Below are 72,089 nucleotides of genomic sequence, written 5' to 3'. Positions count from 1 at the left end.
TAGAAATTATAACATGGAAATGGGTCGTTCAGCTCAACCTGTCCATGTTGGCATTTATCTTCCATGTATTTAACAGTACAGAAAACAATATTCTGACCAATATAGACTTAACTTTCCCATCCCTCAACTGCATATTCTTAAATGGAAATACTGCCCATGTTTTAATCATGATACATTTTGCAGCTCATATATTCTTGCATATATACAGAAGTTCATCATGCCTTACATCTCTAATTTTTGATCAAACAAAGGCCCCATACCCATCCTCCACCACTACTGGTGAAAATAGTTTAAATCTTTTATGCCCTTGGCCTGATTGCTTCAGCTGCTTTCTTACCAGTCCGCCCAAGTGGCCCAGACCAGCTTACTTGCACCTCCGACCCCCATGTTCTGAACACTGAGAAAAGTACACAAAGTGCTGGAGTAACTCAGCGGGTCAGGCAGCAACTCCGGAGTTTATTGTCATGCGTACCGAGGTACAGTGAAAAGCTTTTGTTGCGTGCTAAGCAGCCAGCGGAAAGACAATACATGATTACAATCGAGCCATTTACAGTGTTTGATACATGAGAAGGGAATAACGTTTAGTGCAAGATAAAGCCAGTAAAGTCCGATCAAGGATAGTCCGAGGGTCACTAAAGAGGTAGATAGTAGTTCAGCGCTACTCTCTGGTTGTGGTGGGATGATTCAGTGACCTGATAACAGGTGGAAAGAAACTGTGCCTGAATTTGGTGGTGTGCAAGTGACGTTTTGGTACGGTTCCCTTCTTCACACCGATTGTGGGGGGGGGGGGGGGGTGGGGGGGGGGGGGGGAGGGTGGAGGCAGGGCCGGATTTAAATGAAGAGAGGCCCTAAGCTATTTCACTTGTAAGGCCCCCCACGACTAGAGGACCATGACTACCCGACAGTGACAGTGTGACACTTTTAGATCCTACTGTATGTTGTCATTAAACAGTTGGTTTTAAAATACATATTGGATTCACCGCGGAGCAGGCGATGCTTTACCTGGATCGCCGTTTGAAGCTCTGGAGTGTTGGGCCTGCTGCTTCAACATCATGGAGCTGTGGTTTGCAGAGGTCCCAGCCTCGGGCCGCGCCGATTTTAATATCACTGAGTCCTGGGAACCCTTTGCCGAGGGCCGCCAGCGTGAATCTCCACCCAGCTCAGCCTGTGGACTTCGGGAGCCGTGGTCTACGGTAGGAAGTGGCCGATTCGGAAGTCCAAGCCGCTGAGAATGTTCTCCCGTTCCGACGTCGGATGGTGACCCCCAAATTTCATTGTACCAATGGCCATGAGGGGGGGTCCAAGAGGAGGGGTTCCATTGGAGACGGGAAAAGGGATCATCAATGGGGGCAAGGGCTCCTTCCCATAGAAGAACGGTGTGAGGCGGAGGCGACGGCAGAAGAGCTCCAACTTGCGGCGGGCGCGGAACTCATTGAGGTGGGGAGGGAGGGGGGCAAAGGTGAGACCTCTGCTGAGGCGATGTCTGGTGGAGGGGTGGTGGGCGGTCAGTAGGTAGGGTGGTATGAGGACTGTAGTGTTGGTGTGGAAGAGCTGGGGTCACATGGTTTGAGGGGAATGGGGAAGACCCAGTGGAACAGCCACTGAGATTACCAGGGTTGGGGGACTAGCACTAGGACCCAGCGCAGTCAAACCCGGGGGAGTGGGAGTCTGCAGAGTGGAAATTTCAGGCCCGGTGCTGAGTCCAGGCTGCAGGTAAGGCGACGGCTGCGGACTGCTGGAGGGCGGTGGAGTGGCCAGGGTCAGCGGGTGAAGAGTTGAGGTCCCGGTGGGCGGATGGACGGGGGGGCGGCGAGGTTCGACGGGTCCGGTGAGGCAGCGAGGGTGAGTAGGCCACCCCAGATCTCGAGGCACTAAGCTTAAGCTTGTCTAGCTTATACGTAAATCTGGCCCTGGGTGGAGGGGGGGGAAAGATGGATGAGATGAGAGGCAGGACAAAGCATGGCATGTAACTTGTGAACACAAGCAAGAGGGGATTTGCTGTGCAGGTGGTTGGACAAAGGCCAGAGATGCAAATAGGTGTGAGACAAAACGATTGAAGAGTTGCAAATTATGAAGCCAGAAGAAGGAATGTAGGTGTGGGGGTGAGGGGTACCAGGGAGAAATACAATACAATAATACAATACGAATTTATTGTCATTTGAGCCCCAGTGAGACTCAAACGAAATTTTGTTTCCACAGCCATACAAACAAAGACAATGTCCTACAGACATACACACAATTAAGTTCACACAAACATCCATCACAGTGAACCCACTGTGATGGAAGGCAAAAGTCTTTTCTCTCCCCTGCTCTCCATGTCTCTCCCGATATCCAAGCCCCAGGCGGGTGATGATAAGTCCCACGGCCATTTTAGGCCGTGCGGGGCGATTTACGGCCCCGCTCCCGGTCTGAAAGTACAAGGTCGGAGCCCCAGCGTGCGATGGTGAGTCCCACGGCCATGAAGCCGTGCCGGGTGATGTACTTCCCCGCTCCAGGTCGTTCCAACCCCGCGACACGGGCTGGAGAAGTCGCGTTGCGGGAGCTCCGGGAAGCGGTCTCTCTCTCTCCCCGGACCCGCGAGCTCCCGATGTCCCAGTCCACCGGACCTGCGGCTGCGTTGCTGGAGCCTCCGGGCCCCAGGAGCCGAGTCGCAGCAGCGAGTCACCACCGCTCCCCACGTTCCGAGGCCGGCCAGCCCCACGATGGTGAGTAGTCCGCAGCTCCACAGCTCCGCAGTCTCCCGAGCCCCCGGGTCGTTCAGGCTGGAGGCCGCTCCACGGTGCTAGGCCCCAACGACAACGGAGACCCGACAGGGAAAAGGTCGGGTCTCCCGTACAGGGAAGAGATTTTAAACGGTTTCCCCCTCCCCTCCCCCCGCCCCCCACATATACACATTTAAAACCAAGCTTAAAAAAACACAAACACTACATTTAACTAGACAAAAATAAAAAAAAGACAGACAGGCTGTAGGAGCCGCTGCAACGAGTCGCGCCGCCACCAGGAATAGGTGTGAATCTAGGTAGGGCACAGGGGAAGGGCAGAAAGAAAGGGTCAGTGTGGAGGAGAAAGGGGAGGGGGAGGAGAGCGTTATTTGAGGTAACCCAAAATTCGAGAATTCAATGTTCATACCATTGGGTTGTAAGCTACACAGACGGAATATGAGGTGTTGTTCCTCCAGCCATTGGAAATGGTCTCTTTCAATCTGCCCTGCCTCTTCCCTTCATGGCTTTCCACAAAGTGTAATCCATGCAAAGGCAAGTGCAACATCATGCATTAAAAAGACTGAGATTGGTGGGTTGTTATTACTTAAGGACAAATCTGGAGGAAGTATTAGATGGGAAACTATACTGCAATTCAGACATATCCGAGGACATTGCGGGAAACTAGAGAGGAAATTACAGGAGCCCTGGTTGAAATTTACGAGTCATCCTTAAATATAGGAAAGGTGCCGGAAGACTGGAGGGTGGCAAATGTTGTGCCTCAGGGACTGCAGGGACAATGTTGGGAACTATAGGCCGGTGAGCTTAACATCTGTAGCTGGAAAGTTACTAGAGAATATTCTGGGGGATAGGTTATACAGGCATTTGGATGGGCAAGGGCTGATTAGGGGTAGTCAGCATGGTTTTGCACATGGGAGGTCATGTCTCACAAATCTGATTTTTTTTAAAGACGTGACCAAAAAGGGCGACGAGGGCAGAGTTGTAGATGCTGTGTACATGGATTTCAGTAAGGCATTCGACAAAGTTCCGCATGGTAGGCTTCTCCGAAAGGTTAGATTATCATTATCATTATCATCCTTTTATTGTCATCATGCAAAGCAACAGTTGTACAGTGCAAAATGAGAAGACGTTTCCCAGGGAATACCGGAGCATCGCACATAAAAACTTAAACATTTCACGCATAAATAAAAACAATCCAGTTCCTGATAAAAACAGTACGAATAGTTTTAAAAAGTGCAGGTAAAAATAGCAACATTAAAATACAAGTAAATTTTTTTTTAAAACAGTCATAAAATGTCCAGGGCAGCTGATTTAAGTGGCCTGAGCCAGTGCCAGAGTTATTACTTAGTGGCAGTTATTAAATTGTCAGTGCAAAAACAGCAGAATCAGGTGGAGTGGCTGTTTAGCAGCCTCACAGCCTGTGGAAGGAAACTGTTTAGCAGTCTGGTTGTCCGGGCTTTGATGCTACGGTATCTCTTGCCTGATGGCAGGAGATCCAGATGTGTGCGGAGGGGGTGCAGTCTGTCCTTTGCTATGCTCAGTGCTTTTTTCAGGCAGCGGCTCTGGAACAGTTCTTGTACCGAGGGTAAGGAGATGCCAATGATCCTCTCTGCTCCCCTCACCACCCTCTGCAGAAACTTTGTGTCTGAGCAGTTACAGTTGGAGTACCACGTGTTCATGCAGTACGTTAGTACAGACTCCACCGTGCCCCTGTAAAAAGTCCTGAGGATGTTGGTGGGGAGTGAGGCCTGTTTGAGTTTCCTCAGGTAGATTGCATGGGATCCAAGGAGAGATAGCTGAATGGATAGCAAATTGGCTCTATGGAAGGAAGCAGAGGGTGATGGTGAAAGGTTGCTTCTCGAACTGGAGGCCTGTGACTAGTGGTGTGCCTCAGGGTTCTGTGCTGGGCCCATTACTGTTTGTCATCTACATCAATGATTTGGATGAGAATATACAGCGCAAGATTAGCAAGTTTGCTGATGATACAAAAGTTAGTGGTTTTGCAGACAGTGAAGATGGTTGTGAATGATTGCAGCAGGATCTGGATCGATTGGCCAGGTGGGCGGAGGAATGGTTAATGGAATTTAAATCAAGTCAAGAGAGTTTATTGTTAATACAGAGAAGTGTGAGGTGGTGCATCTTGCAACGTCGACAAGGGCAGGACCTACACAGTAAATGGTAGGCTTCTGGGTGGTGTTGTAGAGCAGAGGGATCTAGGAGTACAGGTGCATTGTTCCTTGTAGGTCGAGTCGCAGGTTGATAAGGTGGTCAAAGAGGCTTTTGGCACCTTGACCTTCATCAGTTAGAGTATTGAGTATAGAAGTTGGGAGGTCATGTTACAGTTGTATAAGACGTTGGTGCGACCGCATTTAAAATATTGTATACAGTTCTGGGCACCATGTTATAGTAAAGATATTGTCAAGTTTTAAAGGGTTCAGAAAAGATTTACGAGGAAGTTGCCAGGACTAGAGGGTGTGAGCTATAGGGAGTGGTTGAGTAGGCTGGGTCTCTATACCATGGAGCACAGGAGGATGAGGGGTGATCTTATAGAAGTGTACAAAATCATAAGACTAAATTGGGTAGATGCCCAGAGTAGGGAAATCGAGGACCAGAGGACATAGGTTCAAAGTGAAGGGGAAAAGATTTAATAGGAATCCGAGGGGTCACTTTTTCTCACAAAGGGTGGTGGGTGTTTGGAACAAGCTGCCAGAGGAGGTAGTTGAGGCTGGGACTATCCCATCATTTAAGAAAGTGTTAGACAGGTACATGGATAGGACAGGGTTGGAGGGATATGGACCAAGCACAGGCAAGTGGGACTAGAGTAGCTGGGACATTGTTGGCCGGTGTGGGCAAGTTGGGCCACAGGGCCTGTTTCCAAACTGTATCACTCTATGACTAATTCAGCCATGCTCCAATTGAATGGTGAATGAAATTCAATAGGCTTACTCATATTCCTTCAAGAGTATTAATTAAATCAATAGAGAATCCAAACAATGTTTAAAATGCTGGCATCCTCCTCACCCTGCTCCTAAATGTAGGTGTGCAATGAACAACAATGTGTGCAATGTGCAATTTCAATCAACCGCCTCTTACCGCTTAACCGCCTCAACTCGCTGGAAAGGGTGTAGAAAAGATATACGAGGATGTTGCCAGAACTTGAGGGTCTGAGCTACAGGGAAAGGATGGGCGGGCTAGGACCTTATCCTTGGAGCACAGGAGGATGAGGGGTGATCTTATAGAGGTGTATAAGTTCATGAGGGGAATAGATAGGGTGAATGCACATAGTCTTTTACCCAGATTAGGGAAGTCAAGAACCGGAGGACATAGGTTTAAGTTGAGTGTAGAAAGATTTAATGGGAACCTGTAGGGCAACTTTGTGTATTGGGACTAGTATATTATTCTAAATTCCAAAAGATCTAAGTCAACATTGAACAATCTTTCCTTATAAGCATACAGCCATTTCAAGTATTTGTCTGATATACCAAATCTCAATTGCCTCAAATTCATTAACTTCTTTCCTTAAATAAAGCAATCAATATTGTCCACAGTACTTTAGATGTGTCGTGCAGTAACTCTCCTTGGTTTTGTAATCAATTGCAATAAATGATAACATTCTGTAGGCTTTCCTAATGACCTACTCTTCCTGCTTATACGCCTTTTGTTAATCATGTCTCTGCCCAGCTTTTCAGAAATGAGGCAAGGAAATACTTCTACATATAAAGTATGGAAGAAATATGGAAGCTTTTATCCACAAATGGCAATTAAGATTTATACATTTCTCTACATTCATACAACTCTCCTATTCTCTTCACTCAGTTGATATTATGGTCTTTCAGTTGCTTTAGGGCGTTCACGGTGGCGCAGCGGTAGAGTTGCTGCCTTACAGCAAATGCAGCGCCGGAGACCCGGGTTCGATTCTGACTACGGGTGCTGTCTGTACGGAGTTCGTACATTCTCCCCGTGACCTGCGTGGGTTTTCTCCAAGATCTTCGGTTTCCTCCCACACTCCAAAGACGTACAGGTTTGTAGGTTAGATCGCTCGGTAAATGTAAAAATTGTCCCTAGTGTGTGTAGGTTAGTGTTGATTCACGATAGTGGGCCGAAGGGCCTGTTTCGCGCTGTATCTCTAAACTAAAACATTTCAGAATGCAACAAAACTCATAAATTGACAGACTATAGAAGGAGGAATACCTACTTAACAAAGTATTTCTTGCTAAGATCTTTAGTCACACAGAGGCAAAAAATATCCGTTATGTTTCCTGTGTTTGAAGTTAACACTGGAGAACATTTGGCAAATAGAAACTTTTTTTAACATCTTAAAAGAATCCTTATTTCGGTTGAATGACCTAGTACAAAATCTAAATAATCTGTTCACCTATTACCGGTCATGCCTTGTCCTGCCCCTCTTCTCTTCAAACCTTCATAGAAACATAGAAACATAGAAAATAGGTGCAGGAGTAAGCCATTTGGCCCTTCGAGCCTGCACCGCCATTCAATATGATCATGGCTGATCATCCAACTCAGTATCCTGTACCTGCCTTCTCTCCATACCCCCAGATACCTTTAGCCACAAGGGCCACATCTAACTCCCTCCTAAATATAGCCAATGAACTGGCCTCAACTACCTTCTGTGGCAGAGAATTCCAGATATTCAATCCGCCATCCCCTGCAATCAGTCTGAAGAAGGGTTCCACCCCGAAACATCGCCTATCCATGTTCTCCAGGGTTGTTTAGGAAGGAACAGCAGATGCTGGTTTACACCAAAGATAAACACAAAATACTGTAGTACTCAGCAGGACAGGCAGCATCTATGGAGAGAAGGAATGGCTGATGTTTCAGGTCTGAAGTAGGGTCTCGACCCGAAACATCACCCATTCCTACTCTTCAGAGGTGCTCTGAGTTACCTCTGAGTTACTCCAGTCTTTTGTGTCTTTCTCCAGAGATGCTGCCTGACGCACTGAGTTACTCTAGCATTTTGCGTCTTTCTAAATAGTTTTACCGTATTTTCCCCCTAATTTTCCATATATTTTTGACCAAATGTAGGGGTAAAACGAGGAGAAATTTTTTTTTTCATTCAGTGTTGAATTTTTAGAACACAAAACATAGAAAAGTGTAGGTACACAAAAATGCTGGAGAAACTCAGCGGGTGCAGCAGCATCTATGGAGCGAAGGAAATAGGCAACGTTTCGGCCCGAAACGTTGCCTATTTCCTACGCTCCATAGATGCTGCTGCACCCGCTGAGTTTCTCCAGCATTTTTGTGTACCTTCGATTTTCCAGCATCTGCAGTTCCTTCTTAAACACATAGAAAAGTGTAGTGCAGGAACAGACCCTTCCATCCACATTATCAGCACCAAACATGATACCAAAAAAAAACTAATCACCTCTGCCTGCACGTGATCTATATCCCTCCATTCCCTGCATAACCATGTGCCTATCTAAAAGCTTCTTAAACGCCACTTTCATATCTACCTATGTTTTTGATTTCTCCTCCCTAAAGGTTTGTTGAGGTGTAGCCATTGAGTTCATTCAAAGTGGAGATCAACAAATTATTGAATGTTAAAGAAATTAATGGATAAGTGAATGAGGCGGGGGAATGGTGTGACAGGAGAAATTCGGCCATGAATAGCAGAGAATGACTTCCTCCTATTTCTATTTTACGTGTTCATATGTAAACATATCTCAATAACTCATAGAAGGTATAAATTCTATTGGTGTGGTCAGAGTCATGGCCTTTAGTCAGACAACCATTCTCTCTTTGTGAACCAAAACATTCACATTTTCTAAAGGAATTAACTGCGTCCTGGGGGAGTTTAAAGAGGAAGATTCCTATCAACTTTACTCAAGTGACCATGGTTCATGTTTGAGGCTTGATGGATGTTGTCAAAAGCTATCAGACTAGAGGAAGAAGACAAATCAAATTTTATTTGCTTAGCATTCTGGCTAACGTTAGATATTTCCTTCCTTATGCAGAGACGTCAAAGGCAATTATACATAGTACTTCAAAAGTGTTTCAGGTGAGATCAAGTCGCATAGCGTGGACAAAGGGTCAACCTTAGTATTTTTTTTGGACCATAACAAAAAAGTATGAACGTCTAACTGCATTACAAGATATTCCATGCATTAGAAATACACTTGAATGTTTATGAGGGATGAGAAAAAGTTTCATACATCGGCAAATCTTTCTTTTTTTAGTTTTAGCTTTAAACATACAGCGTGGAAACAGGCCCTTCGGCCCACCAAGTCCGCACTGACCAGCGATCCCTGCACATTAACACTTCCCTGAACACACTAGGGATAATTTGACATTGCTACCAAGCCAAATAGCCTACAAACGCGTACATCTTTAGAGTGTAGGAGGAAACCGAAGATCTTGGAGAAAACCCACGCAGGTCACAGGGAGAATGTACAAACTCCATACAGATCAGCACCCGTAGTCAGGATCGAACCCAGGTCACTGGTGCTGTAAGGCAGTAGCTCTACTGCAATGCCACCATCTTACTGTTTTAACTAACTGAAACATCAGGGCCATTTGTTGAGCAACTTGATGTTCCAAAATATTGCCGAACACACATTATTTCATTCCTTTCTATGTTACCTTATGCTTTGGCTGACTTCCCTCACAGAATTGAAGTATTTCACTCCATCCATTTTCAATCTGGGAGAGAAAGGGTTAATTGTACTTAAAAACTTTTGTTTTGTTAGTTTACGACAACTTTTTCAAGAGCAAGAACGATAAGTCAAGGGTGAAAGTCTCATGCACAATTTGTAAACAATATGTTGCCACACGCAGTTAAGCTATTTATTTGTTGCAGAAGTGTGCTGGCATTATATAATTTAACTATGTTAGTGATGTTCAGAAGTTTGATTAAGATATTATCTTTTTTTTTCCCCCAAAGATTGAGTTTTAGTTGAGAAAAAGACTTGACAATTTCCATAAGCCCAGAAAGGGTTTGGATTCCCAGGACCTTTGTACCACTTTAACAGCAGGAATGAGATGTACACGTCAAACAATCTACAGCTGCACTATCCATGACTATATATATACATCCATTGGACAATAGACGGAAAGGTGCAGCCATATTTAACATAGCAGACTAATGTAAAGGCTTCAAAGTAGAGTTACGTACCAACTTGAAAAGGAACATAAACATTAGGCGTGTACAAAATGGGATAATAAATGGAGTGAAAAAAATGTTAAACAAGATACAAAATAATGAAGCTAGATGAATGCAAAAAAAAAGCAGAGATCTGGAAAATCAAAATCAAATTTTAAATGTATGTTAACCAAAGCATACGGTAGCCTAGAATATAATCAAATAATTTAAAATTGAATAATATACCACTCTGCCTTCCCATTGTAAATAATCCTTTATTCAAATCATCCTTTATGGACAAAGGTTTCACACAATGGAAAAATTATGGAATCAAAAATATAGGACATCTTTATGGGAAAGGTACTTTTCTTTCATTTCAAGAGTTACAACAGAATTATGGATTGCACTCAAATAATTTCTTCAGATATCTACAAATTAGAGATTATGTTAAATCTAATACACAAGTCTACAGGAATAGGGAATCAGAAATTCTTGATGAATGTTTGAACAAGCATCCTAATACTGAAAAACTAATAGCTTATATTTATAACACCCTACTAAACAACGAGGTACCACCGACCGAATCATATAGATACAAATGGGAAAATGAAATAGGTCACCCTATCATGAAAGATATGTGGGACGAAAGTTTACAACAAATACATCAATGTTCATTAAATGCCAGACATACTTTAATACAATTCAAGGTCTTACATAGACTACACTACTCTAAAATAAAACTAAATAGAATCTTCCCACAAATCTCTCCTATTTGTGATAAATGTCTACATCTAGAGGCTAATTTAACACATACGTTTGCAAACTGAATAAAACTTAAACATTTCTGGACTGATATTTTTGAAATAACTTCAGAAGTTATTAATACAAAACTGGACCCAGACACAAAATTAATAATACTTGGAATATCAGAACAAAGCTTAACACTCACAACAAACCAAAGAAACTTCCTCAATTACAGTATAATAACCGGGAAAAAAATTAATATTAAAATTTTGGAAAGGCCCTACAACCCCCACAATTAAAATGTGGATTACGGAAATGTCGGAGACCCTATACTTAGAAAGAATTAGACTTGTCTTAATGGACAAACAAGATCTTTTCCATAAAAATTGGGCTCCATTCATTAACTATCTGAAGGGATAGATTGGCACAGCACGAGGACCCAATTGAAACTTGAACTCAGGAACAGATGAAAAGCTATACTTTATAACCTACGAACCTATCTCCATTGACGTATTACAGGTAACCCATTCCACCGCCCTTGTTTTTCTGTTGTGTTTTTTTTTTCTTTCTTTTTTATTTGTAACTTTCTACCCTCTCTTTTTCCCTCTTTCTATAAAAAATAAAAACACTAGAAGCAGAAGTAATTGATAATGGAAAATTTTAATAATGTATGACTGATGTATATGAAAAGTTTTTTTACTATAATATGTAACTACATTTTATAATATGTCTACTTCTAATAAATAAATAAATAAATAAATTTTTAAAAAAGAATATAATCAAATAATATGTATTAAGGCAATATCATGAGGATCAGGTTGCTCAACAAATAGCCCTGACATTAAGAGTAAGATAGAAATGTACGGGCCAGTCTAGATTGCAGAGAAGGTGGAGAAGGGCAATGGGTGAAATAAAGGGAATTTCACTGATAGATTGATGTCGTGTAACCGTTAAGGACAGCGTAGGTTCATGAGATTGATCCCTGGGACGGCGGGACTGTCATATGAGGAAAGATTGAAAAGACTAGGCTTGTATTCACTGGAGTTTAGAGGGATGAGGGGGTTCTTATGGAAACATATAAAATTATAAAAGGACTGGACAAGCTAGATGCAGGAAAAATGTTCCCAATGTTGGGCGAGTCCAGAACCAGGGGCCACAGTCTTAGAATAAAGGGGAGGCCATTTAAGACTGAGGTGAGAAAAAACGTTTTCACCCAGAGAGTTGTGAATTTATGGAATTCCCTGCCACAGAGGGCAGTGGAGGCCAAGTCATTGGATGGATTTAAGAGAGAGTTAGATAAAGCTCTAGGGGCTAGTGGAGTCAAGGGATATGGGGAGAAGGCAGGCACGGGTTATTGATAGGGGACGATCAGCCATGATCACAATGAATGGTGGTGCTGGCTCGAAGGGCCAAATGGCCTCCTCCTGCACCTATTTTCCATGTTTCTATGTTTCTATGTTTCTATCCTTAGCTGCACCACATTGCCCGGTGGATATGTACTCATAGATACCGCAGCCGTAGGTTATGGGGAGAAGGCAGGAGAATGAGGTTGAGAGGGAAAAATAGATCAGCCAAGATCGAATGGCAGAGCTGACTTGATGGGCTGAATGGCCTAACTCTGCTCCTCTGTCTTATGGTCTTATGGAATAGCATTATTGAATATAATGGGGAAAGTATATGGTGGAGGTAACAGCAAGGCATTCGAATTGGACTGACGATTAAACAGAAAAGGCTGGAAAAGCTCTGCGTGTCGGGCAGCATCTGTGGAAAGAGAAACAGTTAACATTTGAGTCCTAGACCCTTCATCAGAACTGACAAAGAGAGAAAACGGGCAAGTCTAGATTGCAGAGAAGGTGGGGAAGGGCAATGGATAGTGAAAGGGGATTTCACTGAGAGATTGATATCATGTAACCATTAACCAGCAGTTAAACTCCTTTGACTATGTAACTTGTTTCTTTTTTAACGTTGAATGTAGGAATCCAGTGGATGTCAATACTTTCGGTAAGGATTGGAAAAACAAAGTATTGGTAGCACAATTGGGACTGGTTTAATGATGAATAATTTCAGAAGCTAAGAGAAATATTACAATATTCTTTAAACACAAAATTTACCATTTAACGATGGAAGAAGATGAAGAAAAGCAATAAGGAAAGTATAGATAGATTAGTAGGTTGAGGAGAATCGTAAAAAAATGAGATTAAATGTGTTTATTTTCCTAGGAGATAGTTGAATAAAGCATTTCTCTTTTTGAAGCAGAGTTCATAAATGTTTTCAGAAGTGACTCAAAACGGATTTTTTTTCTTATGGTCCTCCCGCCAGCTCTTTCCCTGCAACCTCTTCCGTAAGAGTGTTGTGACCTATAGTATCCAATCTATAAACCGACATAACATTAAACCCATTTCCCACAACTTATAAATGTGAGGTTATCCATTTTGGTGGCAAAACAGGAAAGCAGACTATTATCTAAATGGTGGCTGACTAGGAAAAGGGGAGATGCAGCGAGACCTGGGTGTCATGGTACACCAGTCATTGAAAGTAGGCATGCAGGTGCAGCAGGCAGTGAAGAAAGCGAATGGTATGTTAGCTTTCATAGCAAAAGGATTTGAGTATAGGAGCAGGGAGGTTCTAGTGCAGTTGTACAGGGTCTTGGTGAGACCACACCTGGAGTATTGCGTACAGTTTTGGTCTCCAAATCTGAGGAAGGACATTATTGCCATAGAGGGAGTGCAGAGAAGGTTCACCAGACTAATTCCTGGGATGTCAGGACTGTCTTATGAAGAAAGACTGGATAGACTTGGTTTATACTCTCTAGAATTTAGGAGATTGAGAGGGGATCTTATAGAAACTTATAAAATTCTTAAGGGGTTGGACAGGCTAGATGCAGGAAGATTGCTCCCGATGTTGGGGAAGTCCAGGACAAGGGGTCACAGCTTAAGGATAAGGGGGAAATCCTTTAAAACCAAGATGAGAAGAACTTTTTTCACACAGAGAGTGGTGAATCTCTGGAACTCTCTGCCACAGAGGGTAGTCGAGGCCAGTTCATTGGCTATATTTAAGAGGGAGTTAGATGTGGCCCTTGTGGCTAAGGGGATCAGAGGGTATGGAGAGAAGGCAGGTACGGGATACTGAGTTGGATGATCAGCCATGATCATATTGAATGGCGGTGCAGGCTCGAAGGGCCGAATGGCCTACTCCTGCACCTAATTTCTATGTTTCTATGTTTCTATGTAACTTCCTCCTGTTACAAGTAATCCAGAAAGCAGCCCTTACCTTTCTCATATTGCATCATTCAATAGTACTCTATGAAGAACTATTCCTATGATAAAATCACCACTAAAATGCTACATGTTGCAGTTCAACAGGCTATGACCTCTATAAGACTAGATGGTCACATATTGAGAGAGAATGAGATGCTGCTTTCAGGAAAACCATGATGTTGTGCAGGCCTCCTGTATATTTTTTCTTCCTGTGGTTTCCAGATACTATAACTGGTACTCCAGTCAAGATTTTCCAGTACTTAATTAAAAACACAGTAATACCATTCTAAGAGTAGCAACTACTTAGACTGAATTTAAGCTATAATTCTGCCACAGTTTCATGATAAGAAGCATTTATCACTGCTGTGGTAAATTGCTATGTATTAGTAATTTAGGAGTCTACATACACATTTGGCAGACACTTCAATATGAACTGTAACATGAACTTATCTGAGATATTAAAAAAAAACATTGTGGCATTAGAGTGTTTTTTTTCAATTCACCGTCAGGATGTTAGAAAGGCTGGTGTTCCATGTCCACCCAAATTTTTCTGAGATTGTGATTGAGTATTTTGAAGAAGTAACCAAAAAGGTTGATGAGGGCAAAGCCATAGATGTTGTCTATATGGACTTCAGCAAAACAGTTTTACCTTCCACTACCTGCAACCTCCGGCAACCACCTGCAACCTCCAGCAACCACCTGCAACCTCCAGCAACCACCTTCAACTAGCATCGCAACCGATTTCGACTAAAAAATTACCGATTTTTAAAACGGCAACCTATTTTTAGTCGCGGCCGGTTTTGAATTTTTTGAAATAATCGCCGGAACATAGAAGAAGCGGAAACCACTTTCGACCATTAGGGCGACTGAAAAAAACCTCCGGGAACCGCACGGACACCTTGGGTGGGCCGCAAAGTCTCCAGAGGTTTCTGTTCAGGTTTCCTAAGTGGGACAGGGGCATTAGACCACATGGGATCCATGGAGAGCTAGTTGAATGAATGGAAAATTGGTTTCATGGAAGGAAGCAGAGGGTGATGATGGATGGTAGACAAAAGTGCTGGAGAAACTCAGAGGGTGCAGCAGCATCTATGGAGCATGGATGGATGATGGATGGTGATGACGGATGGTGTTTTTTTGGAATGAAGGCCTGTAAATAGTGGTGTGCCTCAGGGATCGATGCTGGGACCATTACTGTTTGTATTTTATATCAATGATTCGTATGAGAATGTAGAAGGCATGATTAGTAAGTTTGCAGATGACACTAAATTGGGTGGTATCGTAGATAACAAAGATGGTTATCAAAAATTACAGTGGGATTTTGATCAGTTGGCTATGTGTGCTGAGGAATGGTTAGTGGAGTTTATAATACAGTTATTGTAAATGGGAGGAGTTGCATTTTGGGGTCTAGCTGAAATATGTTTATGAATCTGACGATAATTTAGTACATACTTTGTCGTACCGTTCAAGATCACAGAAGTATATTAATATAAATTTGAAATACATATGCAGAAGTCTGAAATGAAAACAAAAAATCCTGGATACACACATAGAAGACGCATTGTAAACCATATCACAATGGCACAATTTAATAGTAAGATTAAACGAGAACTTACCAGTTTGAAGTTTGATCTGTATTTTATGAGGAGTTACGATGAGGGATTACGTGAAGAAGCCCGCCAGGACGCATGCGTGTCATTCTTCAAAGCAGCGGTGTGAAATCACAGATAACTGTAATGACTAAACATAGTAAGATTAGAGAAGAGATACCAGTTAAGTATATGATCAAGGGTGGGAGCGGAGGGCACGTAATCCCTCATCGTAACTCCTCATAAAATACAGATCAAACTTCAAACTGGTAAGTTCTCGTTTAATCTTACTATTTTACTTCGGAGTCACGGGAGTGACTACGTGAAGATTTTAAAGCTCTGTGATTTCATGCTGTGGAAACGAGTCCATGCATCACGTCTGCCTTGATGACTGTAGGAGGAATTGTGTTAACATAATTTGGACATGAATTCGACATTGAAATCATAAAATTTATTAACATAAATTATAACCCCTTTTTATGGGTTTAAATTAATTTACAGAACTTAAAATTGTTTCTGCAAACGTTCCAGGTTTCATTACTGGTTTGTTGTAAAATAATTGGAATGTTTTTTCCCTAGACCATCCTGCTGCCTTGAGGATTTGGTCCATTGGTACATCCAATTGTATCGCTGCCGATGTAGCTGCAGCCCTGGTGGAATGAGATTTTAAAATATTAGTATCCACCCCAGTCTGTGTTAGCACCTGTTTCAGCCATCTTGAGATGGTCTGGACCGTCACTCTTTTGTGTGGTTGCTTGTGGCTGACCAAAAGTGCCTTCTCATTGCCTCTTAGGATTTTCGTTTTCTCCATGTATAACGACAGATGTCTTACTATACAGAGACGGTCATCTGTTGGGTATGACCTAAATTGTATATTGAGGCCTGCTGATCCCTGTCTGTTCTGCTTTACTAACTCATAGATATGAAACTTAATATTTTCTGTTGAGGAAGTCATGTTGTCCAGTCTTAGTTTATGCAGTGACTGTACCCTCTGTGCCGTGACCAATGCCATTAGCATGACTGTTTTTAATGTCAGTCTGTGTAGGGACAGAGCTGTTGCTGGAGACCAATTCCTGAGCATCTTCAGGACAATACTTACATCCCATATTTGGGAGTACCTGGTTCTTGGGGGATTAGTATTAAAAATTCCCCTCATAAGTTTTGTTACCAGTGGGTGAGTCCCAACAGAGTAACGCTCTGTCCCCTGCCATAGGTAAGTCGATAGGGCACTTCTGGCGCAGTTGATGGCACTGTAACTGAGCCCCTCATCATAGTGGAGGCCTGCCAGATATTCCAGAACAGACGGGATGTTCATGACTCTTTTGTTTTTATGGCAGTACATCTCCCACTTCCTGATATAGACCAGATACTGTTTTTTGGTTGACTGTCTGTGGGCCGCCGAGATCATGTTCACTGTTCGGTCCGTCAGTCCCAGTTGTAGTAGAGGTGTTTTTAAACTCTACAAATTAATAAGTTCAAATGTTTATGGCATGGGTGGCTATCCCTTGTTACGGGATGTAGCAATAAATCTGGTCTATGTGGGATGGTGATACATGGTTCTAATACCATGTTTAATACCACTGGGAACCATGGTTGAGTAGGCCAATCGGGTACTACCAAAATACCAGACGCAGAGTCTTGTTGTATTTTCCTTAATACCCGACTGATGAGGCAGAAAGGAGGGAATGCGTAAATAAACAATTTCCCCCCAATGCAGCGAAAATTCATCTGTCGAAGCTGCCCCAGGGTCTGGTTCCCATGAAACATAATTTGATAACTGGTGGTTAAGTCTGGATGCGAATAGATCGATATCTGGTGTTCCATATTTTGCTGTAATATCAGCAAATACTTTTTTATTCAACATCCATTCGGTATTTTCATTAAATTTGCGTGACCTGGTGTCTGCCACTAAATTTAGTCTTCCTGGTAGGTAAGTGGCTGATATCCAAATATCCCTCTGGATACACCATTGCCAAATTGTATTAGCCAGATTGTCACATGATGTCGATTTGTTTCCACCCATGTGGTTAATGTATGCTACCACGGTGGTATTGTCTATCTGTAGTCTAACATGCTGGTGATATGACCCAGTACAATATGACTTTAGGCCATGGAATGCATCCAACATTTTCAGGTAGTTTATGCCCAGTGTGAGTAATAATGATGCCGCCTGAGCAGTCCATCTACCTCCACAGCTGGTGATGGTATTGGTGGCTCCCCACCCAAGTGCACTGGCATCAGTTTGTAGTACCATGGAAGGGTTACTGACAATGATTGGATTGGAACAAAGCCAGATGTTATCCATCCACCATTTTAGTTCCATTTTAGCTTTGATTGGTAGTTTCATAGGTCTGTCAAAGTGACCTGCATTAATTTTGAGTGCTTGTATTTTTGCTCTCTGTAAGTTTTGGTAATGTAGAGGTCCAAATTGTGTGGCTGGAAAGGCAGCCACCATTTTGCCAATTACTTTTGCTACCAATCTGATGGATGGTTTACTGATGTCAATGAGGTTATTGCAAGCCTCTATTAAATCTCTAGCCTTTCCCTTAGGCAGAGTCACCGACATGTGAACTGAGTCAATGGTGAACCCCAAATAGTCCATAGTAGTGGAAGGCGTTAGTTTAGATTTAACTGGATGGATAATAAATCCCAGTTTTTCAAATAACTGTTTTGTGGCTGTTACAGTTTGTTTGGCCAATTCCAAAGTTTTGCCCACAATGGGTAGGTCATCTAAATATGCCATGACCATGTGTTTACGTTTCCGTAGAAATACTCGGGCTGGTTTCAAGATTTTTGTGAACAGCCTGGGGGCTGATGATAAACCATTTGGCAGTGCTTTATACTGCCAGATTTGTCCCATCCAGTTGAATTTTAAGTAACATCTGTGGTCACCTCGTATAGGCACTGAATAGTAAGCATCTTTTAAATCGATGCTGGCCATGAAGTAACCTTTGGAAATTATTTGTTTAGCAGTAACTAAGGTTTCCATTTTGAAGTGAATATATTGTACAAATGTATTCAATTTTGTCAGATCTATGATGATGCGACAACCACCATCTTTTTTGTTTTTGGTAAATATATTGGACACGAATTCTAATGGTTCGTGTTGAGTTTTCTCAATTACACCTTTTATGTGAAGCCGCTCCAGTTCAGCTTGCGCTTTTGATTTTTCTTTATCAGAAAGCACGAACATTCGGTTCGGTATATGTTGAACTGGAGGGCTGTACTTGTGTATAAACTCTATTGTATATCCCTGGATACTGCTTAAGATGTAAGTATCGGTTGTTAACATGCTCCATGCATTCAGAAAAGAGTGTAATCTCCCCCCAACCTCCATGCTCCCTGTATTTTGTAGGGAACCAGACCCACCTACCTCCATAGTTACCAGTGGCAGGTTTACTTCTTTTTGTAGGTTCTTCGCTGCTGTTGTTGCGCTGGTGTCTGGATTTTCGGTTTGGTTGGCGTTGGAGGTCCCCGCATCTTCCAAGAAGGCCGGCCTGGGCCATGGCCTAAAAAGACTCATGTTTTGAGTACCGGGCCTTCGAGCTTTCACCAGTTCTGTTGGTGGGTGCGTAGGGGTGCTGTCTTTGGCTGTAGTGGGTTTTTGTTGGAGTCCCTTTTATTAGTCCCAGGGTTCTCTCGTTCCTGCACCCCTTGCACACTTGTCTTTCCTTCTGTGGACCCCTCTTCCAGGTCAGCCCAGAACTGACCCGCAGTGCTCCCCTCTGATGAGGTAGAAGCACTGTGCAGCCCTTCAAGAGGTACTGCTGTGGGTTTATCATAGGGCCCACAGTGACCCGACTCCATCTCCCGGAGTCTGTCACGTTGGAGCAAATGCGCCACACACCGCTCCATCCGGCTCCAGCGCTCTCGATCGCTGGCCGCCCGCGGTTGTTCAAAGTCGGACTCCTCTGAGTCCACGACCTTGTTTGTTTTGTGTCTAGCCTTACCGCCCGGCCGCGTGGATCTGGCCGGTGCGGAGGCGACATCGGGCACAGCTGATCCCACTATCGGTGATCCGAGTGCCGCTGGCTGCTGCTGGCTGCCCGCTGCTCCGCGGTCCTCCCTCACCAGCTTTGTCGCAGCCCTTTTCTTCTTTGTTTCCTGTTGGTTTCTCCACCTGTAATCAGCATGGGAAAACACAAAAAGACCGCAGCTCTTACCTGCAGGTCCTGGTTTAAATTGTCGCTACGGGGGAACGTCGTTCCACCCCGCCTCCTGCCGTTATCGACTTGTCAAAAGTCGACGGCCCCATTCTGAATAGTCTCCCGCCCGGCCGTGGTGTTCTGGCTGGCGCGGGATCAAAACGTCGGCACAGCTGATCCCTTACGGGGCTTGTGCCTTCAGCTGCTGCTGGCTCCCGCAACTTCACGGTCCTCCCCAGCTTCACTCGCAGCACTTGTGGACACTATTTTGTCCAGCTTCCCCCCCTGTGTAAAACAGCGCGGGGACAAAAACTACCGCAGAGTAAATCACTTACCTGCAGGTCGCGCTTTCAAACTTACCGCTGCAGGGGAACGCTCCACCCCGCCTGTCGTTTCGCAAGCGTGAAAGCGATATGACACGCATGCGTCCTGGCGGGCTTCTTCACGTAGTCACTCACGTGACTCCAAAGTAAAATAGATTCAGTGGGTTGTTTTAATGGATGCAGTAGGTTATTTGTAAAGTGTAACTCTATCTTTAGTGAATAAAATATTCAAGATCAGGAAGAGAAAGTAACAGACTTTAATTGAGAAAGTTGACAGGAGCTTCTTCAGACATGAAAGAAAATGCAGAATAATTGCATACGAAGAAACTGTAACAGATATTACGCTCTGACCCTCACAACAAGAATACGTCAGAGTGCAGCAGAAAATGATGGCAAAAAGCCAGACAAATGAGAGATGAGACATTTTACTATGAGGGGTGATATTTGTAGCCTGCTTATCTCTCAGAATGAAAGCTGCGTATCATGGAAGAAAAAATCTCACAGGAGACATCATTGCCTATCTTTAGCTAGAACGGTGCAGATTGAATGGAGGAAGAGTGATAAAGAGAAGAAGAGGAGAATTCTCTTCACTGCTTCTATAGTATTCATTTTAAAGATAGGATTGGGCACATTCTCTTGCACTAAATTGAATTCCCTTTATCAACTGTACACAGTATCTGTACACTGTGGATGGCATGACTGTAATCATGTATAGGAAGGAACAGCAGACTCTGGTTTAAACCGAAGGTAGACACAAAATGCTGGAATAACTTAGCAGAACAGGCAGCAGCTCTGGAGAGAAGGAATGGGTGACGTTTTGGGTCGAGACTCGTCTTCAGATTGTCTTTCTGCTGGCTGGTTAGCAAGCAACAAAAGATTTTCGCTGAACCTCGGTACACATGACAATAAACTAAACTAAACTAAACTAAACATATGTAAATATAAAGAGGTCACCTCTAAATTAACAATCCCAGATGCAATTCCACCCAGTACATTGTCTTTGGGCAAGCAATCAATGCACTGACTGTGGTCTATCTGTGCCAAGATGTATGTGGAGGTGTCCTTAAAGGGTTTGTCCCACTTGCATGCGATTGCATGCGTTTGGCACGACCAAACGGAAGCGGAGTTCGCGCGAAGTTCGCGCTAAGTTCGCGCGTGACGTAATTTGCGCCATACTTACCAATCAGCTGGGCAGGAGGCGGGCCGACTGAATTTGGACGTTGCACGGCATCGGGCGGTGACGTCATCACGCAACGCCACGCTGGGCGGTGACGTAATCGCACAATGCCACGCGCTAGGCGTACGCCATCAAGACGCTGCGTACGCCATCAAGACGCTGCGTATGACCGCAATGCGCCTGCGTGCCGACAGGCCGTTGGCGCGCGAAGATTTCGGACACTGTTAGATTTTTGGAGCCCCGCGCGATCTCAGGACCAGCCCCGCAGAACTCCGCGCCTCTACGTGGGACCGGCCCCACGCGGCCATACGGTGCCCGTACGCCTCAAGCGACCACGTTTGGTCGCGCCAAACGCATGCAAGTTGGACAGGCCCTTCAGTACTTGCTCATGATGGTCTCCAGAATGATTATAGATCAATGTATTGTGACAACATTGCACTCATTATTTTCTGATGAAAAGCCCATTCAAAAACTGAAAGTTGAGGATGAAGGCAATGTGAAATATATAGATCCATACCTAAGGTGACAGGGTCAACTTCTGAAGAAGGACCTCGACCCGAAACGTCACCCATTCCTTCTCTTCAGAGATGCTGCGCTGCCTGTCCCGCTGAGTTACTCTAGCTTTTTGTGTCTATCTTCAGAGGTTGAATATTTGAATCAGTCTGGACATGTGAACTGAAAGGAGATCCTCTGCCATTCTGCCTCTACACAAACCAAGCCTTTAGCCCTGCATGTACTCATCCCGCAGTCAGTCATGACTACCAAGAAAGGCAGGAGTAGCAGCAATATCACTGGGCAATTTCCTCTCAAAGTCACACATGGTCTTCGTTAAGAAATAGTTCATTCATCCTTACCATCGCCGAACCAAATTCCAAGAATTCACTTCATCCTACTAATACCACTGTGGGTGCAACTTCATTTTCCAAATTGTTGTGGTTAAAGAGATCAGCCCAACAGTTTATCTTCAAGTTGACTTGAAGATGGGCAATTAGAAACATAGAAAATAGGTGCAGGAGTAGGCCTTCCGGCCCTTCGAGCCAGCACCGCCATTCAATGTGATCATTGCTGATCATCCAAAATCAGTACCCCGTTCCTGTTTTCTCCCCATATCCCTTGATTCCGTTAGCGCCAAGAGCTATATCTAACTCTCTCTTGAAAACATCCAGTGAATTGGTAAAGTCCAACTTTATTTCATTGAGTACACTAGAGCATTTCAACAGCCAGTTGCTGCTTGCGTCTCGCTTACCAACTGGCCCCGAGCGAGAGAGAAAGTCTTTGTGTGAGTACCGTAATACTCTGTAAAAGGTGGCATGCATATTTGTGTGGTGAAGATTATAAATGGCATGAATTAATAAGGGTTAATCTACATCCTTCCTCTTAAAGAAGTAAAGCATATATGGTGGTTAGTGGAGTAAATATGAAACACTAGTATAGGTGCAGCATTTATTATTTTACTGCATATGAGAGCACATAAACTTGACAGGTCATGCACAGTTCAGGTATAGCCAGTAAATTTTCCAATTAGCGGGTTTGGCTTGCAGACACGACCTGCGCGTGTACGATAATAACCTCCAGCAGACACCTCATCCTTTGTTGGGGAAGCAAGTCCCATATCGGGGGAACGCGGAGGAGAAGACACCGGTGGAGATTGGGGAACCGGGGAAGGCAGGGATGGCGCTGGCACCGGCAGAGGAATCGCTGGAGCGTGAGGGAAGACCGGCACGCTGGTCCGTGTAGGGACGTGGAGGTGCTGGTTCATTAACTGGAAGGAGGTGTTTGCGGATTCGCCGATAAATGGCATTGTCAACACTGACCAAGTACGAGCGTGGTTCCGCAGTGGACCCCAGAATGACTCTGAGGCGGTCGTAACCACGGAGTGACCGCAAGCGGACGACCTGTCCCTTGTTGAGTTCAGTTCGCCGTCTCCTTTAATGAGGGTTAATCTACAAAGACCACAAGAAATGACAGTTGTGGACGCAGCACAGCCCAGTCCATCATGCAGACCAACCTCTACCCCATTGACTCCATCTACACTTCACACTGCTTTCGGGAAAGCAGCCAACATGATCAAGAACCATTCACGTCCTTGTTATCTCTTCTCTGCCGTGGAGCACAAGATATGAAGGCTGGGAAACACATACCCACAGATTCAAGAACATCTTCTTCCCCACATGTCTCTAATCTACCTCGTTGGAGCCCCTCAACTTTTTGTTATCAGCACCTTCTTGGTAGCTCCGACACTATGTTCTGTAGGCAGACACAAAGTGCTGGAGTAACTCAGCGGGTCCGGCAGCATCTCTGGAGAAAAGGAATAGGTGATGTTTCGGGTCATGACCCTTCAGACCCGACCTGAAATGCCACCTTTTCCTTTTCTCCAGAGATGCTGAATTACTCCAGCTTTTTGCATCTATCTTCGGTGTAAACCAGCAACTGCAGTTCCTTCCTACACATATGTATTTGAATGTTGTGCTCATCAAATGCCCAACTCCATTGAATTAAAATACATCCTCATTCATAATCTCCACACTTAATAGCATTCTGTCACTCAATCTATTTGTTACAGGAAAGGAAGGCTGGGGTTTGGCCTCAACAAACTGCGCATCTGACAGATGCGGAGAGGAAATCCATGGAGATAAATGGCCCCTTCTGCTTCCCCAATAATTGGAGAAACTGCATCTGAGGATGCACAGATGTCTAATGACAACATTAAAATTATCTTTAACTCATTTATTTCATCAATGAGTATGCTGATCGGCTGGATTGTTACATTAGATTGAATTTTTCCTGTCTATTCTGTCTCCCAAGATTTTAGTCTGCTGAGCATTTTTATGTGGACATAACTGATATTGATTCCTGAGAAGAACTCTTTCCTATTTAAGAGCTTACTGTTTTAGAATGTAGTGGGCCTGTCCCACTTAGGCAACTTTTTAGGCGAGTGCAGGAGACTCTGCACTCGCCACACGATCGCCACACGTTTGCTGGTGGTCTCTGGTGAGTCTCCTTCATGGTCGCGAGGAGTTCCCGCATTCTGGGAACTCGTCGCGGCCTCAGTATGGTCGCCGCAAATTTTTCAACCATGGAGAAAATCGATAATCCTGTAGTCGTAGGTGTACTTGTAGTGGGGTCGCCATGTAGTTGAAGGTAGTCGAGGTAGTCGTAGGTAGTTTTAGTTAATCGCCTTTGCTGACTGGTCATTTTCATTAGTTCATTGGGGGAAAAAAAACGTAAGCACGAGTTTTCAGAACCAAGGATAACCGACCGGTAATGTTAAATGTCCGCCGAACTTCACAGCTGTGTATCTCTGGCTTCTTAAAAGTTTTTTCTGCTCCTTCTGCTCACTCCCCCCTTCTCCCCACCTCCCTTAAAGGACTTACCGTACACTGTGCTAGCCGTCTTAATTACAGCGCCAACCTTCCTGTTCTTTGCGGTGTGTGTCTGTATCACCTTGGCTTTGCACCGTGTGAATTTCAGGCAGCGCTCCTCCCGCTTGCCCTGTCCCCCGCCTTTGCTGTGTGTGTGTGTGTGTGTGTGTGTGTGTGTGTGTGTGTGTGTGTGTGTGTGTGTGTGTGTGTGTGTGTGTGTGTGTGTGTGTGTGTGTGTGTGCGCGTGCGTGCGTGTGTTCCACTCTAACAATCGCCGTTCCAGTTCCCGGTTTTTCAGGCGACTGAAACATCGCCTTAGACTCATGTAATGTGTTGGCTGTTGAGTTTTCAAGTTATCCTTCACTAGGATGGCACGGTGGTGTAGGCCGTACAGCGCTAGAGACCTGGGTTCGATCCTGATTATGGGTGCCTGTCTGTGCAGAGTTTGTACGTTCTCCCTGTGAGATCTTCAGTTTCCTTCGACATCCCAAAGACATGCAAGTTTGTAGGTTAATTGGCTTGGTATAAAATGTAAATTGTCCCTAGTCTGTGTAGGATAGTGTTAGTGTGCGGGGATCGGTGCAGACTCGGTGGGTCCGCGCTGTTTCTCTAAATTAAACTAAACGAAAATAAATTAGAAACAGAATTGAGAACAACCTGAAGCTAGTAACTCCTGCTGCTGGGGAGAAGGGAATAACAATGTCCACCACCATTGCTGAACCCCAAGGGCTATTCTTGGGACGACAGATGGCACAATGGGCTAAGTGTTCGGCTGGCAACCGGAAGGTAGCCGGTTCGAATCCCGCTTGGAGTGCATACTGTCGTTGTGTCCTTGGGCAAGACACTTCACCCACCTTTGCCTGTGTGTGAATGTGTGTGAATGTGTGTGAGTGATTGGTGGTGGTCGGAGGGGCCGTAGGCACAGAATGGCAGCCACGCTTCCGTCAGTCTGCCCCAAGGCAGCTGTGGCTACAGAAGTAGCTTACCACCACTGAGTGTGACTGACGAGTGAATGAATAATGCGATGTAAAGCGCCTTGAGTATTAGAAAGGCGCTATATAAATCCCATCCATTATTATTATTATTCCTGAGGAGAATGCTAGCCATGTGCAGACAGACGTGTAAAATAAACTTCCTACAATAACAAAGACAACTGAACTCAAAAGATAGACACAAAGATAGACACTCAGTGGGTCCGGCAGCATCTCCGGGGGGAAAAATAATATTGGACGATTTGAGTCGGAACCCTTCTTCAGACTGAAAGTAGAGGTGGGGGCTATGGAGGGGGGGGGGGGGGGGGGGGAGGAAATAAACTGTAGGTGATGAAAGGCCAGAACAAATCTGGGCCTACAACTTTTGACCTCAGGAAAGGTGGATTCCATAATGGCCCATTGTTGGCTGAGGAAGCTGTGCTAACGAGAGGGATACCAAGAGGAGAGCAGTGGAACTGGTTGGATGACTAGGGTGAGGGGGGAGAGGGGGAATGCAGGAGTTTCTTGAAATTAGAGAAATCAGAATTCATGCCACTGGATTATAAGCTGCCCAAGAGAAATATGAGGTGCTGGTCCTCCAATTTGCGTGTGGCCTCACTCTGACATTGGAGGAGGCCCAGGATGGAAGGTTCAGTATGGGAATGGGAAGGGCAGTTAAAATGTTTGGCAACCAGGAGTTTGCGTAGGCCAAGGCAGACTGAGCGTACATTTTCAGCGAAATGATCGCCAAGTCTACGCTTGAGCCCACACCGAGAATATCGGATACAGTGGATGACGTTGGGGGAGGTGCAAGTAAATTTTATCCTCACCTGAAAGGACTGTCGGGGTCCCTGGATGAAGTCGAGGGAGGAGGTCAGGGTCCCTGGATAATAATGGAGTCGTTATTACAGGGAACTACAAGGTGACTGCATGGAGGTCCTTCACAGAGCTATCAGCACAGTTATGTGCCAGAAATGTCTGGTCTTTAGATAGGATGACATTACAAGTTTATTATTATCATGTGTACCGAGATACAGTAAAATAAAGCTTTGTTTTGTTTGTTATCCAGGCAAAACATATCATACAAGAGTACAAAAAAAACAAACACAAGTGGAACGAAAAGAGAAAGGAAACAAAATACTGAAAGTAGTCAAAAGGGTAGGGGGTAACTGCAGATACTCAGAGTACCTCTGCGGGACAGGCAGCATCTCTGGAGAGAAGGAATGGGTGATGTTTCAGGTCGAGAACCTTCTTCAGACTGGGGTCAGCGGAGCTGGAGTCTAGAGATATGGAAGGGTAAGGTATGAAAAAGACAGATCAAAGCAAATGATGCTAATAAAATGTAGAATGGTTCATTGTTAGCTGAGGGGAAGGTGACAAGGAGGCATACAATCAGTAAAATTAATCAGAATTCAATTCAATTCAATTCAATTCAATTTTAATATCATTGCACAGATACAAGTATGGGTACAACGAAATGCAGTTTAGCGTCAGTCCGTAGTAATAGTGCAATATAGAAATATTGCATAGAATATAGAAATATAGAATGGACAGTGAAACAAGTCATAGAACTAGGGTTGGGGAGATGGAGAGGGAAAGCAAGGGTTACTTGAAGTTGGAGAAATCAGTATTCATATCACTCCTATACATTGCTGTTAGCACTACCATACATTTTCCCATTATAATTGATATTTTCCTATTATAATTCCAAAAGACATAGGAGCAGTTAGGCCATTTGGCCCATCGAGTCTGCTCTGCCATCTGATTATGGTTGATCTATTTTTCCCGCTGAATCCCATTCTCCTGCCTTCTCCCCGTAACCTACACCTGCTATATCTATGAGTATGAGACCAGGCAACAAGTGGTGCTGTATCCATTAACATACGTTTTAATAGATTTTCCATATTTAGTCTTTTCTTAAACTTTCATGCAGCTTGATTATTTTCTATCGTGATCAACATTTTTTTCAGTCCATGTATGATCCTATTCTGTACACAACTAATGTTCATGTTCCTTTCCACGTTGGTCACACTACATTGTAGCCTTTACATTGGTCTGCTAGGTCAAACCTGGCTGCACCTCTCTGTCCAATGGATAGATATTGTCATAGATAGTGCAGCTGTAGATTGTTTGACTTGTACACCTCTACACAGACCTCCAGTTGTGGCTACACCGATGGTCCATAAAGTTCATTAAGTCATAGAGTATGCAACCAGGCCATTTTAGCCCACCACATAGCTGCTGATCAGTAGGTTTCCATCCATATTGATCCCCTCTAGACCTTTGCCGTTAGTCTTTACTGCCTACGTGATTCAAATGCTAGATACTTCTTAAATACTGTTAGCAACCCTGCCCCTAACACTCTCCCAGGCAGTGTATTCCAACCACTCACCTTTCTCTGGGTGAAAAAAATACCAGCAGATCCCCTCGATATCTATTACCCTAAATCTGCGTCCATGTGTTTTATCCACCACTAATATGGGGGCTAGGTTCGTGCAGTCTACCATACTTATACTACTCGTAATTTTCTACACCTCAATTTTGTCCCTTCTTATCCTCCTCTGCTCCAAGGAAACATAGAAAATAGGTGCAGGAGTAGGCCATTCGGCCCTTCGAGCCTGCACCGCCATTCAATATGATCATGGCTGATCATCCAACTCAGTATCCTGTACCTGCCTTCTCTCCATACCCCCTGATCCCTTTAGTCACAAGGGCCACATCTAACTCCCTCTTAAATATAGCCAATGAACTGGCCTCAACTACCTTCTGTGGCAGAGAATTCCAGAGATTCACCACTCTCTGTGTGAAAAATGTTTTTCTCATCTCGGTCCTAAAAGATTTCCCCTTATCCTTAAACTGTGACCCCTTGTTCTGGAAACAGACACAGACTCTCCATTACCTCCTAGTAACTGAAACAGTCCGTGCCAGATGACATCCTAATGAAACTCCACTGGACTCTTTGCGGGTGGATTGCAAAATAACAAAAGGAAGTGTTTCTTTGTGAGGCTATTGAACAACTTGGATTATTTTCTCTGGAGAATCAGAGGCTGGGGAGATAACTGATAGAAGTGTTTACAATTATAAGAGGCATAGATAGGTAGACAATCAGAAGCTTTATCCCTGAGTGGAAATGTCAAAGAGTAGAGGGTATAGCTGTAAGGTGAGATGGGCAAAAGTTTAAAGGTGATATGGATGGCAAGTTTTTTTACACAGAGAGTGGTGGATGCCTAGAACGTGCTGCCAGGAGTGGTGGTGGATAGATGTGATAGTGGCATTGAAGCAGCTTCTTCTCCTTCTTGAGTATGGCGTGCACAGCCCCTAAAGTTGTAGGACAACTTGTTCTATTTGATCTTATTTGATTGTGCACGCCGGGTTGATTGCATTAGTCGAAACAGGGCAGACCACGTGAAGGTTGCAATCTTCCACCCCATTGAAGCAGCTTTTGAATAGATACACTGGATATGCAGGGAATGGAGAACTGTAGGCACAAAGTGCTGGAGTAAATCAGCGGGACAGGCAGCATCTCTGGAGAGAAGGTGTGGATGACGTTTCGGGTCGAGACCCTTCTTCAGACCACATGCAGGCAAAGGAGATTAGTTGTTCGGCAGGGACATTGTGGGCTGTAGGGCCTGTTCTTGTGATGTACTGTTCATGTTCCATGTTCTATCAAGTGTGCAGTTTTCATCTGGAAGTAGATATAATCATCCCTTTCAAATGAGAATTGGATAAATTCAACAAAGGTTTACAGTAGTGTCGACAAAAAATCAGGAAGAAAATTCAGCAGTGGGATTAATAAACGTATTTCAAAGAAGCAAAATGGATTGTGGGCTAAAATTATGTTTTTAAGGGCATGCACAAAAATATTTTAAATATATTATATATATTTGATGAGAATTTTCTTCCTATTTTGGAAAAAGTATTGGAAGATCAAGTAATGGAAGGATGCACTATAAAAAGGATAACTAATTAATTTCCAATATCAAACTACAAAACCCATTACATTAGATGCTGCCTCACCCGCTGAGTTTCTCCAGCATTTTTGTCTACCTTCGATTTTTCCAGCATCTGCAGTTATCTCTGAAACATTTTATATTTAGGGCAGTTTCTTTTCCAATTATATTTTTTTCTACAGCACAGAAACATTACATAAACGATTGTTACTATAAATACGATTACTTGGGATATAATTTTAAATGCAAACCAGGCTAAACCTCATCTTTAATGAAGAACTGGAGCAAAATGCCCCATGTAACTCGTGACCCACTCTGAGTCAGCACGTGCTGGATTGGAGTATCAACATAACGACTTTTGAACACAATTCGCGAGAAAGTGCTACTTTTTTTTTGTTGCAAATGCGGTCTTTCAGACGGGAGCAGAGGCCTTGAATGCTGTCTTCGGTGTAAACTATTTTTATTTGTAAACCATTCCGTGGAGCCACTTTGAAGATTAGGTGGATTACGTTTATCAAATGTTAGTGAGATCATTGATCGAATGAATGTGTGCTGAAGATAACAAGACTCGACGGATTTCGTGGAAATCACCATTAAAGTCAAAACACACCGCGTCGTCATCTGACGAGCTGGCGGTTGCTATAACAGCAGGAAGCAAACCCACTTGGCAAGTTAGCCTTGTTTGGCGATGATTTTCTTTTCTAATATAACATTATCCCTCCTACTCCCGACGTTGTCCAATGAAGAGAAACCAACGAGCAAAGCGAAGTTGTGGACCTGATGTAAAAGGCGAGGCTCTGATAGCGCAGGGATAGATTGCTCAAGAGCCTGATCTCATATAGTTGATTGGGGGGAAAAATCGTAGTCAGTTTCCACTGGGATATAAACACTCGCCTGAAATTGACACGCTTCCATCAGCCGTGGATCTAACGAGCTCAGCCTGCGCGCTTTAATCGACGGTTCGTGGCGTGGGATATATACATGTATATGTGTAACAAAATACTCAAAAGAGATACTGTAAGTACAGGTTATTGTATGTAGGTAATAATTTACAAGTCTTGTTCTTGGACTGCGCGATGGAGATTCGGGGGTTAAGCGACCTTTGTTAAGGGATAGACATAAAAAATACTGGAGTAAGTAACCCAGCGGGTCAGGGAGGCAGCATCTTTGATCTGTGTGTGTGTGTGTGTGTATTGTCTCGGATTTGAGCGGAATTGTTTGCCTTTCACCTACTGGTTGCTGTTCGCCATTTCAGTATCCAGATCTGAAACTCGCTATCTTGGGGGGGGGGGGGGTTTGGTAGTGAATGATTAAATGATAACACCGGCAAAGGGAGGTGGGGGGTTGGTGAAGGCGCTTCTTTAAAAACTGCCGGCAGGAACAAGATGAAAGCAACGGCGGCAGTCTGCACAACAAGACTGGCTCCACGGACGCTTGAAGCAGCGTGGGTGGGTTTTCCCCCCCATCAGCGATGAGATAGAAGTCGCTGTGGTTTCAATGCTCATTTTGCACGCAGCCAAACTGTTTTTTCAGAATGCATCGATGTAAAAAAATGCAAACTCTCAAAGACTCATTTCTTTCCGGACTGCACCCACGACCTTATCTCTTTTGAGTCCGCCTTGCAAGATTGTGTTAACAGTGCCCTCCATTGTGAACCCAGCAAAGTTGCAATTGGGTTAATTTGAATGAAGTAACTGCGTATACTTTCTTAGCCGAAGGTAGTGTATATATGGATCATTATATTTTACATGGATCTGGTGACAATATACGTACACGTTTTCTTTAATGCTATTTACAGCTTCATAGAAAATCCTAGCAAATCGTTTGGGGGGTAGATGTTACCTATCAGGACTAAGTTAATAACACAATACATTTATTTCACGTTTGCACTTTTTTTTGAAGACATCAATAAACGGGGTTAGTGAGCATTGCTATTCTATCAGATCATGGCGGATCTGAATGTTGGTCTCAACGCGACTTTTTTGCCCACTCGCAGGTATTTTCAGTTTTTTTAAATTTCTGTGCCGATCTAAACACTGCACCCATAGCTCGCTGGAGCAGAGATTTCTAAAGATTGACAACCTTCGGAGGAAATTCTTCCTCAAATGGCTGATCCATTCTCCTGAGATTATTCCTACTAGTTTGAGATCACAGAATCATGACATCCAATACTTCAGGCTTCTTCCAACATGTTTTGATAAGATCACCTTTCTTTAACATAGAAACATAGAAACATAGAAATTAGGTGCAGGAGTAGGCCATTCGGCCCTTCGAGCCTGCACCGCCATTCAATATGATCATGGCTGATCATCCAACTCAGTATCCCGTACCTGCCTTCTCTCCATACCCTCTGATCCCCTTAGCCACAAGGGCCACATCTAACTCCCTCTTAAATATAGCCAATGAACTGGCCTCGACTACCCTCTGTGGCAGGGAGTTCCAGAGATTCACCACTCTCTGTGTGAAAAAAGTTCTTCTCATCTCGGTGACACAACATTTAACAGTAGAAGACCATCTAGGCAGGCACACAGTGTACTTTCTTTACCATTTTATCTACTTGTATGTCAATTGCAGATATGTGTGTGTGAGAAAACATTATTGTCCAGAACATGCCCTTTCTGCCCACAAACTCTGTACCAAACATGTCAATTTAGTCCCTGCCCATTTTTTTGCCCACTTGCAATTCTCTGTGTATCCATTTGCCCATCTATAAAGTCTCTTAAATGTCACCGTCTATCTGCTTCCACCACTACCTCTAACACGGCATTTCATACATCCACCATTCTATGTGTATGGGGGATGAAAAAACCTTGTTCAGAATCTCTCCTTTAACAATTTCCCTCTCTGACCTTAAAGCTGCACTCTGGTTTTTAACATTTCCATCCTGGGGAAAAGGTTCTGACTATCTACCATATCTATGTATCTCATAATTTTATATACTTTGATCAGGTCTCCCCTTTACCTCTGAAGCTCCAGAGAAAGTAATCAGAGTTTGTCCAACCTGTCCTTATAGCTAATATGTTCTGATCCAGGCAATGTTTGGATAAACCTCTTCGACACCCTCTCCAACACCTCCACATCCTTCCTGTAATGGGTTCACCAGTAATACACACCAAACTCCAAATGCAGCCAAACCAAAGCTTTTATAATGCTGCGACATGACTTTTATACTGAATGGCTCGACTGATGAAGGCAAGCATACCGATACATCTTTGTTGCCACTTTACTTGTATGGCCTCTTTCGGGGAACTATGAGCGTGGACTCCAAGATCCATCCCTCTGTATATCAATGCTGTGAAGGGTCTTGCATTATCTTAGTTCCAGAGGTCATAGACCTAATTTATTCAATCTTTCTTTGTCAAACATTCCCTTCATTTTATGGGTCTATCCAGTGAAACTCTCCTGTACTATTTCCAAGGCAAGTGTGTCCTTCCTTAACAGTGTAGTACAGTTAGGCTAATGTCCAAAATGAGAAGCCTGTTTTAATTATTTAAATATCGCCCGATAATATATGGGTGAGGCAAGTAAAATATGCATTAGTCATGTTAACTTATGCGAGCCAAGGTTGCATTTTGAAGCAAAAGAGGATTTTGATTTCTAAAGCACATTCCAAGGCTTTAACATCATCGGATGCTTTCATGGCTTTGAAGTCCGGTCGCTGTAGGAATAGAAGAAAGGTGGCAGCCAGTTTGCACACAGCAAGGTTCCCCAGACTGTCATGAGATTACTTGGCAGGCTTGTTTCACCAGTCTTGTTTAATGTTGGCCAGGACTTAAAAGGGCAAACTACCCTGCTCTCTTTCAAAATGGGCACGCATCTCTTGCAGTCATCTGAACTATTATCAGTTTAACATCTCGGATGAAAGACGGCATCTCCTGATAGTGTGGCACTCATCCAACACTGAAATCTTAGCGTGGATTGTGTGTTTGGCTCCAGTGCAATTTTGAAATGATAACATTTTGAATAAGTGGGAGATTGCTATCATTCTGTTGAGACAGGCAGAGTGGTGCAGTGCTGTTGTTGCTTTCCCTGATTTATTTCCAGATCAAGCAGGCCTTTGAATCAGATACTTCAATTTATTTAAACCTGTTTATTTCCAAATTAAGTTTTGACCATGGGGCATTTCTGAACCAAAAAATGAAGACTGGTTAATGGAATTTGAGAGAGAAGCTAGCTGTTATTAATTTATTATCACATACGTCAGGGTGGGGTGCTATCAAATTCCTCGTTTGCAAGGGCGGTACAGTGGCGCAGCGATAGAATTGCAGCCTCGCAGCACCAGAGACACAGGTACAATCCTGAGTATGGGTGCTGTTAATACATTCTCCCCGTGACTGCGTGGGTTTTGTCCGGGTGCTCCGGTTTCCTCCCACACTCCAGAGACGAACAGATTTGTAGGTTAATTGGCTTCGGTAAAATTATAAATGGTCCCTAATGTGTGTAGGATAATGCTAATGTACCGGCTGGTCGGCACGGACTCGGTGGGCCGAAGGGCCTGTTTCCGAGCTGCGTCTCAAGTCTAAAGAAGCTGCAGAGGAAACAGTATACATGGTAATGATAGATACAATAATAAATATGAATACCAAATAGCAGAATGATGTAATGATTACAATTCTATTAAAAAAAAAACTAAAATGGAAGAAACGAATGAGCAACGGTAAAGTATGTGGCAGGAACCTCACATGAAGGTGGCGTGAAAAAGGTGGTTCAGGGGTTTGGATATCTGGGCTTTCAAGCTCAGAGGAGCTCCCAGAAGGAGGAAGCGAGACAGTGATCAGGAGTGATGAGCCTATGATGGACTGGGCTGTGTTCACCACTCTCTGCAGATGCAGTCGGTCAACTGCAGAGCAGTTGCCATACCAGGCCGAGATGCCTTCTGGCAGAATACTTTCTGAAGTTCAAGGGAGTCTTCGTGGACATTCCAAATCTTCTTGCACACCTAACAGAGTAGACACTGTTGATCATTGCATCAGTGTGAAGGGACCAGTTTTGGTTGCTGGTGATACAGGAACCCGAAGCTCTTGACCAGCAGCTCCAGTGATGGTGACAGTAGTGCAGCGCTGCTCCACCTCCCGCTTCCTTGGGTCAACAAGCATTGTTTTTTATGCCTTGCTGATATTAAGGGTTAGGTTGTTCTGATACCATGACTCAAAGTTTCCAATCTCCTTCCTGTACTCCATCTCATGCCTGTTGTTGATCCTGCCAACAACAGTGGTATCTTTGGTGAATTTGGAGATGGAGTTGGCACTGTAATGGGCAAGAGTCATGTGTGTATAGGGGGTAGAGCAGTGGACTGACAACCCTGACACAGCACCAATGCCGAAGGTCTATCTGGACATAGCATTCATATGTTGTCTTGCAACATAGGAAAAAATGGTACTAAACTTGTCCTCCAGCATCTCCGATAGACTACCCAGGAACAACTAATCTCATTTAATTGCATTTTGAAGGTTAATTCCGCCTCTTAAGATTTTCAGATAAAGTCTTCAAAGGAGACGGAGGTGTGGAGTCTGTTAAAGAGTAATCTAAAATATGCCTGACTCTAGTATGGTCTGATAGATTAAACATTAATCAGGGTAATATTGTGATGGAGGTTACCTTGACCAGCTGTCTTGAGTGTGGGTGTATTTAATCTCACTGTAAATGAACATGATTGCCTGACAAATAGTGAACGAACCATACAAATCTAATCAGTCATATGATTAATCTAACTGATATATTCACCCTTGGCAATGTGTACAAAACTGAACAATAAGCTGATTAATATTGTCTGAGACCAGTCTGGCTGGAGAGATAAGCTCTTGTACATTTGCTGGAAAAATTATGGTATGCATCCCTACAATTTTATATTTAAATTTCAATATTTTTGAATATAATATTTCAATATAATTGAAATCCTTTCAATTTAGGCTTAGTTTGGAGGTGCAGCGTGGGAACAGGCCCTTCGGCCCTACATGTCTGCACTGCCAGCGATCACCCTGTACACTAGTGCTAATTTACACACTAGGGACAATTTACAATCTTTACCGAAGCCAATTAACCTCCAAACCTATTTGTCTTTGGAGTGTGGGTGGAAACTGGAGCACCTGGGGAAAACCCACGCAGTCACAGCGGAGAAGGTACAAATTCCATACAGTCGGCACCTGTAGTCGGGCTCAAACCCAGATCTCTTGCACTGTAAGGCAGCAACTCTACCGCAGCACCATCAAGCCGCCCCTACTTGTAAATAAGGAGTTGAAACGTATGCGAACTACATTCCCTTCTGAAAAATGTACATTCTGATATGAGAGACGAGTTCGCATTTCGAAAACCTTGTATACATTTCCACCCACACGAAACAGAAAATAATCAGTAAAATCTTTCCCCGTGTAAGTGGCTCGAGCTAATCTCTCTTTTCGTCTCTGCTCTTTGTACGTATCTGCTTAGTTTAGTTTAGAGGTACAGCATGTAAACAGCCCCATCAGCCCACCAAATTTGTGCCAGTTCACCTGTTAACACTAGTTCTGTTATCATCAATTCCCTACACACTAGGGGCAATTTACAGAGGCCAGTTAATCTGCAAACCTGCACTTCCTTGGGATGTGGGGGGGAACCGGAGCACCCGGTGGAAAACCCATGGAGTCACAGGGAGAACATGCAAACTCTGCACAGACAGCACTGGAGGTCAGATTCTAACCCGGGTCTCTGTGGCTGTGAGGCTGGAGCACTGAGCTGCCCAGAATCTATTTATAGTTATTTTGCCAGAGTAAGCACGTATTCACAAGGGGACGGGATAAATTTAAAAGGAAGGCATTTGATAAATATGGAGAAAAAGCAGGGAAGTAGAGCCTATTTGGAAGGTCCTTTCTAACAGAAACATACAGACACACTCCATAGTTAATTGGTTTGGTATCAATGTTAAATTGTCCCTAGTGTGTGTAGGGTAGTGATAATGTGTCGGGATCGCTGTTCAGTGCGGACTCGGTGGGCCTGTTTCCGCGCTGTATCTCTAAACTGAAAAGGTATATTCATGGTGTCTTTTAAAAAAAAAAAAAAAAAAAATCTCATCGAGATAATTTGTGTTTTGATGTTGTTTGGACAGAACAGCCTCACCTTATGTGCGTTCTAGCCTGGAGCAGTTATTCAAGCTGTGGTTTCAGACCAACATGCATGTGCAAATCTGTGAGCTGTGTCTGACTCACGCCTACCTTGTACATTCATCAGGTGTAAATGGAATAGAATGTTATGTTGTCTGGTAATGTCTATACTTGTCAAGTTCAATAGCAAACCAAAAACAACTCACCTGACACATTTGATTCTGATGAAATGTTGACTTTGGCTATCGTGAAAGCAGTCATTCAACAAAAGTGCTTTGTGTTAAGTAGGTTTTACTAAATTCAACCAGACTTTACATTATCTAAACTTAAATAGACATTCCAATCTAGGCGGTCAGGAAACGGGACTCGATTGGCAAAAGTGCTTTACGTTTAAGTAACTTTCATTTTAACTTGCTAACAAAAATGCAGCTTGTTCCCAGAAAAGGGAATGTTTGTGCCATTTTAATTCAGTTTACTTTTTTGCCTCCACAGATCAAGATGTGTGATTTCTTGAGGGATCAGGAAGCCCCTGTCGTTTTGGAATCACGAGGCATGCTTAAGGTAAGGTTTAACATAGCGAGACAAACGACTATTGCAACATACTTAAATAATGTAAGAGCACGTAAGCCTTTCAAGCCTTGGAGAATGTGTTACAGCGTGCATAGGCTTTTTATTTCAGCCAAGTGTGTGGAGATTTAAAACTAATTCTGTTGTCAGAAGGAACATCTGGAGCCCAAATTTCTGTCAAAAATTGTGTAAAGTTCGGTGTCTGTTTACAAATTTGATTAGTACGGGTGTCGGGGGTTATGGGGAGCAGGCAGGAGAATGGGGTTAGGAGGGAGAGATAGATCAACCATGATTAAATAGTGGAATAGACTTGATGGGCCGAATGGCCTAATTCTGCTCTCATCACTTATGACCTGTTAATTATTATCATTCATTCACTTCTTAAAATCCTAATTGCTGTTCCTTGAATTAATCGAGGAGTTTGCATAGGAGATTTTTATGGTGCTGATAAGTTTTGAAGAAAAGTTTTACTGTTGACTTGTGTGCAATAGACATTATCTACAAAGCAAGTAGGTTGCTTTGGTCTTGGTGGAACATTCTATCACCATGGATTAAGGCTATAACAACAGTATTCTAGTTCGGTATGATACAGGTGCTGGACAATTCCTTTAATATTTAATTGAAGATATATTTTCTAATCTTCCTCCAAAGATGATCTGATTAAACAATGACAAAGGATGCAAGCCATTCCTTATGAATGAGCGTTTTTCTCTTATTCTAGATTAATGTTTCTTTGAAAATAAGGACACAAAGTGCTGGAGTAAGTCAGCAGGTCGGGCAGCATTCCTGGCGGTGACATTTCAGATTGAGACCCTTCGTCAGACTGTAGAAAGGTCCTAACCCAAAACACCACCTATTCATGTACGTGGGGGTGCTGCCTGACCTGCTGACTTACTCCAGCACTTTGTGTCCTTTTTTTGTAAGCCAGCATCTCCAGTTTCTTGTTTCTGCTTATTAATATTTCTTTAGGCAGGTTCTTGTTAAAACAGGATGATTTGACAACTTTTTAGTTATTCATCCAAAACCTTTAATTGCCTAGCAGTTTGCTGAACTGCCCAAATGAAATCATGCGAATGCATTGTGTAGGTTGGAATGTAAAGTATAGTGTGAGCATGTTCCACCCTTTAGTTCTATGTCCATAGAACAATGCTCAAAAGGTGTCCTCTTATCCCAGGGAACCTTTGCCACCTCCTTTGACCCATCCCTTATTACATTTTCCAAATATGTTTAGTTTACTTTATCGTCAAGGTGCAATGAAAAGATTTTGCATGCTAACCAGTCAGTGGAAAGACTATACATGATTACAATCAAGCCACCCACACTGTACAGATACACGATAAAGAAAATAACGTTTAATGCAAGATAAAGTCCGATTAAAGATAGTCTAATAGTTACACGTAGTATATGGTTAACTTCCTTCTAAAGTCGTAACTGAATCCACTTGGGTAGACACAAAATGCTGGAGTAACTCAGCGGATGAGACTGATTAGATTCTTGATTAGTTCGGGGGATATGGGGAGAAGGCAGGAGAATGGAGTTAGGAGGGAGTGATAGATCTGCAATTGTTGAATAGCTGAGCAGACTAGATGGGCCGAATGGCCTAATTCTGATCCTATCACATGAGCTTTCACCGACTTTTCACATTGTACATTTAAAATCATTTCAATTTCTTCCATGCAGTGTTCACTATTTTGTAGTCTGGAAAAAAATGTAAAAGATATTTTAATTAATCAGAAACAAACCGTATAAAGCATACATCAGTTATATCAGTAGACTACTGGATGAGTAATTCTATAAATGTTTAACTCGTACCATGCTTGGCTTTCCAGTTTACACAATGTGTGGGTGTGTTTTCTTTGTATAGTCTGATGAATTTGTAGGTAATTCAAGTTTCTAGATAATCGCTTGGGGGGTGGGGTGGGGAGGAGGGGGGAGAAAAACGCCATCCAGTTTAACAATGCACAGTGTTCATGACTCTGGAATGGTTTACATGTTTTATTACAGTTTAATCTTGATCAACATTTTTTTGTTTTTGTTTAATTTAATTCCACAACTTCTGCGTCACATCAGATTCATTGCTGTCAAGGATCTAGGCTCAAATCCAGCCAACAAGATCTTGACCAGAGAATACAACCAATTGGTGTGAAATGAGTTGTCAAAATTCTGCAATGAATCAGCCAGTGTGTGTGTGTGTGTAAATACATTTGATATTGCTGTAGAAAGGAACTGCAGATGCTGATTTATATTGAAGATAGACACAAAGTGCTGGAGTAACTTGGCAGGCCCAGCATCTCTGTAGTAAAAGGATGGGTGCCGTTTCAGATTGTGACCCTTCAGTCTGAAGAAGAGTCCCAACCTGAAACGTCAACCATTTTCTCTCTCCAGAGATGCTATGCTGCCTGACCCGTTGAGTTACTCCAGCATTTCAAAGGTATCAAAGGTATTTTATTGGTCACATTCACATACACCGAGGTGTAATGAAGTGAAATGCTTTTTGCCATTTTGCAGCACACAAGAAAAGAATACAGACATAACACCAATGAGAGTCTTAAACACAAAGAACATCCCCCCACAATGGCTCCCACCATGAGGGAAGGCACAAAGTCCAGTGTCTATGTTAATATAGATATTCTGTTAGTATGTAGTGAAGCATGCAGCACTACAATTTTGCTTTTCATTCCATATTTGCCAGCTGACCTCAAGTGTTTCCAGAATTTTCTGTTTTTAATTTCAGAATTCTGGCATCAGTAATTAAATTTTTGTTAACGCACCAAATATTCACACATCAGTACTCTCATTATCCCTCACTTCCAGGATTTTTAATGTCAACATTGGAACTAGTTTTGAATGATGTTAATTTTGAATCTCTTCTAGTAACAAGTGGCAATGGCAAATAATTGTTTGTAACTTAAATTTAATATAGTTGCAAGCTCTTAAGAACATTTGATTTCCTTTTTCAGCGCCAATCAGCATTTGACATGCATGAGGCATATGATACTGGACTTGACAGATTCCTGTCACATTTGGATGAAGAGCAGAGTGTGCAAGAGGTTCCAACAGGCATGTCCGCACTATTGAATGGTAAAGTACTTCAATAACCGGAAAATATTCATCTTTAACTGTTATCTCAGTAGAATGGCACATGTAATGCTGCAAGAGGATCTCGGCTTGTGGGGGGGGGGGGGGTCCACAGAGAGCAAAGAGGGACCATTGGGGACTAAATGGAACACTTTGTAACTTTCGGCGCACTATATGTGGCGACTCTTTGCATACGTTGTGTATGCAAAACAAAGAATCTCGCTGTGACATGTCACATGTGAAAATAAAGTATCGTTCGTGTACTTTCAATTTTGGTCACCTTGTTGAAGGTATTGGTGCAGGGTTTGGTTGATGAACATATCGCCAGGGCTGGCATTTATAAATGCAAATCTCTGTAAAGGGCACAATGCTGGAGTAACTCAGCGTGTCAGGCAGTACCTCTGGGGTACATGGATAGGTGAAGTTTTGGGTCGAGACCCTTCTTGAAGGATCGTTGCCCAAAACATCTCCAGTTTGAAGAAGGATCCCAGCCCAAAATGGCAATTAACCATGTTCCCCTGAACCAAGCTGCCTGACCCGCCAAGTTTCTCCAGCATTTGTGTCCTCTTGTGTCAAACAACATCTGCAATTCCTTGTTTCCACACTTCTCTTGTCTGTGTTTCAATTCTAATTTTCTGCCAGTTCAGGAGTTGGAGGTGTTGTATTTGGACGCAATACTCGATTCTTTAGCTGGGTGGGGGTGGGAGATGATTTGCTCATTCTAAACCTCTGGATGTTACTGAAGGTTCGGTTTGAGCAGAGTTGAATGTCCACATGGGTCAGCTGGTTTTCTTTTTGGCAATCTCATCTTCAACCCGGTACGATGGTGCAGTGTCGGAGACCCGGGTTCGATCCCGACCACGGGTGCTGTCTGTACGGAGTTTGCACGTTCTCCCCGTGTGCTGCGTAGATTTTCTCCGAAATCTTTGGTTTCCTCCCACGCTCCAAAGACATACAGGTTTTGTAGGTTAATTGGCTTGGTAAATGTAAAATTTGGCCCTAGTGCGAGTACATTAGTGTTAATGTGCGGGGATCGCTGGATCGCTGGATTTCCTTTTTTTCAGAAACATCTGATCGCTAAATGCAATCGTTTTCAAAATTAAACTTTCATTTCCCCTAAGGCTCAATGCTATGGTTATATTTGCATGGAATTACCAGATTCAGCATTGTGCAGTCCATTTTTGTTCCAGGAAGGAAAAGTAAAACTCAGTCGGCTGGAATCTGAAAGGAAACAGAAATGTTGGAAGAACTCGACTAGTCAGTTAGCATCTGTGGGAAAAAGAAACCAGTCTGTGTTTTGGGTCAACGTGGTTCTGGGGCAATAAATTAATGATATTTCAGTGCCAGTTCTGAGGAAGGGTCACTACCAAAAAAAAATGACTGGTTTCTCTTTCCAAAGATGCTGCTTGACTGTCTGAGTTCTTCTAGCATTCATGGTTTTTATCATATCATTGTCCCCTCACTGTTCGCCATTATAACATATTGCAATGACAGTAACCCAGCTTGCTGTGAAATTCTAAGGTCCCATTTTGACTTTGAACTTCTTTCTCATTATGTTTGTGAGAACTCTGCTCCACTCAAATCCAATATTTTCATCAATCAACTATGATACCAAACCAAGTATCTGTCTCCAGTATCCAAGGGCACTATTCAGAAGAAGAATTAAGGCTAGTTATCCCTGGTGTCCTGCTCTTGTTTTGTTGCCAAAACAGTATTTGGAAAAGCTTGTTGTGTACAAGGGGGCTACATTACAACAGTGACTCCATTGGCTTGAAAGGGCTTTTGAGATATTCTGAAAGGCATTTGGAAATGTCCATATTAATCGTGTGCTTTCTATAAATAATTGCTAATCTCTTTGTAACCTCTGTCACTTTTGATGAAGTGAATATTTTAATAAATTTGTGTGCAATGGTTGGAACTCCAGCCACTTCAAATGTTTATCTTTAAAAATGACTTCATGTAGTTCTTGAGTTAGATTGATGTATCCAGAATATCAACAAAAGTAAACATTGTAATTTAACGCTTCTCGTGGATTGTCATTTTCATTTGTCAAAAAGGGAGAAAGGTTAAAAGATATAACACGTTTATATTTCCTCTTTCGAGGGAATTTTTTTTTTCGTGGTGAAAATATTATTTCTCGCAGCTTATTTTTGTTGTCTCACTCACTGTAGATGTTGGAGCCAATGAAGTACCACTCCTTACGCCGGTCAGCAAGGCTGTTATGAGCCAGGCACTCAAGGAGAGCTTCAGTGGTTTCGTCAAGGAGAGGCGACGTCTTGGTATCCCAAAAGGTAACCAGTTTTATAGTAGTCACTGTGTTTAATAAAATGAGAATAAAAGGATGTACCTTTAGAATGGAGTAGAGGAAGAATTTCTTTACAAGTTACAGGAGCAGAATTAGGCCATTTGGCCCATCAGGTCTGCTCTGTCATTCAATCATGGCTGATCTATCATTCCCTCTCAGCCCCATTCTCTTGTCCTCTCCCCATAACCCATGATACCCATTCTAAGTATGAATCTATCTGCACCTTAAAAAATACCTAATGATTTGGCTTCCACAGCCATCTGTGATATTTAATTCCACAGATTCACCACACTGACTAAAGAAATTCTTCCTCATCTCCTTTCTAAAGGTACGTCCTTTTATTCTGAGGCTATGTCCTCTGGTCCTAGACTCTCCCACTAGTGGACATGTCCTCTCTATATCCAGGACTTTCACTATTTTGTAAGTTTCTATGACCTATTTTCATGCCATATCGTTATATGACTAAGTTGTGACTCGGATAATTTGACGTAATTCCTACCACTCGCACGCGGGCAGGCTGAGCAGAAGGAGGAAGCTAAATTCATAATAGGAAACCGTTTTCAAGATGAAGATGCAATTTCCTTTAGGAAAGTGAAGGACACATTGAGTCCCCTCTCTGAACCGTTGCTAAGTGACGCTTTCTGAGAAACACGTAGTTATGAATGGTGAATACAATCAGAGGGGAACTCTTTTCTTTGACCACACATCTGAATGAATCACCAGCTTCAATTGAATGAAGCTGACTTAACATTTTATTTCTCTTTAACTTCCCCTCCCCCTCCCTATTTTTGGAAACTGCAATGTTAATTCCCTTTTTAAACTACCTGGGCAGCGCAAGGGCAGCACGATGGCGCAGCGGTAGAGTTGCTGCCTTACAGCGCTTGCACAGCCGAAGACCCAGGTTCGATCCCGGCTACGGTTGCTGTCTGTACGAAGTTTGTACGTTCTCCTCGTGACCACGTGGGTTTTTTCCCCAGAGATCCTCGGTTTTCCTCCCACACTCCAAAGACGTACAGGTTTTAGATTAATTGGCTTGATATAAGTAAAAAATTGTCCCCAGTGTGTGTAGGATGGTGTTCGTGTGGGGGGGATCACTGGTCAGTGTGGACTCGGTGGGCCGAAGGGCATGTTTCCACGCTGCATCTTGAAACTAAACTAAAGATTAGCGCAAAGAATAAATGTCTTAATCCATTCGCTACCCATGTAGGAAAAACCTGGACCTGGTCTTAAACTGAACCAAAGAATTCTGTCTTTGAGAAACTGAACAAATGATTAGTCTATCTTGAGAAGGAGATTTTAGTTGAAGCTTTGCAGTAACTCTACATTTGTCATTTGTTTCCAGACCCTCACACTTGGACTGAACAGCATGTTAATCAATGGTTACACTGGGCCGTGAATGAATTCAGTCTGCAAAATGTCAACTTCCAAAAATTCTACATGACGGGTCAAGTTCTTTGTGATCTTGGGAAAGAATGTTTCCTGGAGCTGGCACCTGACTTCATTGGAGACATCCTCTGGGAACACTTGGATCAACTAATGAAAGGTACAGTGGTGTCCTGAAACAGTTCCTGGAAGAAATAAATGAAGCATGAGATTCAAAATACACAGCGCTTCTTAATTCAGGAGAAACCATTGTGTATTATTTCAAAATGTTTACTTATGGATGTAATGAAGGACATGTTGGCCGGTGTGGGCAAGTTGTTCCAAAGGGCCTGTTTCCACACTGTATCATGCCAGGACTCTTATGGATACTTTTTTTAAATTAAAATCCAATCTTCGCCCTTGCCCTTCTCTCCAGCATAATAATTTCTTCTGTTGTTATCGAGTCCTGCAGCATGGAAACTGGTCCTTTGGCCCAACTCATCCACACCAACCAAGTTGACCCATCTAAGCCAGTCCCATTTACCCTTGTTTTGCCTACATCCCTCTGAACCATTCATATCCATCCATGTACCTGTCCAAATGTTTTCCAATGTTGTAATTATACCTGCCTCAATTGCATCCTCTAGCAGCTACATTTGTTGTTCACGAATACTTTGGGGTAGCCCGGTGGTAGAGTTGCTGTCTTTGCAGCGCCAGAGACCCGGGTTCAATCCCGACTACAGGTGCTGTCTGTACGGAGTTTGTACGTTCCCTCGATGACCGCGTGGGTTTTCTCCGGGTGCTCCAGGTTTCTCCCACATTCAAAAGACCTTTGTAGGTTAATAGGCTCCTGTAAAATTATCCCTGGTGTGTGTAGGATACTGCTAGTGTACGGGGTGATCGCTGGCCGGCACGAACTCAGTGGGCCAAAGGGCCCGTTTCTGTACTGTATCTCAAGTCTAAAAGTCTAAAGCTTTTATGTGAATCCTGACCATAGATGTGACCATTCAATAACAAACCGCATCATCCTGCCCTTGTCAAGAATGCACAAATGTGCTCCACCAGTGACATGCACCAGGGAACCCTGCCATGTCTATATTACTTGGAACCCAGAGGCCAGTTCCATTCCATCTACCTCACCTTGGTAGAGGAGCAAACACCAGTGATCAAAGCTTAGATCTTCCAGAGTCTTACAACTCAGTTACTCACTGGATAAGCCACTTTGTTGGTCATCCATTAAAGCTCATTCTGTTTGTTATAAAGGTTTGTACAATCATATCCCCAATTCAGTTTGGCATCTACCAGGTGTAAACTCTCTCACTTGTTCGCTAAAGTTGAAGTGTTCACCTTAACTCACAATGTTATGGTGGCACTGGAGCATGGAGACTCTTTGTAAGGCCCCAGAGGGGAATCCACAATCATCAAATATAATCTCCCTACTTTTCAAAATCTCTCTTCCACTTGTTGATCCAGCACAACTCCATTATACTTGAGTTTGGCTTGATTGTATTCATGCATAGTATTATTTGATTTGATGGGATAGCATGCAAAACGAAGCTTTTTTTCGAGATGCAGTGTGGAAATAGGCCCTCAGGACAACCGAGTGTGTGTCAACCAGCGATCCCCGCACACTAACACTATCCTACACTCACTAGGGACAATTTACAATTTTACCAAGCCAATTGATCCTACAAACCTGTACGTCTTTGGAGTGTGGGAGGAAACGGGCTCCCAGAGAAAACCCACACAGTTCACAGGGGGAACGTACAAAATCCGTACAGACCACACCTGTAGTCAGGATTGAACCCAGGTCTCTGGCAGTAAATCTACTGCTACACCACCGTGCCGCCACTGTACCTTGATACACGTGACATTAATAAACTTAAAGCTGAGCATCCTCTTTCACTAAGTGGCCTTGCTTTTTGTTTTACAACCTAGCCAGTGATACAGATCAAGTAAGGAATGAGATTGCAGAAATTCATTTTGACGCAGGCTCTCACACTCTAAGCTAAACTTGAAGATGCCAGAGGACTAATTCACTTCAACACGTTTGATCGGAAAAATGATTTGGTGAATGGGATTTGACTTGAATCCCTTCAGACTGTCCAAGCTGTTAACTGCAGATTAGCGCTACAAGAGCCATTTTGCATATGGGTATTGAAACAAAGTGCAGGGGCGCCCTCAAGCTTTCAATTGTTTTTTTAAATGATAAAACCCAGCTGCACACGTACTACATCTCATTTTGAAGCATTTGTTTCTGTCAGTCGGTTTGTTTTCACTTTTAGTTGGTATCTTTGATTTCACATCACAGAAGCTGTTTTGGTGCAGAACACTGAAAGGCTGAGGCGGTGACCAGACTCTTGAATGCTTTTGTGGCTTGTCTGATTCTTATCACTTTGTTCATGATTCAGTTACTGCAATAAAGATCTTTCAAACCTTTTGGTTTCTACATGCGAATAGTCTGCAGTTTTGCAAAATTGGTTTCTGGCATGCACTGAGTTCTGGATCTCGTATAGCCTGTCAAAATGAGTGAGGCAAGTCCTTATGATCCAACTTACTGGGGAGAAACCTGAGATTCCAGTCAACCCTCGAGTGATCTCTCTGAAGTATTCCATTTCAATTTTTGTGATTTAAAAAAAAAAAAAAGAATTGCCACGTTTATTAATTAAATTATTTTTTGTTCTAGGTTCCCAGGAATCATCTCAGCTGAACTATCCAGGGAACTCTGCTCTTATCAGTGGAAGCTCAAACTGGGTGGATAATAATTCATTTGGTACGTCCTTGCCAATTCCATTGAATGGTACATTTTGACAATTACTTTTGTAGTCCAAGTGAACTGATTCCTTGTAATAAGATGAAAATGGGGTAGAAGATTGCAACCTTCACGTGGTCCGCCTTGTTTCAACGAATGCAATCAAATAAGGTCAAATAGAACAAGTTGATCTACAACTTTAGGCTTGCGCAAGAAGAAGATGAAAGTGGCTGTTTTTGTGATGCTTTGATCTCTGGCCACCAAGACACTCCATCTATTTTTTTTTAGAGCGGAAGGAAAGATCTTTTTGTATATTGCTGCCATGCAGGGTTATTAATGCTGATTATCACTAGTTATTTGTGTGGTGTAATAGAACTGTGGTCAGAAGTTTGCCACATGCTTCCCAAAACCATTTTATATTAATAGATTAGATTTCTTGTTTATGTCTGCCCAGAATGCTGATTTTAACCGACTTTCCTGATTTTTGATCTAAAGTGGTTTCCTTGACCCCAAATAAACTTTTCCTTCTCTGAATCAATATAAATTGACCTCTTAAAAACATTATGCAAGCCACTTTTCATATTACAGCTTATGGGAAAACTGTGTTTATTTTTCTGGCTTGGTGTTTGCAAGTGTAAGCAGGAGGTCAAAGCAAAATAGTTGATCCAAGTTTCCAAGCTGTGGTCAGTTTTGTCAGCTCAATTGATATGTAGTGGGTTGGAGAGAGAATGAACCTGGGGGAGTATATATATATATATATTGGAGCAACTTGAGCTGCCACATAGGAACCAAGTGGTGGCAGCCAACATAATACATTAAAAATAACTCCAGGTAATATTAGAAGTAACTGCTGATGTATTTTGAAGTCAGTTGGGTTTTTGTTGGCTGCATCCCAGTCAAAGAAAACAGTTTGTATATCATTCCTGACGATCTTTTCCTTCAAATATTTTTAGAATTCAACTCGAGTCAACCTCCGTGTGGGAGTCATGTCACTGACTTTACTGGAAGTTTCCTCTCGGAGTTGGGTCAGATTTCGTCAGATTTGAATAACCAGGATTTTCTTGGCTTGAACCGCGACTTCTCGATCCTTGAGATGGGTTATTATTCCATGCAGCAAAAGCAAATGAGCGGCAGCAACCTGCACGTGGCTGGAACTGGCCTTGGTGAGTATGTGCGGAGGTAGCTAAGCGATGAGATGAAAAGTAAAATGGCCGACCCTGTGGTAGCAAGGAGCTGGAGGGGGTGAACTATTGGTGGTGATGAAATTTAGGTTACTGGTATAGTCACTGCCTTCACGGCCCGAGTAAAATATTTTATGCATTAGAACAAAGTGGCAGAAAGAAGGAATTTGAATAAGATACTGAAATCATTTTTATTTATTTATTAATATTTTTATTAGGAGCAATGTACAATAATATAAAACATAAATAGCATATTACATTTCCTGTACAACTTCTTATTTTTAATTTAATAAGAAGAAAAACGTAAGAAAAGCAAGAAACAGAAAGAGAATATTATATAAAGTAGTGATATTGTTAGATACTGATATTATGACTGGTTATTTACATTGATGGGAGAAAGTAAAAAATGGGGTACATAGTTACAAAAAAGGATTTAAATCTGAAGTGATTAGGGATATCTTTCAGAAAGAGTCAAGAGTATTTAATTGTCACATGCACCGACAACAGAACAATTAACTTCTTACCTGCTGCAGGATATTGGGCTTGTAAATGTATGTGAATAATAATTTGATAACTTGATAACCCAAATACTGGTGCAAAAAATATAAGCCAAAATCCTTATACTAAAGACTGCCCATAGTTCATAGGTGAGATTAGTGTTGTGTTGAAGACCCTGAGGGTGGTGAATCTCTAACTCCCGTCCCAACTTTGTGGAGGTTTGATCACTAAGTAATTAAAGATGGGATGAGTTTTTTTTTTTCTTTGGAAAGAATGGGGAATTGAGGGCTAAGTGGGACAGATGAGTTGAGGGCTGAGGTAGATTGGGAGGTGGGGGTAGATGATGCTGCTTTCATAAGTCGTGAGTCGTGAGTGGAATTAGACCATTCGGCCCATCAAGTCTACACTGCCATTCAATCATGGCTGATCTATCTTTCCCTCATAACCCCATTCTCCTGCCTTCTCCCCATAACCTCTGACACCGTACTAATCAAGAATCTATCTATCTCTGCCTTAAACACTGACTTTAAGTATGATCATGTACATTCAGTATGATACTAAATGGAACTTTTTTTTTTCAGTTGAGACCATAAACCAAGGTTCTCTTGAAAGTATGGACAGCTTCGATGGTGTGGACCCCCTGTTGAAATCTTGGAACAGTCAGTCGTCTTTATGCGATGTGCAGCGTGTTCCTTCTCAAGACAGTTTTGAAGATGATTGTGCCAATTCCTTGTGTCCAAGCAAACCCAATATCTCGTTCAAAGATTACATCGAAGAGAGGAAAGACCCATTGGAACAAGGAAAACCTGTCATCCCTGCTGCCGTGCTTGCTGGATTCACAGGTAACAGACCCTTCGGTCATAGAACAGTAAAGCACAAGAAAGAGGTCCCATGGCCTACAATGTCCATGATGCCAATTTAAACTATTCTCCTCTGTGCACTCATGATCCATATCTCTCCAATTCCCTGCGTATCCACATGGCTATCTAAAAGTCCCTTAAATGCCATTATGCTATCGATGCCCACTGCTCTGTGTCCCAAAAAAACCTGCCTCGCTCATCTCCTTCACACTTAGTTATTCTCATCTTAAAAGCTATGCCCACTAGTCTTTGATAATTGGGGTTATGGGACGAAGGCAGGAGAATGGGGTTGGGAGGAAAAGATAAATCAGCCATGATTGAATGGTAGTTTAGAATTGATGGGCCGAATGGCCTAATTTTCTCCCAGAACAAGAACTTGTAATTCCATTATTGGGCGGGGGGGGGGGGGGGGGTTCTGATCCTTATTTGGTTGTTCTAAACCAATAAAGGAGGCATTGCTTTAAAGTTGGACAATTGCTATTCTGCCAGAAACTGTCAAATTTGAAAGAAAACAAACATTGTCTGATTTTGATGAAGATTTCTATCTTCTAGGATGGAGGAGTTAAATGTCCTCCCTTTGTAGATCTACAATCTCTTTCATTCCGTAATCAGCCATTTTGCTTCTCATATACACTGGTCAGCTATGACAAGCTAGTGTTTAGTATGGAGGTGCAGCATGGAGTCTGGCCCTTCGGCCCACAGAATCCCTGCCGACCATCAATCACCAACTAGCATTACTATGTTATCCCGCTTTCCCATCCACTCCCTATACACGAGGGGCAATTTAGAGGCCAATTGACCTACAAACTCGCACATCATTGGGATGTGGCAGGAAACCCACAAGGGAGAAGGTGCAAACTCCACACAGACAGCACCCGAGGTCGGGATCGCACCTGTGTCTCTGACGCTGTGAGGCAGCCACGCTACTAGCTGCGCCACTGTGCCGCCCTGTGTAATTGTACCTTTGCAAGCTGTTCCTCCTCATTCTAGGAGATGGGGAAACTGCTTATTTCTTCTTACATACTCCTGTTTTGTTTTACACCATAATGAAAATTGATTGCCTTTTGCCAGAGAAAGTTGCTAGAATCCAGATCCGTGGTATTGAAAATATAACTTTCATCTTCTTTAATTTATTTGTACAGGAAGCGGACCCATTCAACTTTGGCAGTTCCTCTTGGAATTACTGACCGATAAATCCTGCCAGACTTTTATCAGCTGGACGGGGGATGGTTGGGAGTTTAAACTGACCGACCCAGATGAAGTAAGGCTCTTCGTGTTGTCAGATTATTTGCGTGTGAAAAATGTGGTGTGGGCAGTCACACAAGGAACATAACAGAACAAGATAAATGCAATGCACTTGGCTGATTCTGAAGGCTACTCTCTGAGAAGACAAAAGTCTGAAAATCTCCAAGTCTGACACTAATTAGTTTCTTCAGTTTTCAGATTTTTGGCATGAACCAACAAAAGTGAACTAAAAATGACTATTCACATTAACCAAGTTTAGATATGATATTACCAAATAAAACACTTGGGATATTTTTTTTAAAGTGGATACATGTGAAAGATTGTAAAATATGGAATTATTTGGAGATGTCCTTTGAATTTAAGGCATCAAATTTTCTGTGCTGTTCTGTACTGTTTCTGTACTGTAATTGTTATATGTTATCAAATGCTTTCTGCATAAGTAGGACATATTGGCATTTGTTTTTATTCTTCTCCGAATCTGTTTTCTCTCAAACTCCACTGGCAACATAACTAAAAGGATGCTGCCTGACCCATTGAGTTACTCCAGCATGTTGTGTCTATCTAACTAAAGAGAGGTTCTGTTCACTGGCTAGTATTCACATTGTCCTTGCTTCAAGAGATGACACTTTTCTTCTTGTATCATGTGATGCCTGGTGCCAACATGACCTTGAGGATTAGAACAGAGTTAAGGTGCTTGAGAAAAGCGAATAGTCAGGACAAGGCATCATCAGTCATTGAAGATAGGTACAAAATGCAGGAGTAACTCAGCGGGACTATTTTTCTCTCAGTTCCCCTGTCATGTACTATGTTTACATATTCACATATTCTGTTGTGCTGCAGCAAGTAAGAATTTCATTGTCCCATCCGGGACATATGACAATAAAACACTCTCGACTTGGCTTGACATTTCAGGTTGAGACCCTTCCTCAGACTGGGAGTCGGGGAAGAGGGAAACTAGAGATATAGAAGGGTACAAAGAACATGTAAGGTGTGAAAAGGATAGATCAAAGCAAACTATTATCAATGTACCAGGTTCATTCTTGGATGAGGGAAAGATGACAAGGAGACATATAAACAGTAAAATGAATCGGAAGGACAGTGAAACTAGTATGGGGACTAGGGGCGAGGGAGGGCATGGGGAGAGAGGGAAAGCAAAGGTTACTTGAAGTTGGAGGAATCAATATTCATACCACTGGGTTAAAGCCTAGTAAACAAAAATTGAACTGCTCACTCAGTGTGTACAATGGATTTTAGGAGGTGATGCAAAAAGATCATGAGAGGTGGGCGAGATCGAGAAACTAATTGTGGTTGCAGTGGACAGCCAACTCTTCTCCCAGCTACATTTTCCTTGATTTTAATTCCCTTTGTCCTATTTTCACACCTTACACTTGCTTATCTATGTATCTCCCTCTCCCGACATCAGTCTGAAAAGGGGTCTCGACCCGAAACGTCACCTATTCCTTCTCTCCAGAGATGCTGCCTGTTACTCCAGCATTTTGTGTCTATCTTTGCTTCACACCTTTGTTTTGTTGGCCATTGTTTATTCCGGTCCCACGGGGATCGGTTACTTCCTGCCATTGTAGTACGAAATCCTAAAGCTTTTTCATTTCTTTTCCGCAAACAGGTTGCTCGTCGGTGGGGCAAGCGGAAGAACAAGCCCAAAATGAACTATGAAAAGTTGAGCCGGGGGCTGCGTTATTACTATGACAAAAACATCATCCACAAGACGTCGGGCAAGAGATATGTCTACCGCTTCGTCTGTGACCTCCACAACCTTCTGGGATACACGGCAGAGGATCTTCATGCAATACTTGGAGTGCAACCAGACACTGAGGATTGATGCGTTTACTGTCACTGCGTGGTTACAACTGCTAGCGGTGTGAATGTTACTGGTATGCGGTCAGACCCTCACTCTGAGCTGGTCTGGTGCAGTGGGGACACAGTGGTTACACAATGTGGAACGTTGCCACAGAGGCACCTTGCTTTTCCAAAGATACAACTGGTGACAAAACCTTTTTTCCCCCTGTGCTCTTGCTCTTACCTTTTGTAGAGTTGTGCAGTATTAACCAGTTATATCATCAGTTTAGCTTAGCAATGTGGTCATTTTTTTAAATATCCTTCTGATCTGAGAATTGCCAAATTGTAAAACGAGCTTTTAATTGAAAGAGCTCAACTTAAAAGCCATCTAGCAACAGCTTGTTTAACATGGCGTGGGTAAGTTTGTTATTATAGTTTCAGACCAAAGACGTTGCCATAGAGTGGGAGGCTTTTATTTGCATGCACGGCACACTCTGAAGAGCATAATCCTGCCCTTCTGTGATATCTTGTCGCCTGTGGCCAATTAATAATTCTGCACACGATACTGATCAGATTCCTATGTCAAAAATTAGCTTGATATAGATACGAGTGGCTAGATTTACATTTGTTTCCGCAAAAATGTAGGGGGTTTGCAGACGACAACGAATTCTCATTTGTGTTTATGACTTTGCTAAATCAAACGATTGCTCAAGGTCAACTTCTGCTAAACAAAATGTGGCAGTATTAAACTGTGGCCTAGCAACTATCAGTAAATATTTTAACAACATTTTACATGAGATTGCCCGCGTTTTTTCGTTATTTGTAGTAATGGTCACTGCTTGTAAATCCCAAAATGTTTCCATCTTTTTTTAATTACACCTATTGCTCCAAATGGTGGTGTTCCTCCAACATGTCCACTTTACCAGGTATGTGAAAGGCATCATTTTAAAAATCAAAGTGTAAATATTGCAACACAACCGTACAAGTCTCTGGCAGCTGCTTCCTATCACAGGTCTTTGCTGCCAAGGTTGGGTCATTGTGAAAGTCAACATGCTTTGCAGAACGCAATAAGGAGATGGCAGCCTCTTCATTGTGACATTCAGCGGAAGTATATTGTCAGAGACCCTTTTAAAAAAAATTCTTGAGTTTCTGTAAATATTTCATAACTATGGCTTAATAGTAGGGATGCAACACAAATATTTTTGATACCTCTCCGCACTTTCAACGTAGTAGCTACCCATTGATTCCGTGGTTATTCAATGGAAAAATTAAATAAAACTTGTGCATGACTGGGTCATGGATTGCAAGCTGGTTCCAGGAGATAGATGCTCATTTAATGGAACCGATCTTTTAATTATCAAAGTGATTAAAATGAATGTAAAAGGTTTTTTTTTCTTTACATGTTATCCCCTGTAATACCTCAAACCTGTTTTCAAAAAGAGCCTCAATGCAGACTTTAAATAGCCCAACCTGAAGGTACCAGTTAGCTACTGAAATGCTTTCATTCTAAACCCAAACTTTCTGCATGCTAGCTCACTTTAGGACAGGATAGAAGGGGACTAATTTTTACACATAAATTATAACCCACCTCTGGGCTGATGTTGCAGCTGGTTATCTGCACTGAATCTTAAAATTGTTTTAAATTGAATGAGTGAAGAAAGTCTTTTGACAAAGGTTTTCTGAATGCAAAACAATGTATAGTTTTTTTTTTGTATAGTGACGAGAATTTGAACATTAAATATCAATTGTTTGTATAAATGGTTGTGGTTTTGATATATTTTTGAAATAAATCCATTTCCTGAAATAACTATTGTACTTTTTTTTATTGCAAACTGCGAGAATTAAACATGACTCAAATGTTTATAATGTAGACTATAATCAAAAGTATTTGTAACCAAAGGTCAGGGCCTGATGGAAAATAAACTAGCCTTAGATGATATTTCCACAGACAACATGGTTTGTCATTGCATTATTATTTGCTTTATATTCTCATAAGCAAAGTACATGGGCAGATCATCTTGTGTTTTAATTAAAAAAGAGGTTGTACAGGCAAGGGTTGCTCAGGGATTGGTGATTTGAATGGTGTACAAGTTCCTGAGTGCTTTTAACATGGTGGAATTGGAGCAGGCATTTTCTCTTGCTCTGTGGTTCCAGGTTATAGATTATCTTTTTAATATAAATCTTGAACTACCTCTATTTCTCTCTGTGTGGCAAGAAACTGCAGATGCTGGTTTAAATCGAAGATAGACACAAAATGCTAGAGTAACTCAGCGGGCCAGGCAGCATCTCTGGAGAGAAGGAATGGGTGACGTTTTGGGTTGAGACCCTTCGTCAGACTGATGAAGTTCTCTCCTACTTTCAGGCCTGACTTGAAACGTTGCCCATCTTTTTTTCTCCAGAGATGATGTCTGACCCGTTGAGTCACTCCAGCACTTTGTGTCTATCTTCGATGTAAACTAGCATCTGTAGTTTTTCTGCACATGTTGATCGAACTGCCTTCTTTTCCACAGATGACATTAAGTTTCTCGAGTGTCAGTGTTGCAATGCCTTGAGGGCGTTTGGAAGATCTTCTAAGTCAGACTTTCACTGAGAATATCCTGCCAAAAATACAAATGCATCCAAAGCACTTAAATGGGCATACTGTATTTTTATCAACTGATCATAAAAATGTGATGACATTTATATAATGCCTTAATTGTAGTACCATGTGTCTGAATCCTTAATTCTTGATTCCTTGAGGACTTTCATATGAAGAAAGACTGGATATGACTCGGCTTGTACTCGCTAGAATTTAGAAGATTGAGGGGGGATCTTATAGAAACTTACAAATTTCTTAAGGGATTGGACAGGCTAGATGCAGGAAGATTGTTCCCGATGTTGGGGAAGTCCAGGACAAGGGATCACAGTTTAAGGATAAAGGGGAAATCCTTTAGGACTGAGATGAGAAAAACATTTTTCACACAGAGAGTGGTGAATTTCTGGAACTCTCTGCCACAGAAGGTAGTTGAGGCCAGTTCATTGGCTATATTTAAGAGGGAGTTAGATGTGGCCCTTGTGGCTAAAGGGATCAGGGGGTATGGAGAGAAGGCAGGTGCAGGATACTGAGTTGGATGATCAGCCATGATCATATTGAATGGCGGTGCAGGCTCGAAGGGCCGAATGGCCTACTCCTGCACCTATTTTCTATGTTAATCGTGTCATTAGATGAAAATATTATAGGAAATCGTGAGAGGAATAGATCGGGGAGATACACAAAGTCTCTTGCCCAGAGGATGTGAATCGAGGACTGGAGGACATAGGTTAAAGGTAAAGGGAAAGATTTAATAAGAATCTGAGTGATAACTTTATCACACAAATGGTGGTGGGGGCATGGAACAAGCTGCCAGAGGAGGTAGTTGAGCAAGGGACTATCCCACTATTTAAGAAACAGACAGGTACATGGATAGAACAGATTTGGTGGGATATGGGCCAAACGCGGGCAGGTGGAACTAGTGCAACCGGGACATACATGTATTGGCTGGTGTGGGCAAGTCGGGCCGAAGGGCCTGTTTCCACACTATCACTCTGACTCTAATAAATGGTAAAAGGCCTTGTTAATAATAATGATATTGAATGATTTTACAATATCGACGATTTAGGTCAAGAGAAGAGGCTGGGCAAGGGTGGAGCAAAGCTGTAAAGTTCTTTGTGACCACAGAGGTGACACAGTGGCAAATCGGTACAATTCCTGCCTTCCAGCTCCAGAGACCTGGGTTTGATCCTGGGTGCTGTCTGTGCGGAGCTTGCATGTTCTCCCTGTGACCACGTGTGTTTGCTCCGGTTTCTTCCCACATTCGAAGCGTGCAAGTTTGTAGGTTCATTGGCTTCTGTAAATTTTGCCTAGTGTGCCGGATAGAACGTGTAGCGTGATCATTGATCGACGTGGGCCGAACGGCCTGTTTCCACACTGTATCTCTCAACTAAACTAATATGTTGGATACTTACCAAAAATGGTAATTTCCTGACACTTGCAAGGTATGAATGTTATCAGCCTAAGCACCTGGTACAAATGGTTACAAACGCTCGGCCTTTTATGATAAATCAACATTTGGTATTCACATTTACTTGCAGCTTTATTTGAAATTTCGAAATTAGATATGTATTTCCAGCAATGTTAGCACAGCCTTTAGATTATTATTCAAAAGCAAAAATGGAAATTTGAGATAAAGATACAAGGTGCTGGAGTAACACAGCGGGTCAGGCAGAATACCTGGAGAACATGGATAGGTGATGTATCGGATCTGGCCCCTTCTTCAGACTGATTATTGTTGGGGGGGTGGGGGGGACTGGTTGAATCATGTTCATAAGTTAAGGGAGCAAAATTATGCCATTTGGTTCATCAAGTCTACTCTGCCATTCAATCATGGCTGATCTTTCTCTTTCAACCCCATTCTTCTGCCTTCTCCCCATACTCCCTGACGCCCATACCAATCAATTCACTGATAGTTTTCTAGTATTGCCCACTTAAAAGGTCCTGTTCCTCTGAGTCCTAGGATTTCCAATTGTTCATATCATCCTGAGGCAGGCCCGGCATTTATCCTGGGAACTGGCCACTGAAACCTCAGCAGGTAACAATGTGCATGGTTTGCAACTCAATTGATTACAATGGGGATTTTATGGCGGTGTGGAAGAACAGGTCCAGCAGGTAAGATATTTTCACAGGCTATTGTTCACTGATTCTCAACACCCCATGATGAGACACCATGGCGGGAACATACAGTCCCTACAGCACTGCTGCACACACCCAAACCATGTCCGATTGCGTAACATAAAGCAATTATGCCAGTGCCAAAATACATCTTGTCCAATATCATGTGTGGGAAGGACCTGCAGATGCTGCTTTACACTGAAGATGGATACAAAATGCTGCAGTAACTCAGCGCGACTGGCAGCATCTCTGGATAGAAGGAATGGGTGATGTTTTGTGTCGAGACCCTTCTTCTCTCCATCTGAGTTACTCCAGCATTTTGTGTCTATCTTCTATTGTCCAATATCATCTCAAGTCTTAAGGGCCTGCCCCACTTAGCGATTTTTTTGGCGACTGCCGGCATCATTGACTGACGTATCAGGTCACCGAAACGTTTGCGGCGTGATGAGGCGTGATGCGTCGGTGACGCTGCGTGATGACGTATTGAAGCGCGGTGTTTTTCCAAGTGTCGCAACGTTTTTTTGTCGCCACTGGATTTTGAAATGTTCAAAATCTTTTGGCGTCACAGATATGACGCCGGCAGTCGCCGAAAAAAATCGCTAAGTGGGACTGGCCCTTTAATGTTCAGTGAGTGAGCTGGTCATTCTGAGAATCTGCAGAAACAAGGAAATGCAGATGCTGGTTTACCAAGGAAAGACACAAAATGCTGGTGTAATTCAGCGGGTCAGGCGGCATTCAACCCATCAAGCCTACTCCATCATTCAATACTGGCTAATCTAAATTTCCTCTCAACCCCATTCTCCTGCGTTGCCTCCATAATCCCTGACATCTCTACGAATCAAGAATCTGGCAATCTCCGCCTTAAAAATACCCAACGACTTGGTCTCCACAACCGTCTGTGGCAATGAATTCCACAGATTCATCACCCTCTGACTAAAGAAATTCCTCCTCATCTCCTTTCTCAAGGTATGTTATTTTATTCTGAGGCTATAGCCTCTGGTCCTAGACTCTTCCACCAATGGAAGCATCCTCTCCACATCCACTCTATCCAGGCCATTCACATTTTCTTGCCAGGTAATGCGTTGGAGTTGAGGGAGACTTACTTCCAATACAGTTTTGTACGTTCAGAGGTGGCTGATGAGGCCAATGTTAAATCCACTGATTGTACCACAGTTAGAATAGCAGTGTTTGTCAGGGGAAGACTGGCAGAGTAACTCAGCGGGACAGGCAGCATGCCCGGAGAACATAGATAGGTGACATTTTGTGTCCGGACCCTGCTTCAGATAGGTCCCAACCCGAAACATCTCCTTGGCAGAGTTGTTTGGAGGTGTCAGAAGTTATGGGGAGAAGGCAGGAGAATGGGATTAGGAGGGAGAGGTAGATCAGCCATGATTGAATTGCGGAGTAGATTTGATGGGCCGAATGGCCTAATACTACCCCTATTCCTTATGCAAATTATGCACTAATTTCACCATTTCCCATGCTCCCAAAATAGAGACTTATGGTTATCACTGCCTTCCCTGATGATCTTTCCCAGTTTTGACACGGACCAAGGTTTCCCATGAGTCAGTGAGGACATTACACTATTTTCAGGAGGCTTTGAGAACATCCTTGCAATGTTTTATCTGACCTCCCTGTAATCTAGTGTCCTGCTGGAATTCAGAATAGACGGCCTGCTTCAGGAATCTGCTGTTGGCCTGTCCTTCGAAGCCAGCAAGAGTAAGTGGAGCCATAATGCTGGTCATTGTTGGCTCGGGAGATGAGACTAACCTTGGTTTGCTTAAGGGCCTGTCCCACCAGCATGCGATTGCATGCGTCTAGCGCGACCATACGTGGTCGCTTGAGGCGTACAGCCTCGCAAGGCTGGTCCCACTTCGATCGGCGGAGGCGTATGGAGTTGTGCGGGGCTGGTCCCGACATCACGCGGGGCTCCAAAAATCTTGCACTGCCCGAAAATCCCGCGCGACAACGGCCTGTCAGCCCGCAGCTGCATTGAGGCCGTACTCAACGTCTCGACGGCGTACGCAGCATCTTGACGTCGTATGCAGCGTCTTGACGGCGTACGCCTAGCGTGTGGCGTTGCGCGATGATGTCACCGCCCGACGCCGTGCGACGTCCAAATTCAGTTGGCCCGCCTCCTGCCTAGCTGTTTGGTGAGTTTGACGTAAATTACGTCACACGCGTACTTACCGCAAACTTAGCGCAAACTCAGCGCGAACTCCGCTTTCGTTTGGTTGCGCTAGACGCATGCAATCGCATGCTGGTGGGACAGGCCCTTTACCCTGCTGGTGAATTTGGAGGTTTGTCCAGGGCAAACATTGGAAGCACCTCTCCAGTACTGCTACACAGTCCCCATAACGCAGGTGTGCAGGAGGACGATGCCTGGCACACAATGAGCTTTAGAATTTGGATTTTAGTGATGCAGCGTGGAAACAGGCCCTTCAGCGCACAGAGTCCACGCCTACCGAGTCCACCCCAATATACTAGCAATAGTTGTCCTACACACTTGGGACAACTTACATTTTTTTTACTGAAGCCACTTAACCTACAAACTTGCACGTCTTTGGAATGTGGGTAGAAACCAGAACACCCAGAGAAACTTTTTGTTGTGTGATAACGAGTCAGCAGAAGGACTGTACATGATTACATAGAAATAGGTGCAGGAGTAGGTCATTCAGCCCTTCGAGCCTGCACTGCCATTCAATATGATCATGGCTGATCATCCAACTCAGTATCCTGTACCTGCCTTCTCTCCATACCCCCTGATCCCTTTAGCCACAAGGGCCACATCTAACTCCCTCTTAAATATAGCCAATGAACTGTCCTCAACTACCTTCTGAGGCAGAGAATTCCAGAGATTCACCACTCTCTGTGTGAAAATTTTTTTTCTCATCTCAGGTCCTAAAAGATTTCCCCCTTATCCTTAAACTGTGACCCCTTGTTCTGGACTTTCCCAACATCGGGAACAATCTTCCTGCATCTAGCCTGTCCAACCCCTTAAGAATTTTGTAAGTTTCTATAAGATACCCCCTCAATCTTCTAAATTCTAGCGAGTACAAGCCGAGTCTATCCAGTCTTTCTTCATATGAAAGTCCTGACATCCCAGGAATCAGTCTGGTGAACCTTCTCTGTACTCCCTCTATGGCAAGAATGTCTTTCCTCAGATTAGGAGACCAAAACAGTATGCAATACTCCAGGTGTGGTCTCACCAAGACCCTGTACAACTGCAGTAGAACCTCCTTACATTCGAGCCGTCCACAGTGGACAGATACATGATAAAGTGAATAACATTTAGTGCAAGATAAAGTCTGATTATGTCTTCAATGAGGTAGATAGTATCTCAGGACCGCTCTCCAGCTGTTGGTCCTGCTTAACTGACCAGTAGTGTTACTACTGAAGATAGACACAAAAGTTGGAGTAACTCAGCGGGACAGGCAACATCTCTGGAGAGAAGGAATGGGTGATGTTTCGGGTCGAGATTTCTTCAAACTAGTCAGGGGAAAGTGAAACAAGAGATATAGACGATGATGTAGAGAGATAATGAACGGTGAATGAAAGATATGCAAAAAAGTGACGATGATAAAGCAAGCAGGCCATTGTTAGCTGTTTGTTGGGTGAAAACGAGAAGCTGGTGCGACTTAGGTGGGGGAGGGATGGAGAGAGAGGGAATGCCGAGGTTACTTGAAGTTAGAAAAATCAATATTCATACCACTGGGCTGTAAGCTGACCAAGCAAAATATGACATGCTGTTCCTCCAATTTGCATTTAGCCTCTCTGACAATGGAGGAGACCTAGGACAGCAAGGTCATTGTGGTAAAATGAAGGACATGAGACACATATTAATCGGGTGGCTCAGAAGCCAAATACAGGAGAATAAAACACTCCCTGTAGCTTGTGACACATTCCATGGGTACTGTTTGAGAGTCTGTGCTCAGTTCTGACGGAGCTCAGTTCAGGCCCCATATGTACATAAGGTAACAGTTTAAGCAGTGAGAAAAACAAGACATGTCGCAATGCTCTCCTAATTACACTGAAACTATTCCACACGAGTTGCGTTGTGAGGTGTACTGTTCCATTGTGCGTGGTCTGAATCGTCTGGTGTGTGACCAGTGACGCCATTAGAGATGCACCTGCCACAGGCCCCTGTGTCTGCCAATTTGGATCATGCTTGGAAAGCACTCAATCCGGTTTTGCAATATTTGATCAAAAATAGAATCACTAAGCAAATATACCTGGGTGTTTGGATTGTGTAGTGTTTAAAAGTGTAACATTATCAATTTTCATCGGAGCAGAATTAGGCAATTCTGAGTTATTACATAGTTTCCCAGTCAAAAGGTCAATCCATGCAATGGCAACTCCTACCTAATGTAATCCTGCAATTGTGTTACCATCAGTTCCTGCTTCCTCTGCTCTTCCTGTTCCTTCTGCTGAAGATCCTTAGCAAGGAGTCTGTTCTCCTGCTGGCTTGGCTTATTCAGTTTAGAGATCCAGCATGGAAACGGGTCCTTCGGCCTACCGAGTCCACATCTACCCATTCTCAATATTATCAATGTTATCGCACCTTCTCATCCAGTCCCTATACACGAGGGGCAGTTTACAGAGGGCCAATTTGGGATACGGGAGGAAACCGGAGCACCCGGAGAAAACCCAGGCTGTCACAGGGAGAACGTGCAAACTCCACACAGTTGATGATCACAAAGTCTGAAAAGCTTTCTGGTAAGTACTGAAGACACTGGTGCAGACAACTGAATCTCATCTTCTGGAATACAGCAGCGACCCCCTATTAAACCTCTGATGGACACATGCTCTTCAGTGGCGAACAGACAGATACATAGAGGGAGTGGATAGATCCAGCGTGCTCAAGATTTAACTGTTTGTAGCTTCTCGTGGAAGCAGGAATGGCACAGCCTGTAGATACATCTGTCAGAGTTGTGGTGTGCAGGAATTTGCCTGACCACGAACAGCAGAGGTTTAAATTTAAGTTTAGATATACAGCGTGGAAACAGGCCCTTAGGCCCACCGAGTCCACGCTGACCAGTGACCACCCATACACTAGTTGTATCCGAGACACGAGGGACAATTTATAGAGGGGCCAATTAATCTATAAATCTGCGCGTCTTTGGGGTGTTGGAGGAAACCGGTGTACCCGGAAGAAGCCACAAACACCGTACACACAGCACCCGTAGTTGGGATTGAACCCGGGTCTCTGGCGCTGTCAGGCAGCAACTCTACCGCTATGCCACTGTGTCTCGCTACAGAAGATCGTGTATTATATAGAAAAAATATAGTCTCTGGAACGACCAGCAAGGATCTCTGGAGATTCTGTGTATTAGGGTCAGAGGACATAAACCATTCAATGTCTCTTCCATTAGGTAGTGGTCAGCATTTCCAACACTGATATGGTCGAAGTCATCCAGCACACTCATGGGTCTATGCAAGTACTCATTGATAATACAAGGATTTAAAGTGCTGAACTGGCAATGAGCCACACCCAAATATTTGTAATTAGGGACGGCACAGCAGTGTAGTGGTAGAGCTGCTGCCTTAAGGGCCTGTCCCTCGAGCATGCGACTGCATGCGGCAAGCGCGACCTAATGTGGTCGCTTGAGCCGTACGGCCTCGCGGGGCCGGTCCCACTTCGATCGCCGGAGCCGTATGGAGTTGTGCGGAGCTGGTCCCGACATCGCGCGGGGCTCCGAGAAACTGACACTGACCAAAAATTCCGCGCGGCAACGGCCGGCCGGCCCGCAGCCGCATTGAGGCCGTACGCAGCGTCTTGACGGCGTACGCCTAGCGCGAACTTCCCGCGGACTTCGCTCGAACTTCACATCAACTCGTACGGGGTCACTCGACCTCCGCGCAGCCCCCGCTTCCGGTTTGGTCGTGCTCGCCGCATGCAGTCGCATGCTCGTGGGACAGGCCCTGTATGGGGATCTCTCGACCTCCGTGCGGCCCCCCTGCGGCCCCCGCTTCCGGATTGGTCGCGCTTGCCGCATGCAGTCGCCTGCTCGTGGGACAGGCCCTGTACGGGGATCTCTCGGCCTCCGTGCGGCCCCCGCTTCCGGTTTGGTCGCGCTTGCCGCATGCAGTCGCATGCTCGTGGGACAGGCCCTTTACAGCACCAGAGACCTGGGTTTGATCCTGACTACGGGTGCTGGCTATACAGAGTTTGTACGTTCTCCCTGTGACAACATGTATTTTCTCCGGATGCTCCAGTTTCCCCCACACTTCAAAGCATACAGATTTATAAGTTAAAGATAGACAAAAAATGCTGGAGTAACTCAGCAGGACAGGAAGAAAAGAAGGAATGGGTGACGTTTCAGTGCCTGTCCCGCTGAGTTACTCCGTCATTTTGTGTCTATCTTCGAATTAAACCAGCATCTGCTGTTCTTTCCTACACAGGTTTACAAGTTAATTTGGCATCAATAAAATTGTAAATTGGCCCGAGAGTGTAGGATCGATCGTGCTAGTGATTGCTGGTCGACGCAATCTCAGTTCTGGTTTCCAAGCTGTATCTCCGAGGTCTAAAGTCCACAAGTCCAATAGGTGGCTATGCAGTACGTAGCAGAATGAATGAAACTAAAACAGAAAATGTGAAGGACCCTGTAAATCAGAGGTAGAAAAACATTTTCAATGGTTCTTTTTGGGTTATCTGTCACCATGGTCGATGCACTTTTGGAGAGCATTGCATAATTTCCACTGGCAACAATTTAAAACAGCATTGCTTGAGCAATGATATAATTATATTTGCATGTAAAAGAAAAACAGGTCACCATCAGATGTGCAATCTGCAACAAAAATTTCTGGAGTGACACAAAATGACAAACGGTGACACATTTTACTCCAAGGTACCTAGATTTTTATCTATGAGGTGTGAAGAAATAAGCACCAGACGACCACATTTCTAGATCAACAATTTCAAGAGATGGAGATCAAAGTGGCATTGGAAGATGGTAAAGATGGAGAATGTACCTATAACGTACGTTCAATCAATCAGATTTGACTGGACTGCACCTCAGTTATTTATCCCTTGATACTCTTCTCCAAAACATATTTAATGATCTTAATTTGAATCAAACGCCCAAGCTCTTCTGAGGAGAAATTTCCAGAATTCCGATAAGCTTTATGTGAAAAAGTACTTACAGTCAGTGGTGGAATGGCCAGGGTCAGCTTGCCCGATGGCAAGTGGGCCCCTGATGAAGTGCTTGCAAAAAAATGACTATTGGTTCTAAAATGCTTGCAAAAATGTCTATTGGTTCTAAAGCTTGCAAAAAATGTCTATTGGTTCTAAAATGCTTGCAAAAATGTCTATTGGTTCTAAAGCTTGCAAAAAATGTCTATTGGTTCTAAAATATTTGCAAAAAGTGTCTATCGGTTCTAAAATGTTTGCAAAAAGTGTCTCTTTTCGTTCTATAATGCTTGCAGAATGTGTCTTTTTTGGTTCTAAAATTCTTGCAAAATAAATGTCTATCGGTTCTAAAATGCTTGCAAAAAATGTCTATTGGCTCTAAAGCTTGCAAAAAAATGTCTATTGGTTCTAAATGCTTGCAAAAAGTGTCTATTGGTTCTAAATGCTTGCAAAAAGTGTCTATTGGTTCTAAAGTGTTTGCAAAAAGTGTCTATTGGTTCTAAAATGTTTGCAAAAAAGTGTCTTGTTTGGTTCTACAATGCAGAATGTGTCTTTTTTTGGTATTACAATGTTAGCAAAAAGTGTCTCTTTTGGTTCTACAATGCTTGCAAAAAAAGTCTATTGGTTCTAAAGCTTGCAAAAAAATGTCTATAGGTTCTAAAGCTTGCAAAAAAATGTCTATTGGTTCTAAAGCTTGCAAAAAATTGACTATTGGTTCTAAAGCTTGCAAACAAAATGACTATTGGTTCTAAAGCTTGCAAAAAATGTCTATTGGTTCTAAAGCTTCCAAAAAAAAAGTCTATTGGTTCTAAAGCTTGCAAAAAAAATGTCTATTGGTTCTAAAGCTTGCAAAAAATGTCTATTGGTTCTAAAGCTTGCAAAAAATGTCTATTGGTTCTAAAATGCTTGCAAAAAGTGTCTCTATTGGTTCTAAAATGCTTGCAAAGGTGGGAGGGGGAGGGACTATAAAACCCGGAAGTGGTGTGCCTTACAGTCTCTTCAAGATGGAGGAAGGCAGAGGGTCACGTTTCTCTGAGCTGTGAATAACACATGTCTACTCAAATATGTGCCCTTAGTGGTTCTAAAATGCTTGCAAAAAGTGTCTATTGGTCCTAAAATGTTTTCAAAAAGTGTCTATTGGTTCTAAAATGCTTGCAAAAAGTGTCTATAGGTTCTAAAATGTTTGCAAAAAGTGTCTATTGGTTCAAAAATGTTTGCAAAAAGTGTCTCTTTTGGTTCTACAATGCTTGCAGAATGTGTCTTTTTTGGTTCTAAAATGCTTGCAAAAAAATGTCTATTGGTTCTAAAGCTTGCAAAAAATGTAAATTGGTTCTAAAGCTTGCAAAAAATGACTATTAATATAATAATAATTTGTTTTATAGGGACAGTGCATATTAATGAACATTTGCATGTAAATATGCGAGATTGTAGCCAATCAATAGCTAATTTCCGTCTCTAGTCCCTAAAGCTTGCAAAAAAAATGACTATTGGTTCTAAAGCTTGCAAAAAAATGTCTATTGGTTCTAAAGCTTGCAAAAAAATGTCTATTGGTTCTAAAGCTTGCAAAAAAAGTCTATTGGTTCTAAAGCTTGCAAAAAAATGTCTATTGGTTCTAAAATGCTTGCAAAAAGTGTCTCTATTGGTTCTAAAATGCTTGCAAAGGTGGGAGGGGGAGGGACTATAAAACCCGGAAGTGGTGTGCCTCAAAGTCTTCAAGATGGAGGAAGGCAGAGGGTCACGTTTCTCTGAGCTGTGAATATCACATGTCTACTCAAATGTGAGTGCCCTTAGTGGTTCTAAAATGCTTGCAAAAAGTGTCTATTGGTTCTAAAATATTTGCAAAAAGTGTCTATTGGTTCTAAAATGTTTGCAAAAAGTGTCTATTGGTTCTAAAATGCTTGCAAAAAGTGTCTATTGGTTCTAAAATATTTGCAAAAAGTGTCTATTGGTTCTAAAATGTTTGCAAAAAGTGTCTCTTTTGGTTCTACAAAGCTTGCACAATGTGTCTTTTTTGGTTCTAAAATGCTTGCAAAAAAATGTCTATTGGTTCTAAAGCTTGCAAAAAAAATGTCTATTGGTTCTAAAGCTTGCAAAAAAATGTTTATTGGTTCTAAAGCTTGCAAAAAATGACTATTGGTTCTAAAGCTTGCAAAAAATGTCTATTGGTTCTAAAGCTTGCAAAAAAATTCTATTGGTTCTAAAATGCTTGCAGATAGTATCTCTATTGCTTCTAAAGTGTGTGTGCGCGTCGTCTGTCTGTGCGTGCGTAGGTATGAGTTGCTGTGTCTGCGTAAGTGTCTGTGGATGAGTGTGTGAGTGTCTGTGTATGAGTGTGTGTATGTGTGAGTGTCTGTGTATGTGTGTGAGTGTTTGACTGTGTCTCTGTGATGAGTGTCTGTATATGTGTCTGAGTGTGTGTCTGCGTGAGTGTCTGAGTATTTGTGTGTGTGTGTCTGTGTGAATGCATGTGTGCGTGTGTGTGTGTGTGTGTGTGTGTGTGTGTAGAGCCACTAAGAGTGCATGGGGGGAGATTGAGGGGAGATGGACTGAATGCGTGTGGGGGAGGGGAATGGCATGGAGCAGAGTGGGGGGGAGAAGGGAAGAGGGGTGACTGAGTGAACTGCCACCACCAGCTGTGAGTGACTGGGCTGCCAGCCCACCAGCCATGAGTAAGTGAAATGCCAGCCCACCAGCTGTAAGTGATTGAAGTGCCAGCCCACCACCCATGACTTAGTGAACTGCAAGTCCAAAAATCCATTCAGTCCACAATGTCCATACTAGCCCTCTGGAAACCAGTTCCTTCAGTGCACAACAACCTGAGTGACTGAGCTGCCCAGCCAGAGTGACTGAGCTGCCCGGCCAGAGTGACTGAGCAGCCAGCCCAAGAATCCATTCATCCCACAATGTCCATACTAACCCTCTGGAAGCCAGTCCCTTTGACCCACAACACACATACTAGCGCTCCAGAAACCCCCCCACTGGCCAGCAATATTGGAATTGGTGGAGAGGTGGAATATTGCGTTGGGGGACCAGCCCTCCCGTGTGATGCTGGGACCCAACGGGTCCCACTTAGTCTAGTATATATATATAACCATATAACAATATAACCATATAACAATTACAGCACGGAAACAGGCCATCTCGGCTCTACAAGTCCGTGCCGAACACTTATTTTCCCCTAGTCCCATCTACCTGCACTCGGACCATAACCCTCCATTCCTTTCCCATCCATATACCTATCCAATTTATTTTTAAATGATAAAATCGAACCTGCCTTCACCACTTCCACTGGAAGATCATTCCACACAGCTTCCACTCTCTGAGTAAAGTCCCCCCTCATGCTACCCCTAAACTTCTGTCCCTTAATTCTGAAGTAATGTCCATATATATTGCCTCTCCTTCTCAGGCCTTGAGCAAGCACAGGCACAGACAGATTATCTTCAATTGGTGGAGAGATTGCCAACTGCAGATATTGAGGATGAAGGCAACATCTTCCACCTGGTAGGATGCCAAGGGTATTCATATTGCATCCATTTTCCAAATAGACCATTTAAGAATCAAAGTTAGATGTGTGGTTAGGAGTCAAGGGTCAAGAGTGTTTTATTGACATTTATTTGTCATATACGTATAATACACAAACACACTGAACTTGTTTTCATGTTTATTACATTGTTTACAGTGTACTATTTTTACATATTCAGTTGTGCTGCTGTAAGTAAGAATTTCATTGTTCTTCCTGTAACAACTGACAATAAAACACTCTAGACTCCGAACCACACATCTAACTTTGATTCTTAGATGGTCTATTTGGAAAATGGATGCAATATGAATACCCTTGGCATAAAACCCCAAAAAGAATCACCGGGAAACCTTTTCATCACATCCTACCAGGTGGAGAGTGTTGCCTTCATCCTCAATATCTGCTCACTACTTTTCAACCAACTTTACAGTGATATTCCGCCATGAGACTGATCACATTTGTTTGACTTCAATCCCATTAAAAAATCCCTGCTGCATTCTTCAATCTGCTGGACAGTCACTGCCTTGTCAAAGCCTGCCTGCTCTCTGTTTGCAGGAATGCAGTTGGCAATCTCTCTACCGATTTAAGATAATCTGTGCCTGCGCTTGCTCAAGGCCTGAGAAGGAGAAGCAACATGACAGCGTGTTTCAACAAGATACGCCTCTTATTTTTGTTGGCAACTTTCCATCGATGCAAACTGCATGAAAATTAGCAATGACAACCAAAGCTAAGAAGGGGCGGCAAAGATGCTTGGGTTGGATTTTTTTAAAATCACTTCAACATAGAGTCACACAGCGTATAAACTGACTCCTCAGTCCAACTTGTCCATGGTGACCAAAGTGACTATCAAAGCTAGTCCCATTTGTTTAAACAAATCCCCTTGAAACCTGTCCAGTCCATGTACCTGTCTTTTTACCTGCCTCAACTACCTCCTCTGGCGGCTCGTTCCATGGTTGTACCCACCTCAGAGAGGAAAAGTTGCCCCTTAGGTTCATATTAAAACTTTTCCTTCTTGGGTTTAGGTTTAGGCTTATTGTTGTCACCTGTACTGAGGGAAAAGCTTTGTTTTGCATGCTATCCAAACTGATCAGATAATTCCATACATAAATACAATCAAGTCAAATTTGAGTACAAATAGGTTAAGCAAAGGGCAAGATACAGAGTGCAGAATATAGTTTTCAAAATTGTAACTGTCCAAAATTCCCAATGGAAATAGGAGAGGCACGTCATTTAATGCAAGGAATTTAGGGTTAATTGACCTAATTTTGTCACCTGTGCTATTGATGCCTCTACCATCAGTTTGGCAACATATTTTGAAGCTAAGCACAATATGTCAAAGCATTTATAGACATATTTGTTGTTTGATGGTTGTTTGTTTGTTTGTCTCTTTGCACAAAGTCCGCGAGCATTGCCACTTTTCATTTCACTGCACATCTCGTACGTGTATGTGAGGAATAAACTTGACTTGACTTGACTTGACTATTATAGACAGATGTCTACTATAGAATGACATTATAGACAGGTGAAATAGATGCTAGATGCTCTATGCTATGTGGCACGGTGGTGCAGCGGTAGAGTTGCCACATTACGGTCCTTACAGTACCAGACACTCATGTGTTCAATCCTGGCTATGGTTTCTTGTCTGTACGAAGTTTATACGTTCTCCCCGTGACCGCGTGGGTTTTCTCCGAGATCTTTGGTTTCCTCCCACACTCAAAAGACGTACAGATTACTAGGTTAATTGGCTTGGTATAATTGTATATTGTCTCTAGTATGTGTAGGATAGTGTTAATGAGCGGGGACCGCTGGTCTGTGTGGACTCGGCGGGCCGAAGGGCATGTTTCCGCACTGTATCTCTAAACTAAACTGAACTAAACTCAACTATTGTATTAAAATGTGTACCTTTAGGAGAAATCCTTTCCATGACACAGTGTCAGAATGAAGAAACAGTTTGCAACCTTTAGTCTCTGGTGTTTATGAACCCTTTGACTCTATATCATAAATAAAACAGCTAGTCACCCTCTGATACTCCAGTCCTATTGTATGCCAAGCTAAAGGCCAGCATTCCGTTATCCATTCTGATTATATTCAATGCCTCTACCTGTCCTTGATATTTTAAGGATAAATGTAGCAACTGGTGACTGTGCAGCATATTAATATGCACACCAAGGTTGTACTTTAGTTACAGGAAGCAAGCTGAAGGATGAAAGGACAGGCGTAAAGGTTGGTTATCATTATTAATACAGGCGAGCAAAGATACATTAAAATCTACACCCTTCAATAAGTAGCCCACAATTCTATGTGCATGAGGACATGAGCCTTCTGTTCAGCTAGTATGCACAAACTTTAACTCAAAATTGAGCCTTATTTAAACGGTAAGAGTTCATTCCGAGTTTGCCCTGATACGAATTCGGAGATTTACGGTAATGGCCACTCGTTGGTACTCGGGGCTCTCCTGGACATTTTTCAACATGTTGAAAAATCTTCACGAGTCTTCCCGTGCTTACCTGCCATTAGCGAGTCTTCCCGAGTACCTGCCGTTGGACACTGCACACGGACACAATAACTAAGAAAGCCCGCCAGCGGCTCTTTTTCCTGAGAAGACTGAGGATGTTTGGCATGGACACCAGCATCCTCACAAACCTCTACAGTTGCACCATCGAGAGTCTGCTGACTGGCTGCATCACAGTCTGGTACGGGAACTGTTCTGCCCACAGCCGCAAATCACTACAGAGAGTGATGAAGGTGGCACAGCACATCACTGGCAAATGTCTCCCGGCCATTCAGGACATTTTCCACCGGCGGTGCCTGCGGAAGGCACACAGCATCATCAAGGACCACAGCCACCCAGCATGCAGACTGTTCTCCTTGTTACCGTCAGGCAGACGATACAGGAGCATGGCTGCACGTACCACCAGACTTAAGAACAGTTATTATCATCAGGCCATCAGGCTTCTGATCTCATAAACACATCATATATGTTGATTATTTTATTTATTATTGTCTTTTACCTACCAATGTCACTTTTATCTTATCCTTTTTTATTTTAATTTTATCCTTGTAATATCATTGCTGAGGTGACCCGTTGTCTTGTCAAACACATTTCATTGTACCGTTGACCCTGTGTTAACCTACAGATGACAAATAAAACTGTCTTTCTGCCAGCGGGTTAGCACGCAACAAAAGCTTTTCACTATACACGTGACAATAAACTAAACGGAACTGAAACTGAATTGAACTGAACTGACTCCCATTGCACCATGACCATTCTCTCTCTAGCCTGCTAGCATGTAATGGATGCCCACTGTTAAAAAGAACATGCACAGCCACAATGGATGCAAATTATCTTCGACCTTACGGAATGAACATTGAATTCTCTAATTATAAGTGGCGCTCTCCTCCCCTCTTCCCTTGGGTCTTATTTCGCTCCAGACTCTTATCTCCCTCCAGCCCCTTTTCTGCCACGTGTATTGAATTTCCCCTTTTTGATTCTTTTGGCGCTTATGAAAACTAAGTTGCAAGGTACAGCATCCTATCAGCGTAGATAGACACAAAAAGCTGGAGTAACTCAAGCGGGACAGGCAGCATCTCTGGAGAAAAGGAATGGGTGACGTTTCAGGTCACAACCCTTCTTCGGACAACCTATCAGTTGGAATGTGGGGGGAACCGGACCACCTGGAGTAAATCTACCCGGTTACAGGGAGAAGGTGCAGCATCTACACAGACCTTAATCATACTTCTTGTGAAATTCGGGTTAGCGTTACCTCTTTGCCACATTTTTAGAACATTGAATACCGCCAACACTTTTTAGCAGCATTGACTGCCTACGGCGCACCATCAAAGAGATTTGAGATCAGCTATCTCAGCGGAAACCAGCAGCAGCTTTGCTGTTGTTTCAAAGCACATCACAGCTGGTTATTTTATTATTTTGGGCAATCTGTTCTTTGAAAAAATGTGAAGTACCATGCCACGCATTAGATTCTAGGAAGTCAGACATGAGGTACTTTAATTCAGGATTTCCCCAATTCTAAATTTATCAGCTCTGCAGAAAGCAGAGGATAATTCAAGAAGCACAAGCCATGCATACCAGGAATGCACATAAGCTCCGGTCTGTGATGGATTACAACTGATCACAAACATGCTTTATGCAGAATGTTAGAATCCGCCATGACCATCTTCTCCCACCTGGGTTTAAACAACAGGGGAAGAAGCAATAACCAGCATGATTCCCGCTTCTGGTTACTATGTAAGCAATGGTGCATCCCAACACTTTGCTCAGTCTTTCTCAATGTTTTTCTGCGCAAAGCTGCACCTCAACTCCAATAAGCTTTCTGTTGGGGGTGAAATTAATCCATTGGACTAATGGGAAACTGTTCAACCTGCATTGCCATCTGGCCAGAACCAAGGTCACCTCAAACTCTGACGTCAAGCAGCAATAAACAAAGACACTTGCACAGCACACGTTCACAGTGGCAACCCCGGACGATAAAATTCCACAACGATTTAGGAAAACTTGGCCATATCAGCCACGAGGTTCATTCCCGGGATGGCGGGACTGTCATATGTTGACAGAATGGAGCAGCTGGGCTTGTATTATCTGGAATTTAGAAGGATGAGAGGACACCTTATTGAAACATATAAGATTATTAAGGGTTTGGACATGCTAGAGGCAGGAAACATGTTCCCGATGTTGGGGGAGTC

The 72,089-nt window shown here is 43.0% G+C and overlaps 1 protein-coding gene across 1 annotated transcript; it reads left to right on the top strand.

Annotated features, from left to right (window-relative positions):
* Window positions 1–30,087: 30,087 nt before the first annotated feature.
* On the top strand, window positions 30,088–53,859 carry ets2 (ETS proto-oncogene 2, transcription factor). The gene is made up of 10 exons (XM_033032471.1): window positions 30,088–30,348; window positions 36,900–36,968; window positions 39,935–40,055; window positions 42,224–42,343; window positions 43,700–43,900; window positions 46,406–46,492; window positions 47,425–47,634; window positions 48,732–48,992; window positions 50,153–50,271; window positions 51,880–53,859. The coding sequence occupies exons 1-10, from the start codon at window positions 30,313–30,315 to the stop codon at window positions 52,093–52,095; spliced, it is 1,440 nt and encodes a 479-aa protein (XP_032888362.1). The 5' UTR covers window positions 30,088–30,312; the 3' UTR covers window positions 52,096–53,859.
* The last annotated feature ends 18,230 nt before the right edge of the window (window positions 53,860–72,089 follow it).

Source organism: Amblyraja radiata, chromosome 14 (genome assembly GCF_010909765.2).
Source record: "Amblyraja radiata isolate CabotCenter1 chromosome 14, sAmbRad1.1.pri, whole genome shotgun sequence".
Classification (NCBI taxonomy): Eukaryota; Metazoa; Chordata; class Chondrichthyes; order Rajiformes; family Rajidae; genus Amblyraja; species Amblyraja radiata.
Note: the sequence above shows the minus strand (reverse complement) of the source record. Positions and strands in the feature narration are given on the sequence as shown.

Coding starts and splice junctions, on each gene's coding strand:
- ets2 (XM_033032471.1), top strand. CDS start 30,313: ATGTATATGTGTAACAAAATACTCAAAAGAGATACT. Junction 48,993..50,152: donor CGTGCTTGCTGGATTCACAG/GTAACAGACCCT, acceptor TTATTTGTACAG/GAAGCGGACCCATTCAACTT. Junction 50,272..51,879: donor AACTGACCGACCCAGATGAA/GTAAGGCTCTTC, acceptor TTCCGCAAACAG/GTTGCTCGTCGGTGGGGCAA.